The 71901-nt window shown below is 48.0% G+C and overlaps 1 protein-coding gene and 1 long non-coding RNA gene across 2 annotated transcripts; both read right to left on the bottom strand.

Annotated features, from left to right (window-relative positions):
- Window positions 1-27409: 27409 nt before the first annotated feature.
- On the bottom strand, window positions 27410-28381 carry LOC128825425 (P2Y purinoceptor 2-like). Its single transcript, XM_054007943.1, has one exon. The coding sequence runs from the start codon at window positions 28379-28381 to the stop codon at window positions 27410-27412; it is 972 nt and encodes a 323-aa protein (XP_053863918.1).
- A 9369-nt stretch (window positions 28382-37750) lies between these two features.
- Window positions 37751-46686, bottom strand: LOC128825427 (uncharacterized). Its single transcript, XR_008442668.1, has 2 exons — window positions 46124-46686; window positions 37751-40572 (listed from the first exon to the last, which is right to left on the bottom strand). It is a non-coding gene; the product is annotated as an uncharacterized LOC128825427 (long non-coding RNA).
- Between the last annotated feature and the right edge of the window lie 25215 nt (window positions 46687-71901).

Genomic DNA, 71901 nt, shown 5'->3' on the forward strand with positions numbered 1-71901 from the left:
GGTGAACGAGCCCCTGATGGTATGGCTGATGTGATTAGGTCCTATGATGATGTCACTTGAATAGATATGTGGTAATTCTGTGCTACTTTTATCACTTCCAAAGTTTTTTTTCACTTACTTAATTGGCCTCTCAGAGTTGGTAAGACAACTCCCACCTGTTCATGCTCTCTGTGGGTAGGTCTATACTTACCTCCAGGTCCAGCAGTAAGCAATCGATCTTCTTGTCTAGATGCGATAAATCGATCCCGGATCGATCCCGGATCTGCTCGCCGTCGACGCCGGTACTCCAGCTCGGCGAGAGGAGTACGTGGCCTCGACGGGGGAGCCTGCCTGCCGCGTCTGGACCCGCGGTAAGTTCGAACTAAGGTACTTCGAATTCAGCTACTTTATTAACGTAACTGAATTTGCGTACCTTAGTTCGAAATGGGGGGTTAGTGTGGACCAGGCCTAAATGTGTGTATATATCTCCTCAATATATGCTCCATTCTATATGCATCCGAAGAAGTGGGCTGTAGCCCACGAAAGCTTATTCTCTAATAAATTTGTTAGTCTCTAAGGTGCCACAAGTACTCCTGTTCTTTTTGCGGATTTTTTCTTGGATGCTCTTTGTGTCAATAGAAATATCAGTAAGTGGGACTGAGGGCTTGTCTACATGTCCCTGCCCTAGATTTGCTAGTAAGAAGACAGGGAAAGGGGAGAGAGACCTTTGGTGAAAAATGTCACAGGAGCAGCAGTGATCTGTATGCTCTGTATAACCTGTATGCTCAAAAGACCTGTTACACTCCCCTCCCCTTGTCCCCTCTCCCTCTTTGAATACCTGTGAAGTGGCTTTCCCCCACCCCTCCCTCCTGGAATGCTTGTGGGATGAATGGGCTGCTTAAACAGCTGGAAGATCAGAAGAGCTCCTAGATAGACAAGGTGTCTGGGACTCTAATTAGGCAGCGCTCACACACCCAATGCATGGACACTGCCCGAGGTGGAGTGTGACCAACCAGACGTAGCCAAGTCATCTCCAGTCACAGGCCATGAGGAGCAGGTCCTTAAAAGGGGAAGGGGCCACGTGCTCAGGAGTGTACTCACAAGCTTGTACTTCCCATGAAGGCCCTTCGCCCGGACCGCCTGGCCAGTGGTTCGCTGCGTTGCATTCCATCGTGCCTCGGGAAGACATACCTTCATCACACCATCCACCGCTGTGCTGTGGGACACTTACCTTAAAGGATCATGACATCTCCAGTGCCGTGCCTGTCCTGGGAGCGTGAGTATGCGAGTGTGAGTGTGAGACCCTCCCCCCCTTCTTTTGAGCTTAGCTATCAGTATAATAAACGTGCTGCTTTCTGCCAAACTCTGGTGGGTCATTAGTCTTCCCTAAGCTTACTAGCTGACCCAATTTCCGGAAACAAAAAGCAGAGACAGATACTTCATAGGAACATGCAATCTGGAGAGTCCCCTGGCACCAGTTTGGTTTGGACCCTTTCTCACAGGGCTGATGGGCCTTTTTAACATCATTGAATCTTTGTTCATAACCCTTTGGCCTGCAGCGGCTGGTCTGACACCGTGGGCAGCAGAGCACTTGCTGCTGGCCAGCAGTTAGTTGGTCACATGAGCCCAGCTCCTTAAAGGGATGTTAGGCACCTTTGAGGGTCTGGGCCATGGTGCTCTCACAGGCATCCAGGCTCTTCCTTGCAAAGAAAGACTTGGAAGCCTGTAAAAGCTGGAACTGGAGGTGGCGGTGGCAGGCTGGCAGCCACTCGTGGGAGCTGCTGAGAGCGAGGAAGGACACAGGGACAGGCCTTGGGACCACAGCCATCACTGGGGATGTCAGCACTGGCGGTCAGCAGGAGAGCAGGGGCCAAAAGAGCAGAGGAGGAGGAGGAACACGTATGTCCAGAAGAGTACAGGAACCAGGTGGCTGGGCAGTACGTCCAGGAGGGAGACAAGGCGAGAACGAGAAGGGGAAAGGAGGGCCAGCCAGTAGGGAAGCATGTCCTGGGGCGGGGAGTAGGGGAAGAGAAGCACACGCAGAAAGGGGGAGAAAGAAAACAGATGGGGGGAGGCAGAGGATGAAATGAGGAGCACAACCAGACAATGTGGTTATTTCCCTCCCAAAGGGCAAATCACACTGCATGCATTAAAGCCGCTATTGAGAAACGCATTTCTCTCCTAACGGCGCTTTCCCATGGAAGCAATTGCTACAGCTGCCACAGGGATGTTAGGGGATCAGGAATGGAGCAGAGCCAGGGGACCCATACGACAAAGGAATTTGAGACCCTCAGTCTCTACTGTCCCCTTTTATAGGCTGCTAGCCTGGCTGCCCAGCCCATGAAGGGCACAGTGCCACACCCAGAGGCTTTTCCAGCACAGTTCTGGTCTCCAAATGTAAGCTATAAGCAAAACATCAATTAAGAAAAACAGATCCTCCGCCCACCCTGGGCTACAGCTTCCAGAAGCGTTTCTCCTTTGCCTCTCACTCCCTCCTTCTTCACAGCCATCTCCTTTGGGCAGCTCGCCCTCTACTGAGCTCATTCAGCCCCTTTTAGGGATCTTCTGAACCCTTTCCAGCTGGGTCTGGCTGTCCCTGGAGCCCCCGGCCCTTAAGGGGGCAGACCGCCTTGTTACACATCTCCTGTCTTCTCCAGAACCTTGCCCAGCCCAGGGCAAGTTCTACAGTTTATTTATACCCTCAACAGGGCACAGTCTTTTCCCGACAGTCACCGCAGCCTCCAGGGTCTCTAGTTTTTGTTCCTTCTCTGCATGCACTGGTTCTGTAGGATGATTGCTATGCAAAGCTTCATCAACTCCTCCCCTACCCTCAAGCACTGTTGCTCACCCTTTTCTTGGTACCCCACCTCAGCAGGTGTATTTAGTCTTGGTCCAATTCCTCCCCCATGTTCTTGGGCTGGACAGAACTTCTCCCACGATTGCTCAACTTCCTGGGACTCACCCAGAGCTGTACCCTTCTGCCCAGTATGACTCTGTCCTGGGAACCATTTCTCTTCACTTGTAGAGCCCTGTGTATTTCAGGGGCCTCCCCCACTTCCCCAGGGTTCCAGTCAGCAAGAGGCCATGTCTTTAATACCTGTCCCGCCTTTCCATACCCAAAGCACACCTCAGAGGAGTCCTTCCTCCATGGTTGTGCGACAGGCCACTTAGGGGAGGTACGGTTTGGAGGAGATCCCAGCCTCCCCCTTGGTTGAAATAGCACCCCACGTGCATCCATTAGTGGGTAATTTCTCTTAATGTGCCCAGATTAGCCCCATTGGTAACATACTACCAGGACTTCCCAATCCCAGCCACCCCCAGGGGGACTTCCAGTAGGTTGTAGAACTGATCACGGGGCCAAAAACCCTCTTAAAAACCTCTGTCTCAAGCCACCCAGGACTCTCTCCCTTTGTGAGTTTCCCCCAGCCTGCCTTGGTCAGGGCACCTCCTGTTCCTGCCTCCGAAGTGGGTGACTCCTGGGTCTGGCAAAGCACTCAGCTCCCTAAGTCCCTGCTCACTCCACCGTCTCACCCACGGAGGCGGGCCAAAGACATATACCCAGTAGGACCTGCAAGGATTGTTCCAGACCCCTCAGGTCCATGATTCTCCCCACAGAACTCGTTTTTTGGCACGACCACCAGGTAGCGAAATCTCTCAGCCGCTGAGCCGCTCACGCAGGCGTGCTCCCCAGGGAAGCGTCTTGACCTGGAACCAGTGACAATCTGCCTCTGGAGTCAGTCCCAGTCTCTCTAGAATGGCTGCTTTTGCCGCAGGATTTGAGCCAGACCGTTTGTCGCTTGGTGTGCCGCCTGGGCCTCTCCGGTCAGAAATGGTGCCACCCTGGCCACCCAGAGTGACTCCTCTCGGCCAGTAGCACTGGCCGCTCGCTCAGAGGGGCAAAGGAAGGCCTCAAGGCCACCTTCTGGCCCCAGCTTCACCAACCCGTGGCCAGTCCTGCCTTAGCTACCCTCTCCAGGACCAGTAAGGCTTCCTCGAAGCCCGCTCCCAGGGTGCTTCAGGAGCCATTCTTGTTGCTGGCATTGGCTCTCCGGGTCTGTTTCTGCTGTTCCTGTTGTTGATGCTTTGGCTCCCACCATCGGTCGGAGGATGGCCTCCAGCTTTTCCATTTAGTTTTTGTTCTTTTAAATACTAACTCCCCACTCCCCACCCGACCAAGTCCCTCTCCCCAGCTATCACTTCTGCCAATGTTTCATCTCCCCTCCCCCTTTCCCAGCAGCAGCTTTCAATTTCCCTCTTTGTTGGGTGAGGGGAGGTCTCAGAAAGTCCTGCCAACTATATCAGTTATCGCAGGGCCACCGTATCCAGTCTGTCTTCAGGCAAGCTGCTGCCTCAGTTTCCCCTTAGTTCCAGGGGGTGGGGGCAGGGGAATCACTTGCCTCCATTCTCCACCAGCTGTAGGGTGCGAGCCTGTCTCCCAGCCCTGGAAGGATTCATCGACACACCCACAGTCTTTTTCCAGGCACCGTTTTATTTTCCAAATGTAAAACGTAGACAAAACATCAAACTCGAAAACAGCTCCTTAGCTCACCCCGAGCTCCAGCTGCCACCGGCTTTTCCCCGTTGTCTCTCAGTCCCTCATTCAGGAACCCACCTCCCTTCCTGCTGCCCCTCCCCTGCAAGTGAGTTCTCTCAGGCCTTTATAGCACTCACCCGACCCCTTCCCAGAGGGGTCTGAAACCAAACAGGGATGGCTGACCCCAGGGGGTCCCCTGCCTCTTACATGGGCAGGCCAACCCCTTACACCTTTACCCTGAAGCAGAACCCCAGAGAGCAAACTCCTCCCTAATGCATTTAACCCTCTCCTCTTAGTCACTTACCTGGCCAACCAAATACATTCCCTGAGGTTTTACAGCTCTGCAATTGCATTCAGAGAGCACCTTCCACAGGGTTAATGTTTGAAAGAAGCCCGGCAAGGCCCCCCTGTATGTGTATGCATCCTTATTATATACAGAGCCCCAGTATAATCACCTCACTGGCACATGGGCGGGGAGGGACAATGCAGGGAAGACCAAGGAAATGGGAGTCACTTCAGTACAGTCTCTCTCAAAGGGAGAAGTTAGATGATAAGGTTTCCATTGGCTGGCCAGCTTTTCCCAGACTCATCGCTGCCCTGATTCTATCTGTTGTCTGATCAACTCTCTTCTCATTTCCCCATAGTGAGTGGGAAGAGCTGGGAAGGGCAAGTCAAATGCAAGACTATTGACAGCCCCAGGAGGAGGCAGGGAGCGGAGGCACGAGACATGATTTGATGTAGGAGCCAACTATGAAGGGCAGCAATAAGAGTGACTAGGGCACATGGCCGGTTTTTCGATCTTGACGGCTCCCTGGTTCAGTGCTCCGCAGATTCAATCTGCTTCTACCCAAGATGCTTCATTCTCACACTGATGCTGTCTCACTGCCCGGTGTGGCATCATCACGTTATGTGACATCAGTTCTTCGCCTCCTGACAAATGTCCCAGTGCCAGAGAGAAACTCAGGGCTTTCCTGCAAGCTCCTGGTGCAGGACTCTGCTGGACAGAACCGTGGGGCACAGAACAGCCCTTGAGCTGCAGGCTGGGTGTCAACCCCACGTGCCACCCCAGTGATTGTGAGGACTCAAAAGCAGATGATCTGCTAAGGCAAAGGGGTTGATTTTGTTCCCTGCTCCAGGGAGCCACAGGAGGTTGTGGGAGAACTGTATGTTTCTTTAAGTGGTCCTACACTGCCTTTCCTTGTAGGCCTTTGTGTAATGGTACCACTGGCAGGGCTGGAAGCATAATTACAGCGTTTCAGGGAATTCTGGGTAGCTATACCCCCAAGGAGGGACAGATCAAACTTATACCAGGGGACATTTCTGCCCCCACATCAGCCCTGGATCCTGGTAGTGAAAGGCAACCTTCCAAGCTTTACTTCCCAGGAGACACAGCACAGAATCTAGCCCAAAGAGTCTAACAAAGTTAGGGAAGGGGCCTGGCACAATAAAACATGGGTACAGTACCTCCCTCAGCATAGACACTTTTGGCCTCATTGGACTGTAAAATATTTCCTGTTCCTTCAGTACGCTACTCTCAGCCACCTCGCTAGGGAGATCACGTGTCCTTACAAAGAAGGATCGCCCCGGTTCAAGGTCTGTCCCCGTGTCTCCATAAGTTGGTATTTTCTTCCTGCATTGGGGCCTCTGCAGATTCTGGGCCTGGCCCCCTGACTGGCTGAGCGGATGAAACTGACAGCAGGCTGCCACCTGGCCCCTCACAGGCTGATGCTGCCCCACGGAGGTGGGGGATCAGCTGGATTTGGAGGGGTTGATTGGTTTTTAAAAATAAACATCCCCCCCCCCCCGGTGTATATAAAACTGCTTCAGAGATCCTTGGAACCCTGCCATCAATTTCATCGGCTCAGCCAGTCAAGGGACCAGGATCTGCCGAGGCCACAAATGCTGGAAGAAAACACCAACATTTCTAGAATCAGTGGAGAGCACGGACTAGCAACCTCCTTCCTTCCTTCCCCACGTGCATTATCCTGACTCCTCCCATCCCAAACCCTTCTCCCCACATGCCCTCCTGTTTCCCCTCTCCCCTGCCCTCTTCCAACCTTTGCCCTGGGTGCCTTGTTTTAGGTTTTGAAAATCTGGTCTCCTCGGCCTTGCCCTTCCCAATGAGAAAATGAACTTGACCTACGCGCATGATGTTGTCAGTCTCTGAGCAGAGAGAGAGAGAGAAATACCCATGAGAAGGGAGACGTCACAGTTTAGTGAGTCTGAAAAGCCATTAAACAAGACATCAGCTCATAAAGGAGCTGCACCTGCAGCCCAGCTCACCTGCTGCCAGGGGCATTTTCAATATTTCAGACTCCTCTGCTGCCAAGTCTTCTGAGAAAAACGTGTCCCAACAGCCTCGCTACCTTTCAATCAAGAGAGATGTCTGCAGGGCAGGAGTGGCCTAGAAAAATAAGTGGTGAAAAAATAATGGCCAAGTTTTCCTTTATGGATTATTTGCATCCAGAGCCCTGCAACTCCTCAGACTCCTTTCAGCTTCTCTGTCCCATTCATGACCAGAGACTCCAGGTTACTAAAAGCTCAGCAGGGTACACAGATTCCTTTAAGCGTGTTTCTTAAAATTCTCAAGGCAGAGATTCACATTTCTTTGCTCCCCTTCCCTTGGGGGGGGGGGGGGGGGATAGCTCAGTGGTTTGAGCATTGGCCTACTCAACCCAGGGTTGTGAGCTCAATCTTTGAGGGGGCCACTTAGGGATCTGGGGCAAAATCAGTACTTGGTCCTGCTGGTGAAGGCAAGGGGCTGGACTCAATGACCTTTCAAGGTCCCTTCCAGTTCTAGGAGATAGGATATCTCTATTTTGGGGGTTGGACTAGATGACCTCCTGAGGTCCCTTCCAACCCTGATATTCTATGATTCCCTTAATGGGGAAAACTGCAAATGCTTTGATAAATGAGTCATGCTTTGGTACAACTGCTTATTTGTGTTGTTGCAGCATCTAGGAGTCCCAGGTATGGAGGAGGACACATTATGTCAGGTGCTGCACATTCACAGAGCAAAAAGACGGTCCCTGCTATGGTGATGGGACCATACAAAACCGAAGATAAAAAGAATGTCTATTCAAGTGGGTCCCACCCATTGATAGCAGCGAGTACTTGAAGCCTGTGTGGCTGCTTTACTGATGGGCTTCTATGGTCTTGCCTATGGTACAGAATTTTGCAGGACTTAGTAACAGTTCTTGACCCTGTGATTGGCTGAAATTCCCCCCTACCCAGAAGTGCTAGAAAGGCACCAGTAACACAGATTCGGCTGGGCTAAGTGACGTCTAAGCTTCAGTTATTCTGGGATTTTGTTGTCCCTGGTGCAGCGGGGCAGTTGATTTAACAGCTGCACAGCAATACTACAAAGAGTTTAGGTTAGAAAGTGAAGGACACAGTAAAAGTTCAGGGGGGGATTTGAGGGGGTTGACCACAATTATTCAAGTTATGTGCCCTGGGAACTTTAATGACCCACATAGGGAGAATTAGAGCTGGGCCTGAAACATTTATCATCTGAACGTGACCCCACTTCCCAGGCATCAAGCAAATAGGCACCAGACCTGAACCATCCCTAGTTTTGGCTTTGCAAAACAAGCCACCCTCCTCCTCCACGCCACTTTTACAAGACAGCTTCCCCAGCAGTACAGTGCCCCCAGCACCGCTGACTCAGTGGGAAGAGTTGCACATGCTGCGTCACTAAAACCACTTCTTGCAGCAACTAGTCTCCCAGCCAAACACTGAGCAGACCCAGCCCTACTTAGTCTGTTGGAGCTGGCTGAGATCGCGGCACTGTGGCAGCTGGCTGATTGCCAGATAGGAGATGTTAGGCAGCAGAGACACAATGCTCCGAGGTTTGCCGGGGAAAGAGCATTACACTGAATTCTCATAAGCTCTTTCCAGAAATAATGAGAGATTTACAGGAAAGGAGGATTAACTCTGCCTGATATTAATTTTACTGTCAGAAACTCCCCAACCACCCCCATTTGACGTTTCATGTGGATTTGATGCTTCAGTCTGATAGGACTAGGAAGTAAACCAGAGTGAACACTGGCAGACACAGATGTTCAGCCTAGAAACAGAAGGGCATTCAGAGGGCAAAAGAAACCGGAAAAAACAAAACCAAACCCAACATGAATGCTCGTGACTCCTTATGTATTTAAGGATCAGAAAGCGAATTGGAGAAACAGAGTCAGCTGTGGAGCAGAGCCTCCCTCCCCACCCCCCTTGCATTGTCCACTGGCTTCTCTCCCCCGAGTCAAGTCACATCAGAGCCAGCCTAGTCCCTGGGGCGGGAGCTATAGGTGAGGGGCCCTCAGCACAGCTCACTGTTTTCAGTGGGAGAGGAGGTGGCTTGAAGCCATCTTTGCACCTTGCAGTCCTGGGCATGTCTGTGCGCCTGGCTGGCCCCCAGGGCCGGCTGCAGGCACCAGATGAGAAAGCACGTGCCTAGGGCGGCACATTGTAAGGGGCGGCATTCCGGCCAATCTTGGGGCGGCACATTCCGGCCGCCCTGCCGGGGTTCTTTTTTTTTTTTTTGCTTTGGCAGCCCGGTCTGCAGCTCTGGAGTCCCTGGCCGGCTCCCCGTGCTCCGCCAATCCCAGACCAGCCCTGCAGGGGCATGGACCCCGGCCCAGGGGGGCAGGAACTAACGATCCCCGCTGCTCACCGTGCCTCCCGGGACGTGCCACTCCCCGCCGCCTGCACCGGCCTCCGCCTCCCGCGCCGCTCTGAGCCCGGCCCGGCTGAGCCGCCTTTAAAGGAGCGGCTGAGCCAGCACCTCCTGCAGCCCCAGGGGCTCCGCCTGCCCAGCCGGGAGAGACACCCCAAGGTCGGAGGGGAGCCCCTCTTGCCCGGCTGTGAGTGGGCTGCAGCGCCTGGTTGCCCACGGGTGGAGGGAGCGGGTGGGCGCCACCCTTCACCCCCCTGCGAGCTGCCTTGACCGCCCTCCACGCGCTCCCGGTTTTTTTTTATTTTTGCTTTGGCAGTCCGGCTGCCCCCCCTCCCTTTTTTTTTTGCTTGGGGCGGCAAAAAAGCTAGAGCTGGCCCTGCTGGCCCCCATCATAACACGTGGCAGCCTTCTGGTTGCTCTACGTTGCGCTGGCTGCCAATGGCCACAGAGCGCCGTCTTGGCAGCTAGAGCATAGGGGGGCTCTGTTCGCACCCAATAACTGGGGTCGGGTGTGGGAGGGGAAGAGAGTTGCAGGAGCAGCAATGGTGCCTCCACACCACTCGAATACCCTCTGCACTGTGGATTGCCAGGCACCTGTGCCCTGAAGGCAGCTTTGCACCACATGAAGCACAGGGCAAGACTTGACACAGATCTTTATTCTCTGTGAAACACCATGCACACAGCCCTCCAGTAACCCCCAAAGTCTGCTCCAGGGACTCCCACAATGCCCTAAACCCCCTTCCATTTACCCCCACCCACTAGCAGCTATTATACACCTCCTCCAGTACTACCCAGACTACGGTGCCAATCCCCATAGTACCTAGGCGCCCGCTTCCCATCTTAACCTCTGCTCCTTGTACCTGAGAGAAACCCCATCCACAGACCTCTTCCAGAAACCCCACCCTCGCAGTACCTCCTGGAAACCACTTCCATTTCCTCCTCTCCAGTAACCCCCAGAGCCTGCATCCTTTGACTGTCCATCACCTCTCTCATGGAGGACAGGTCCATCAATGGCTATTAGCCAAGATGGTCAGGGACACAGCACTATGCTCTGGGTGTCCCTAAGCCTCTGACTACCAGAAGCTGGGAATAGGCAACAGGGGATGGATCACTCGATAATTGCTCTGTTCTGGTCATTCCCTCTGAAGCATCTGGCACTGGCTACTGTCAGAAGACAGGATACTGGGCTAGATGGACCATTGAGCAGAGACCCAGCACGGCCGTTCTTATGGGGCGGGGGGAAGGATTAATCTTGGAGTTAAACCACAGAAGCTGGATCCTTTCAGAGACCTCTGCACTGACTCTAGAGCACAGTAAAGGCTCAGGGGGACATATTTAATGCATCAGGTCAGCAGCTAGGAGCAGAGGGCTAAGCCAGAGAGGGATAAGGGAGCATTACAGAAAAGCTTTCTGGTCTGCAGCTTGACCCCTTTATGTATCTGCAGTGTATGAGCTGCCCAATTCACAAGAGCTGGCCAGGGGGAAATAATCTCTTTATAGCATATGGAGGGAAGGAGGAGCACTGGGAGTCAATAATGCTGGGTTTTATTCCCAGTTCTGCCATTTGCATGTTGTGTGATCTTGGGCAAGTCACTTAACTTACGTACCTCGGTTTGCCAGTCTCTAAAATGGGGGCGGGATACTTTCCTCTTGGGGGAGGTGCTGTGTTTGTAAATCACCTTTAGATCCACCAATGGAAGGCGATGCAGAAAGCCAAACTGTTATTATATTCTCCAAAGCATGCCTTCCACTCCTTTCCTCCAGAACTGCCCTCTGGTAACACCAGGAGTATGTGTGAGACTCAGAGAAAAATTGCCCTGCTTATGTGACCGAACCAGGACCCAGCCATGGAGCATTTACCCTCTAGTCACTGGCTTCCTGAGAATCCAAGAGTGATAGCTCTGCCAGTGTAAATACCTGAGAAAAGGAAGGTCATTCTTCTACAGTGGCCAAAGTCCAGGGAAGAATGAGTCAGTATCTTTATTGCAATTCAGGAAGCATTATACTTAGGGCCCTACCAAATTCACAGTCCATTTTGCTCAGTTTCATGGTTATAGGCTTTTAAAAATCATAAATTTCATGATTTCACATATTTAAATCTGAAATTTCATGGTGTTGTAATTGTAGGGGTGCTAACCCAAAAAGGAGTTGTGGGAGGGGTCGCAAGATTATTGTAGGGTGGGTTGCGGTACTGCTACCCTTACTTCTGCGCTGCTGCTGGCGGCACCGCTGCCTTCAGAGCTGAGCAGCAGTTGCTGGCCGGGAGCCCAGCTCTGAAGGCAGCGCCGCCACCAGCAGCAGCGCAGAAGTAAGGGTAGCATGGTATGATATGCTGTCCAGCTCTGACGTCAGCGCAGAAGTAAGGGTGGCAATACTGTGACCCCCCCCTGCAACTCTCTTTTGGGTCAGGACCCCCAGTGTGAGAAATGCTGGTCTCCCCCGTGAAATGTGTATAGTATAGGGTAAAAGCGCACAAAAGGCCAGATTTCAGGGGGAGACCAGATTTCACGGTCTGTGATGCGTTTTTCCTGGCTATAAATTTGGTAGGGCCCTAATTATACTCGACCTCGTCACTGATCTCTGCCACCCACCGTAGGGGCTTATAGTGCTGGCTCTTAGCACCTGATCAAAAGCATCTCCAAGCCAATGATAATAGACTCATGGAAAGTAGAGGGTTAGACGGGACTGCAAGGGTCATCTAGTCTAACCCCCTGCCAAGACGCCAGTTGACTTTAACGGGCTCTGGATCAGGCCTGTATTTTCATATTCTGATGTCACAAGGACACACACCCATTGTTCTCACACACGTTTTCTAGGGACAGGGATGTCTTTGCACAGTTAAGGTTGGAACCAGTTTTTTTAACATAATGGCCATACTTGGTCAGACCAGTGTCCCATCTTCTGAGAGTGTTCAGTGCCAGAGACTTCAGGGGAATGAACAGAACAGGGCAATTATCGAGTGATCCATCCCCCATTGTCCCGTCCCAGCATCTGGCAGTCAGAGGCTAAAACCATTTTGATCTCTCTACTCTTGATAGGTGTAACCCAATCTGTTTGAACAGCCTGCTGTGTAGGCATGTGGCAGAGGATTTGGGGGAAAGTTTGAGGTAATCTGACAAGGCCCCACTAAGATCTAATCATTCAAAACCGTGAGAGATGTCACTTCCTGGACAATTTCCTAATTTATTTCTTTATTTGTATGTGCGCATCAGGTGGTGTCCCCAAAAATAACGTAGCCAGGAGAGTCCACATTTGGTTTATTCCATTGTCCTGAGTGAGAACTGGTGCCTTCCATTATTTTTGTGAAAGCTGGCAGGTTAATTCTGAAGTCATTTCTTTGTTAAATCTGGAGTTTGTAAACTCTGCAACCCATGTGATGGCATTAAGGATGCCCACAGCCAAAAACTGTAGACTTAATAAAGTGCATTGTTGAGGCCTTTTAAACTTGCTTTTGCTCTCTGTTCCAATTGGTAGCAACCGCATCACATTTTCACTCATCATCGGTATAAATAGTTGTCTCAAAAAGACACACACACACATACATACACACACACACACGGAAATTCCCAAACAAAAAACTTTGCTAGTTAGTCAGTGTTAAGGTTGTAACTAGACCAGTAATATATAACAATAACATTTATATTTAAATGTTATTTAAAAAAAGAAACATTTGAAAGTTGGGAAATTAATGGAGGTTATAAATCAAGCATTTGAAAGTCCATAATTTAAAGTATTGTGGTACAAAAAGCCTAAATTCCACTGGGACACTGGGAAATATTAAGAGGTACAAAGACCAATGCCATTGTTTATTAGGGAATTGTTGTTTTGCATGACTTGCCAGTTGGCTAGTCTGTGTAATTGTTTTAATGATCCAAGTGGAATTTCTCCCTCTTGTTGTGAAAAGCTTTTCCTTATGAAGTCATGAGAAGATTAGGTTGACCTGGATTCATGCCTTAATTCCTGCCATTAAGAAGGCTTCCTCTTCCCTTTAGCTCCCCCTTTCCCCAATACATTTAATTGGGGATAATACATCATAATAATTATACTTTGCCCTTCTATAATCCCATCCAGCTGAAGACCTCAAAGTACTTTACAAACATTTATTAAGCCTCACTGCTCCACTGTGAAGTAGGTGGCATTATCACCAGTTTGTAGCTGGCACAGCGCAGTTAAATAACTTGTCCCAGGAAGCCTTTGGCAGAGCTGAGAATACGAACCATGAGTCCTGAATCCCAATCCTGGTCTTTAATCACCAGAGCCCCCCTCCAGCCCTTGAGGGGGTTTCCTGATTAACTGATAGCTCAAATGACAGCCTTTGCAGAACTCCATGGATTGGAGCTAGTTTTCTTTCCTGGCAAGCATCTAATCTAAGGTACTGGCATAGTTCCCACTATTGTAGCATCTGAGAACCCCCTAATCTTTACAGCAGCCCTGTGAGGTAGGACAGTGTGGTTATTCCCATTTTATGATGGGGGCACTGAGGAACCAAGGCCCAGATCCCAAAGGTATTTAGGCTCCTACATGCCACTGATGTCAGTGACTTGCCCAATATCACACAGGAAGTCTGTGGCAGAGGGAATTGAACCCAGATCTCCCAAATCCTATGCGAGGGCCCTAACCACTGGACCATCCTTCCTCTCTATAAGTGGAATCACCCTTCTTTTCCACACCCCCCCCCTCAAATCAGTGCCTCTCTGCTGGCTTCTGACTAGAACCCAGAGCTTAAAGTTCAGCCAGGTTCACGATCTTGAGGTTTTCTTTGAGTTTCTGGCTTGCACAAACCCAAGCAAATACTAACAGATGCCCCATTTTAACCCCCACCCTCTGCCATGACACCCTCTTCCCCCACAGACCAACTTGGGATCCTCCCTCATTCCCACTCAACCTTCTCCACCTTTAGACCCTGGCTTCCATTTACCACTCGGTTCCTTCTGGGGGCAAGAAGACAGGGGAGCTATTGATCTGATTCTTCCCTTCCCCCACAAGCCCTTGAGGCGGCCGCTGGCTGGTCCCTGCCTACAAATGGGCCCTTTATTGTTGGCCAGATGGCCTGCTGCCCCCATAGGGGATGGATGTCGAGTAGGTTCATTGCTCTGTGTAGCCCACTATTAATACCGACAGTGGAGCTGCCTGCCTCTAAGCCCCACGTTCAGCACCAGGGCTCAGTCTGTAAAGAGAATTCACCCCATTCTAGGGCCTTGGTGCACCTAGAACGTATGACAGGCCAGGCAGTTTCCCTATTACCTGGCAGGTGTTGGGATTAACGGTTGAGGGTTTAGGTAACAGTTGGCTATGGGGTGTAGAAAAAAGGTATCTTTATAGCCTGCAGGAATTCAGGTGGTAGAGCAAACTTTGCTATTCCACTCTCTGGCATTCTTCCCCTCCTCCCCATCTGATAAACCACTGTGCATGTTACCGTGAGCAAGCCCATTAGATACATGGAAACGAATAAGCAAATAAATAAAAGAAAGAAGTAAATAAAAGTCACTTGCGATTTTGGAGCACTTGGGTCTCAGTCAAGTTGGCATGGGCCAAAGATTCCAAATGTGGCCATTGATTTTGGGTGTTAAGGATCCATAACTCCCAGTGAAGTCAATGGAAACGAGGTATGGTCCACAGCTAAGAGAAAAAAAAATCATGCTTTAATAATAATGTTATGCTGCAGGTGGTGATGACTGCCAGCAGCTGTCTTTCATCTATGTGCAGTCACAGGGCTCTTTGAGGAGCTGATGGGTGTGCTTTCATTTGGGTTAAATGAGGGAGCAATAAAATGCCGCTTTGCTTAGAGAGAACTGAAACAGAAGCCACTGTCCGAGGTTCTGGGCTGTATGGGAAGGCCGGAGCTTGAACGCACCTCAGGGAGAATACAAGGGGTTTCCCTGGAACTGATTGGAACCGTAGAGGCTGGGCTATTGATTGGGGAGTTGTGTGTCAAAGGCAGATGGAGCCAGAGAGCTAGAGAGTCACTAGTGAGCGTGGCCCTGGGCTGAAGCCAAGAGAGAACTTTTTGGGTACAGGACTGGCTGGAAAGTAGCCTTGGATGTATGAGTAGGAAAATTACCTCCTACTGCATTCAGGGAAACAACTTTGTGGACATTCTTTGTCAATAGAGAGGCACTAAAGAAATATTTGACTCATATTATCAGTTTCCCCTCCTAACAGAAACAACCCAGCAAATACTGGCCCAAATTCTTGCCACTTGGGCTAAGGGGCAACAGTAATAAGGAGCTCTTATGCAGTACTTTGCATCAGTACACCCCCAAACACTTGACAAAGGAGGTCGGTATCATTACCCCCATTTCACAGATAGGGAAACTTTTGCCCAGAGCAGGTAAAGTCCAGCAGCAAATTTTGAAAAAGAACCTGGTTTTTCTGAGTCCCAGGCCAGTGCGCCATCCACTAGGCCATGCGGGTGTCTCAGCACAGCCAACCAAAAATTGAGGCACTTTGGCCTGAGTTCCCATGCTGACTTTCTTGCCCCTTTACAGTACCAGAGTGGTGCAAAGGGGCCTTAGAATGAATATGAATCTCGCTCTTGGAGCCAATATCCTTCTTAAAAATGCGGTGTTTCTCTTCCTCCAGGCATGAGTCTTTTCTCTCTGACACTACTGGAAAACAGGGCCCTGTTGCCTGTTTTCTCCTTTCATTCCCAGGACATACATTAAAAGGCTTTGTAAGGAATCCCAGCCTGTATGTTTTGTTCTCACTCGGAGACCCGCCCCCCATCTGATCTGCACATTATCACTAGGAAATAGGGTTTAATCGCTGCAGAAGGTAAACGGAGCCGTTATCGCTTCTTGAGGGTTGCATTAAGCGGCTGTTTGGACTTGGCTTTGTTGACACGGCTTGGTGTATTTTAGAAATATGTTTCAATGTTAGATTCTTTTGAGCCAAATAGCTCCCCTGGGACAAACCCAGCTGCCATTGTTCTTTTGTTTTCCTCTTCTGCTCATGGGACCTGTTTTTCATGTCGGCGGTATCAGTGATATAACAGGGCTTGGATCATAGTCATGTGTTTTAGGAACTAACGTCCTCTAGGTGTCCCCAGAGCAGGTAAACCACAGACAGAAATAGCACAAGAGTCCTCCTGCCAGGGGCCTTCAACCTTGCCTTGAAGGCCCCATCTTTTTAGTTGGGGCAAGTAGCTCCGACTGTCCTGCCCATTTAGTCCCTGGCTTTTCTGCAGAAGCTCTCAGCCCAGGGACCGACTCGTCCTGAAGGCTCTGGTTTTTGTGACACGGCCGTGGGTCAGTTAGGAATTGGAATGAGAACACCACCATGTTTCCTGTAGATCACAGATCAGGTCTCAGATAGTATAGCCCTTGCTCCCTGCTGATCTAGGCTGGACAAACACCTGTCAGGGGTGGTCCAAGTATACTTGGTCCTGCCTCAGCTCAGGGAGCTGGATTTGATGAACTGCAAAGGTCCCTAACATTTCTGTTACTGACTCTCCACTGTCTGCTCTCCCCATGTCCCCCTGTAGGGCAGCTGGCCTGTTTCCCCAGCCCAGGAAGGATGAAATGCCATGCCCAGATTCTGTTCAGGCCCTTCCTTCAGGGCGCAGTTTATTCCTCCAACAAAATACCCACAAAGTAGCTGCAAAATGAAGCTATTCCCCTGACCAAAGCAGGCTGCAGGGGCCCAGAAGCTTCTCATTGTATCTCTTCTCCACTGGTCATCGCAGCCATCTGCTTCCCCCACTCCCTTTCCAAGGGAACCCTCTCAGCCCTTTATAGGAACCACTTGACTCTTTCCCAGCTGCATCTGATAATCTGCCCGGCCCAGACATGTCTTCTTAAAGGGGCTCTGTCTCCAAACAGGGCTGACTGGGCCCAGAACCCTTGGCCCTTAAAAAGGCAAACCACCCACCTATACACACATTCTCATGTAGTCAGAGAGGTATCTATCACCATCCACGCTGCAGCCTTTTGCCCAATCCAGTTTTGCTTCTAGCTCCAGATTTTCCTCACTGAAACATGTCCCACCCCATGGCTAAATGGGAATAGGAGAAGGTGGATCTGGGCTCAATGAGAGGCGCTTTCAAGAATGCCACTGATCAGGCAGTGTGCTTTTAAAACTCCATCTTCTTTCCTCCCAGAGACAGGGAAAGATGATGCAGTGTTGCCAGTTCACGTGATTTTCTGTGAAGTCTCATGATATCTGGCATTTTCTTAAAGCCCCAGCTCCTGGAGTCATGTGACTACACCAAGACCAGAACTTGCATTTAAAAAAAAAAATCAGTTTCTATCCCTTGTGGTTGCAAAGATATACTTGAAAGTGTGACCCTTAGATGCTCCAACACCTGGAAACAAATGGAAAGAACCTCAAATGTATTATTATGAGCTCATGATTTTAAAGCCAATCCCCATGTTTGGTTTTTTTGGGGCCTGACTCTTGATTTTTGAATAGTCGGGGTTGTCAACATTGTGATGGGAGCTGGGACACAAGGTTGCTTCTTGTTAATGTAGTAATAATAAACTCCTTGGCATTTAGCCTTGATATTTTAGTCCAGGATATGGTTATAACCTATCTTATAAACAGGAGGCATCATCTAAGTATCTAGGTAACTAGCCGTGGTTATACACAAAGAAAATACAAGCGAGTAGGGTCTTGTACATTTCAATATGTCACCTGTGTACAGGAACGGAACTGACAGAACCACAGCAAAACAAATCAAAAGAATCCTTGTGATCATATGTAGCCATAAATCAGGCAAAGTTGAAGATATTCCTGTGTAATGCATGTTATTCCTCAGGTGTTCACTAGATGGCCTTCTTCTCACATGCAATCACTGGAAATGTAAGGAGTCAAGAAGCAAAGACCTTTCCCCTATTTGTCTGCAGTCTGTGTGCTTGATTTGTAATTAAACTCTGCTTCCCATTCATGTAGCTAATGGGGGCTGGTTGAAGTTTTTCCATTGAAGCTGGGGTATTATTTTTTGTTGTTGAAGAAAAATAGTTTTTTGGGCTAAATGAAATTTTTTTGCGAAATATCATCTGCTTTTTGCAGAAAATATTGAGGTTTGGTCAAAACTTTTTGGCTGAAAGTTTTCTATAAAAAGTCAGATTTTTTCAAGGAAAGAACTCGTATTCCGGACTAGTTTTGTTTCTAACTTAGCAGCGGTTTGTGGGGGCAAGAGAGAACTGCAGGAGGTTCTGCTAGGAGTTTATCCCAAATCTGCAGAACCGTAGCTTTCTAGCCTACGCTTTACACAATGTGTGTGTGATACCTTCAGCTGCAGATGTGCTTGAAATAAGCCTATGTGGGTTGCATTGTGGGTGAGCCCATACTATAGCACAAGAAAAGCTTGTGCACCTAAACATTTAGGTCCGTCCACACTCTTCAGAAACAGCGTAGCCGTGTTAGTTCAGAGTAAGACTCAAGGGCTGGGTGGGGATATAGCTTTTGAGGCAGCTGGTTTGCGGTTGTAGACTTCCCTTCCTGAGAAGATCAGGTTCACCAGATCCAAATGCAGGAGCCATCTTTACACCCTAGCTTTCCTTCACCAATACCAATAAATCTTCACATTACACCTCTGTCCTGCTGGGAGAGGAGAGAGGGGCCATATTTCCATGCTAACAGACCTGTTAGCACTGTGACAATCTTGGGATCTATGAGAGAGAGCTGCAAGGTGGCATGTTGAGGACCCAGATCCAGCAGGGTCATCCCCGGACATGGTTAAAACCTGATTTGGGCTTGGTGTTTAGATGGGGCTGAATCCTGTTCTTAGCTGCATTCCTGAAGGGTTTTACCGATCTGCTGCAGACCTTTGAACCCCATTTATGCCTGAAGACTTAACTGTATTTTAACCATTTCAGGAGCCTTCCCTGGTTTAATCTAGTCCTCCTGCACAAGGACCAAAGGAAGAGGCAACAAGCTGAAATCTGGACAGGGACTTCCATTTCCCTGGTTTATGAAGAGGCAGCTGTTGAGTGTGTGGGTGAGAGATGGAAGCTCTGCCCTTGCTGGGTGATTTGCACATCAGGTTGTAGCAGCTGTTAGACAACTAATTTATGGCTCCGTCCTCCAGGAGGCAGCACCAGCATCAGAAGCTGTGGGAGGATGTAAAGGGATAGGGATAGGCTACCCCTACACACCTCATCATGGCCAGGGGCAGCCCCACAGGTATACCTGACCTTACTTTACCCCAACTGGCGGTTAACCAGTGTGCTTGTTTGATCAGGGCAATGACAAGCCAAGCACCCTAATTGATATAGGATGGTGTCATTTGCGGGAGAATTACCTAAAAAGGAGCACTTGGACAAAAGTTTAAGGCTCTTACCTCAAAGAGGTAAGTGGGTCACTCAAAACTTAAGACTCTGAGTCTGGTTAGACCAGTCTTCAGGGGGCTGGAGCAGAGATCACCACCCCTGGCTAATTGCACGGTTTCAAGTCTACACCCCCTCTCACTCAGCTTCCTTCTCCTATTTTAAATAGGGTTGTCCTCCGGTGGAGCACGGAGCCACCTTGATTGGGTGCAGGTGGTTCTGATTGCAGCTCCTGGCTGGCCCTTTAAGTGTAGCATACTCCTTCGTAGAAGGATTTTACCTGGGCAGCATGACAGCTGGTTCTGTTCACCCTGCAGAAATGGAGTGGGCAGTGGAGCAAAGGGAGGACATGTGCTCCCAAAGGAAAAAAAGCACAGAAGGGGAGGACTTGCCCAGAAAGGCCCCAAAAGAACTCGGTTTTGCTTTAGCATCTCCCGTGCTGTGCACTGGCTTCAGGGAAGATCATAGAATTGTAGGACTGGAAGGGACATCGAGCTGTCATCTAGTCCAGTCCCCTGCACTTGTGGCAGGACTCATGATCTAGACCATCCCTGATGGGAGTTTGTCCAACCTGCTCTTAAAAATCTCCAGGGATGGAGATTCCACAACTTCCCTGGGCAATTTATTCCAGTGCTTAACCACCCTGACAGTTAGGAAGTTTTCCCTAATGTCCAACCTAAACCTCCCTTGCTGCAATTTAAGCCCATTGCTTCTTGTCCTAGCCTCAGAGGTTAAGAAGAACATTTTTTCTTCCGCCTCCTTGTAACAACCTTTTACCTACCTGAAAACTGTTATCATGTCCCCCCCTCAGTCTTCTCTTCTCCAGACTAAACAAACCCAGTTTTTTCAATCTTCCCTCATAGGCCATGTTTTTTAAACATTTAATCATTTTTGTTATTCTTCTTTGGACTCTTTCCAATTTGTCCCCATCCTCCCTGAAACGTGGTGCCCAGAACTGAACACAATACTCCACTTGACGCCTAATCAGCGCAGAGTACAGCGGAAGAATCATTTCTCGTGTCTTGCTTACAACACTCCTGCTAATACATCCCAGAATGATGTTTGCTTTTTTGGCAACGGTATTACACTGTTGATGCATATTTAGCACTATGACCCCCAGTACTCCTTCCTAGGCAGTCATTTCCCATTATGTATGTGTGCAACTGATTGTTCCTTCCTAAATGGAGCACTTTGCATTTGTCCTTATGGAATTTCATCCTATTGACGTCAGACCATTTCTCCAATTTGTCCAGATCATTTTGAATTTTAATTCTATCCTCCAAAGCACTTGCAACCCCTCCCAGCTTGGTATCACCCGCAAACTTTATACGTGTACTCTGTATGCCATTATCTACATCACTGATGAAGATATTGAACAGAACCAGACCCAGAACTGATCCCTGTGGAATCCCACTCGTTATGCTCTTCCAGTGTGACTGTTAACCACTAATAACTACTCTCTGGGAACGGTTTTCCAACCAGTTTTGCACCCACCTTATAGTAGCTCCATCTACATTGCATTTTCCTAGGTTATTTATGAGAAGGTCATGCGGGACAGCTTTACTAAAATCAAGATATAGCACGTCTACCGCTTCCCGCCTATCCACAAGGCTTGTGACCCTATCAAAGATGCTGTAGGCACAGCTTGCAAATAATGCACAGTAAAGGGCCAGACTGATGGCTGTTCTAGCGGTGTAAATTAAGGGTCACTCGACTGCAGAGGAGTTACTCCTGATTTACACCCGTGCAACTCAGTGTGGCTCAAAGACGGTAGAAACGGTGCAGATCCCCAGTGTTCTGCATGCAGCCACCAAACTTACAGGACCTTAATTGAGAGTTGTGAGGCTGTGATTTTCCAGTGCCCCTGCTAATGTGATCAGTCTGCTGGTGACTGGATACCCTCTAAAGAGAGTACTTAGCACAGGCAGAGGGTGTGACTTTTCAGTGTCACCTTGTCCTGCTTCTAACTTGAGTGGCGCACACCCCATTTGGGTGCTGAGCCAGGGCCTGGCAAGCCCCTTAGCTGGAGTAAGTAGACATAGCTCCACTGACTTCAATGGGACTATTCCAATTGACAGGGGCTGATGAGCTCTCTCTTTGGGTTTAGTTTCCTTAGAGTTTGGGAGTGAGAAAAAAATACATTGTGCTTGCCAAGGTGGCCTCACTTTTGGAAACAGACACATGGAGCAGAGGCAGAACCTTCATTTCATTGAGTTTTCAAACCATACAAATCAGAACAAAGACCACTGCAATTTGCACCAATTCACTGAAAGTGAAATGCTGGGTGTGACTCTCCCAACCTGCATGTTTCATTGTGAGTTATACTGGTGCAAAGGGAGTGCAAAACTGCACCACAGCGGAACGGCAGCATTTTGAACAGTGGTAAATGCCTCTGCAACGTTGCCAGGCAGTGGTGAGTCAGGTCCATTCATTTTAATGAATATAAATACTGGTAAATGCAAAGTATAATAGGTCACCATGAATTCACGCCCCCACCTGTGGTGCTGATTTACCACTTGGTCTGTTTTATACTAGCTAACTAGAGCAGTTAGCATAGAAATCCAGTGTTTCTGCTGATACAATTGTCTGTCCCATTTGTGCAATGCCTTAATACCACACAAATATTTGTACTCACAAGGAGGGGACCCCCAAGCAAACCCCTGGTTTAGATCACATGCACGTCCATGGTGAGGACAGCATGAATTTGGCAGCTTGGAACCATCATTCCTCAGAGTTGTTAGCAGCTTTATAATAATTATCCAAGCATTATTTATCCAATTATAACATCATTAAAAGTGTTATGGCGCCTTTCCTCTTGCAAGGCACATTAAAGACATGACAATTCCCCTGTGTGGTAGATGTGTCAATACTACAGAGAGAGAGAGATTAAAACCATGGTTGAAGTTTGTAGAATAAATGTGTTTCCGTTACAGAACTGAAGTAGTTAGCAAATACAATAATTAGTAGGTTGAGTCAGCAGGTAACAGATGACAAGGTACAGCAGTCAAAGAGCAGCAATGTGAGTTTCTTAAGCTGCATTGTCAGACAAAGCACTGAGCTGGGTTACAGCCAGGGCAAGAGAACCTGATGGAGGTGGGGGAGATCCTAGCCAAGGAGAGAAATAACCCCTTCCATGGATGGAGAGGAGAGAGAGAGTGGTCTGGTCTAGGGGAGAGACATCCCCAAAGGGAGAGTCATAGCTCCATACCTCAATGCCAGATAGAAGGAGAAGGGAAGCCTGTGCTGGTAATTACAACTTCTGTCATTAACGTGAAATAGAAAAGGAGCTGATGGCAGTGTCACGAGGAGGCATTTGGATCTGGGTAATCTGGGTGCCTGCTGTCACGGCAATGAATGTTTACCAAATATGCAAAATTAGGGCATTGACCCAGAATTTCATCGCCAGATTTTTGTAGTGCTCGCCTTGTAGATTTCTGTACCATCTCACCACGCAGAGAGGCCTCAAAGGCTCTCAGCTGAGGCCATGCAGGAGTGTGCAGTGTATTTCATCGAACATTCCTGAGCTCACTCGTGCTTTCAGCTTTCTCCCACGTGCCTCGAGAGCCTAGAAACTCGCCAAGCACATTCTCCATGATATGGTGGAACTGATTCTGGAACTTTAAAAAGCCCCAGCAGCTTGGACACTAAGGTTGACAAGTTTTGTAGTGCGGAAGGGACCTTGGGAACCCTCATCTCATCGAATCTACTGCCTGCCACACTGGTATAATTGCATTAAGGGTGGTGCAAACCTCCCTGTCACACACTCGTCTTAAAGAGACGGTAATGCCTAAATCTAATGCTGATCACATGGTACTAACCAGACTCGCTGCACAGCCATGCTAATTACCATCGTTTGAACACAGCTGTTGTGAACAGAGTCCAACACCTTGTCTACACTGGGAATTTGTCCTGATTCAAGCAATCGGTGGCCTGACACCAATGAATGTTGCTAACGGCATTTTGGGCTGTATAAGTAGGGGCATTGCCAGCAGATCAAGGGACATGATCATTCCCCTCTATTCGGCATTGGTGAGGCCTCATCTGGAGTACTGTATCCAGTTTTGGGCCCCACACTACAAGAAGGATGTGGAAAAATTGGAAAGAGTCCAGCGGAGGGCAATAAAAATGATTAGGGGTCTGGAGCACATGACTTATGAGGAGAGGCTGAGGGAACTGGGATTGTTTAGTCTCCAGAAGAGAAGAGTGAGGGGGGATTTGATAGCTGCTTTCAACTACCTGAGGGGGGGTTCCAAAGAGGATGGAGCTCGGCTGTTCTCAGTGGTAGCAGATGACAGAACAAGGAGCGATGGTCTCAAGTTGCAGTGGGGGAGGTCTAGGTTGGATATTAGGAAACATTATTTCACTAGGAGGGAGGTGAAGCTCTGGAATGGGTTCCCTAGGGAGGTGGTGGAATCTCCTTCCTTGGAGGTTTTTAAGGTCCGGCTTGACAAAGCCCTGGCTGGGATGATTTAGTTGGGAATTGGTCCTGCTTTGAGCAGGGGGTTGGACTAGATGACCTCCTGAGGTCCCTTCCAACCCTGATATTCTATGATTCAATGGAGACACTATCTATACCCAAGTGTAGACAAGGTAAGCCGTGGTTTGCACTGGGGTGGCATTCCCTGGTTTGAAACAGATGCAAATGGCAGCTTACCTTGTCCACTCTGGTGCAGCTGTGTCAGCAAGTGGCCACCAACAACTGGAATTGGACAAATAGGCCATGTAGACAGGACCCGGTCTTACTCTCCCTGACCATGGATGGAGATTTTTGTCTGAGACTAGTGCTGCTCCACTGTGGAATCTATCATAGGGTGTTATCAAGATATACTTCTTTTCCCAGGCCTTCCCACCAGGTTTCCTTGCTGGCTGATAAAGCAGCAGACAGCAGAGGGGACAGGTCTCTCTACAGCACAGTTGGAGTAGCAGCCGTCCCAGAAAAAATCTCTATGTTCACCTTAGATATGGAAACCGATCAAGACCCTAGAATGCTGTTAGTAACAGCTGTATTATAACATGTTAAAAGTAGGAGGTGGAAAATGGGGGAGAGGGGGAGATAAAAGGGAGGATCCACTCTTGGGAACCTCATGCCACCTCCCCCATCCATAACTCCTGCTTTGTCCTTCTGGAGGTCTCGTTTTCCCTGATGGCTAGTGCGGTCTTCCTGTTGATAACGGTCTAGGTCCTCATACTTCTCCAGCACCTTTCATCCAAGGATGTCACTGTTCTTCTGTGCTGAAGCCCAGAGAGTTTAAGCGGTTTGCCCAAGGCATCAGAAAGTCAGTGGCAAAAACAGGAATTGAGCCCAGGAATCCCTTGTTTATTATACTAGCCAATCGGCATACGTTACACACCATCTTAACATGCATTACATATTCTATGATTACAAATATTAGCACAAAGCTTTATATTTGAACGCTATTTTGCTTACACTGGTATCCCATAACACTTTGCAAAGCTGAAGTCAGCTTTGGCCCTAGCAAACACTAAATTTGTTCTATGACCCCGTCGTGGTGCCTTCATGGGTAGCGGAATACAGGATCCGAAACAGAGATAAGACAAGTAAAGAACAAAAGAAGAAGTTAAGTCCCAGGCAGAGACTGCGAAGAGTTACAAAAGGATCTCTCAAAACTGGGTGACTGGGCAACAAAATGGCAGATGAAAGTCAATGTTGATAAATGCAAAGTAATGCACATTGGAAAACATAATCCCAACTGTACATATAAAATCATAGGGTCTAAATTAGCTGTTACCACTCAAGAAAGATCTTGGAGTCCTTGTGGATAGTTCTCTGAAAACCTCCACTCAGTGTGCAGCAGCGGTCAAAAAAGTGAACAGAATGTTGGGAATCATTAAGAAAGGGATAGATAATAAGACCGGAAATATCATATTGCCTCTATATAAATCCATGGTACGCCCACATCTTGAATACTGCATGCAGACATGGTCGCCCCATCTCGAAAAAAGAGATATTGGAATTGGAAAAGGTTCAGAAAAGGGCAACAAAAATGATTAGGGGTATGGAACGGCGCCCATCTGAGGAGAGATTAATAAGACTGGGACTTTTCAGCTTGGAAAAGTGATGACTAAGGGAGATAATATAAAGGTCTATAAAATCATGATTGGTGTGGAGAAAGAGTAAATAACACTTCCTTATTTACTTTCTCATAACACACAAACTAGGGGTCACCAAATGAAATGAATAGGCAGCAGGTTTAAAACAAACAAAAGGAAATATTTCTTCACACAATGCACTGTCAACCTGTAGAACTCCTTGCCACAGGATGTTGTGAAGGCCAAGACTATAACAGGGTTCAAAAAAGAACTAGATAAATTCATGGAGGATAGGTCCATCAATGGCTATTAGCCAGGATGGGCAGGGATGGTGGCCCTAGCCTCTGTTTGCCAGAAACTGGGAATGGGCAACAGGGGATGGATCACTTGATAATTACCTGTTCTGTTCATTCCCTCTGGGGCACCTGGTATTGGCCACTGTTGGAAGACAGGATACTGGGCTAGATGGACCTTTGGTCTGACCCAGTATGGCCATTCTTATGATATATTTTATTATTATTATTATTAAATTAAGGAACAGTTGCGAATGGGTGGATTGGGTTTTAGTGACGTACAGAGAGTTTTGTAACTTGTAAAACCACACTATAAATATAGCTAGCTTAAATGCATATTTTGGAAGCACACTTTCCGTGTAAGGTGAACATCCTGCAAGATAAAAATTGGTCGCGTGCCAGTAATACATTTTAATGTTTTTAGAAGGTCTCTTTCTAGAAGTCTATAATATCTAACTAAACTATTGTTGTATGTAACGTAAATAAGGTTTTAAAAATGTTTAAGAAGCGTCATTTAAAAATAAATTAAAATGCAGAGCCCCACGGACCGGTGGCCAGGACCCGGGCAGTGTGAGTGCCACTGAAAATCAGCTTGCGTGCCGCCTTTGGCACACGTGCCATAGGTTGCCTGCCCCTGTTCTAGATTCTGCAGCCAATGCCATGAAGTGGGGATAGGATGTTCACCTGGAGGAAGGTTCTCTTTCCTATATGCTTTTGTACTGGGTTCACAAGTCCTGCACCTTGCATTGCTCGTCACCTTCAGAGACATTTTTTTCTCCTGGTGAGAAACTGCATTATGATTTACATGGAAGACAAGGGTTCGATGTGTTTTGCAGAAATGGGGTTTTTCACTGGGTTTGCTAACCGTGAGAAACTCTCTTTTAGTTTACAGTCTTAGGTCCAAATCGTCAACCCCACTTTAGCTGTGCTGGGCCATTCCAGCAGCACCAAGGAAAACAAAAATTAGTAGATCCAGCTATCTGAGGATTTCCCCTTACAGCTGTCAGTTTGCGGGGGGTGGGGGGTGACTGGGAGAAGTATATGGCAAGAACACCCTTACACTCCAGTGATCCCCTGGCTACAGGAATGATCCCTTGGAGACCATTATAGCTGGTAGACCATAGAGCAGTCCTGAGGTTGCTCTAAGTTATGCCAGGGGGTGAACTGACATCCAGCAGCCCTGGGGATCAAGGTATGTTTACAGTGCAATCATAGGGTAGGATTCCAGCTCATGTAGCCATACATGAGTTAGCTTTAATCTAGCTAGCTTGAGCACGGAAGCAATGAAGGAGCAGCAGCAGGCACTTCAGCACGGACTACCCCCGTGAGTAATTAGTGTTGCAGGCGGCCGTGCACAGCATACACTGAAGTGGGGACTCCCACAGCTTCACTTCTCTGGTACCCAAGCGAATTAGATTAAATCAAGCTTGGATGTCTCTCCGTGAGCTGCAATCCTACCCCATCATTGCAGGGGAGACGCACCTTTAGAGCCACGTTTGCTGCCTCCAAACTGTGTCGAGCAGAGTTCTGGCACTGCTGAAGATCTGGCTCCTAGAATTGACAGCACCTCTGACCGGTCCCCCTGGAAGTGCTAGCATGGGCCCTGAATCCTGCAAATTCACTTTAAGAACCGGAATTTTCTCAGGGATTTTGAGAAGGACTCATTAAACTTCTCACTAGCGAAGTTGTAGATCAAGGGATTGAGACAGCAGTTCACCATGGTGAAAAGCCAAGAGGCATAATACACAATTTCCACCTGGTGCAGGCGCTCACAGGACAGGTCGTAATACTTTACAATCACTCCTATGGTCCGGCTCACATGCAGTGGCACAAAGCAGATGACAAAGATAGCCAGGGACACCATTATCATCTGTAAGGACTTCGTTTTCATCACCCTGCCCCGGAGGCTCGTACTGTTCATTTTAGCAATGGTAGCTCCCAGCAAGGCATAGCAGGTCAAGGAGATGCCAAAGGGGAGGAGGAAGTTGACCGTCACCAGGAAGATACTGTAGTACAAGTAAAGAGAGGTGAACTCCGATTGATGGATACTCATGCATTTCACAGAGCCATCGATGGATGAAGTCTTGAGGACGACGAACAAGGGCAGCCCTTGGATGCTTAGGAGAAACCATACAAACAAGCTGAGCTTCTTCAGGAAGGACTTCTTCTTCCAAAGGGTCCTGGAGCTGTAGTGAACGACAGCAATGTACCTGTGAATGCTGATGAGCGTCAGGAAGTAGATGCTGCCATATAAGTGAGTGCTGAGGATGAAGATTTTGAGCTGGCAGAGGAACTGACCAAATGGCCAGCTGTTGCCCATGCTGAAATAGGCAACAATCAGCGGCACAATGGGAATAAGAAGGGCATCCGCTAAGACTAGGTTGAACTGGAGGATCATGCCAGAATTCCACTGCTTGATATGGAACCAGAATATCCACAGACTGATGCTGTTCAGAACGAGGCAGGCCAAGAAGAGAATGCTCAGCAGGACGGGGATGACATGGGGCAGCACCTGTGGCTTGCACTCTGTGCTGGCGTTCGTGACAGGATGAAAGCTGGTGGCGCTAAACAATTGGGAAGAAGTCTCCATACTTTGGGTGACCTGCAGCAGAAGGGGCAAGAAAGAGAAAGTATTGACACTTTTAGGGTCCCTCTTCTCCTTTGATGAGATAACGATGAGCCGAATTTTAGAACAATGCCAGGAAGTATGTCAGAAGCAGGTCTGCAGCACAGTTACTGGGTCCTGCAAGTCCACTGCAATATGATGTCCCTTTGGCTAACGGCATCTGCCAAGCATATTAAACTAAGTATTTAGCCAACCAAAGAATGAGATACAGTAGATAGGGCTGAATTTGGCTTGCTCTTTCATAAGCAAATGCAAACCCATGGAAAACAGTAGCTTTGAGCCTGCTTATACCAGGGTTCAATTTTCCCAGTGTATTACGGGGAAAGCGAAAAGGTTACATTTAAAGCACCGAGCAAATTATTATAGGTGGGTCCTAAGAACTGAAGTCCTGTCTGCTCCCCATGGACCTGTAAATAGCTGGGATGTTTTTCTTAGTAATAGGGGCTTTGGCCAAAAGTTTCCCCTCTTCCCACTGTTGTGCGAGGTGTTTTACATGGCTGATTGCTGCCCTTTGCCCCAGAGATGGCTGCATTTCAGTTGTGTAGCATACTTTCTGAAGCACTTTTGGATTCTTCAGTAATGTCAGGCATTACTGACTACCCCAGGGGAAACGTTGGAACAAATGAGCCCTGACCCAGTGTATTTTTAAACACTTGGTTCCAAAAGCCACTTGTAAAATGCTGGAATCATCCACTTTAGAAAGACTTCACACCCGTTCAATGAAATATTCAACTGCATTTCCCTCTCAGTGCATTGTCTTATGGGTCTTGTAATTCAGGTGGATCTGACCCAGAAGAAAATATTTCAGTTCAATTTTCCTGATGGCAAATTGGAATTTCTCCCCGCCCCCCCCCCCCCCCGAAAGTTTTGATTTTGCAGAAATTGCATTTGCTGTCAGAAAATCATCCCGGCAGGAAATTCCCAACGCGCTGGGAGGCAGCAAACGCCTCCCAGGTCAGGTACTGAGACTCAGGAGAGCAATATCTGATATTGTTGAGCATAAGCCCTACTTCAGAGCGCACCAGTCCTGGGGTCTTTTGTTGAGGGAGGGCAGAGGGGATGAGAGTGATGATGGACTGCTCTGCCACTCCCCCCAAGTCTTTCCTGGTGTTAACCCCTCCACCTCCCAAGCCCTGTAACACAGCTACCTTTCTTCCCGCCAACAAGGACCAGACGGGATTCCCCTTTGGGACCCCCAAATGCTGCTCTTTTAATTAGAATCTTCAGGGCAGGACACAGAGCTGTGACCTGGCAGGCACACATGGGACTTGGTTCATTTTAATTGACCATCACCTGGGCCCACACAAGTGAAGCCCTCAGCCCCACTGACAGGTTGTTTACTGCTCAATTTTCAAACATGGGAGCCTAACGTTGGGGATGGAGGTCATGGGTAGAGCCACGCAGCTTCACCCCTTCCACCCAAGGCCCTGCCCGTACCCCACCTCTGCCAGAGCCTCGAGCGCCCCCCCTTCCTCACAACCGGAGGAGCCCCAGCCGAACCCCCCCGGGCTCCTGCCAGCTTGGGGGAGAGGGTGGAGCATGGGCGGGGCCAAAGTTTATCCTCCCCTGGCCTGTTATACCTGTGTCATAAACATACAGTTAAGGATTAATTCCTCTTTTACCTGTAAGGGGTTAAGAAGTTCACATAACCTGGCTGACACCTGACCAGAGGGACCAACGGGGGACAAGATGCTTTCAAAGAGGGAGGAGGGAAAAGCCTTTGTCTGTTCTGTGTGGGCTTTTGCCAGACAGGGAGAAGGAACCATCCCACTCTTAACACGGTAGTGAGTAATTAGAGAAGGAATGTATTAAATTTCTGTTGCAAAATAGAGGGAGAATCAAATTGGGTTTCTGTGTAACTTTAAAGTTTTGCCCAGAGGGAAATCCTCTGTGTTTTGAATCTGTTGTCTGTGAGATTATCTTGCTTTCTTATCTCACAGAGGTATTCCTTTCACCTTTTTTTTTGGCTTTAATTAAAATTCTTCTTTTAAGGGGAAAAAAAAGTAATTTAATAAATTCTTTCTCTAATTACTACTCTGTTAGGAGTGGGATGGTTCCTTCTCCCTGTCCGGCAACAGCCCACACAGAACAGACAAAGACTTTTTCCCTCCTCCCTCTTTGAAAGCAGTTGTCCTCCCATTGGTCCCTCTGGTCAGGTGTCAACCAGGTTATGTGATCTTCTTAAGCCCTTACAGGTAAAAGAGGAATTAACCCTTAACTGTATGTTTATGACAATCCGCCGCCCACGATGTATATCCATATTAAAGCACCTAAGTAGACATTTCAGGCTCTTAAATCTGCACTGAGGTGCAGGTATTTTGGTGCATAAACGTAGGCACCCTGCAACATCAGTCACTGCTCAGCTTTCGAAGCTTGTGTTGTCCCCCCCAAAATGCCACAGTGTTTTGGACAAAATGCTACGGCGTACCGTACACTACTTCTCATTTTTCGTCAGTCATCTTAAAGCCTGCACAGGCCCGGAAAGGAAGCTCATGTCAGACTGCCTATCAGGCACCCTCAGCGAGCTAGTGCAACTGCTTCTTCCTGCCCTGGGTCCATAACGTGGGGTATAAGACATTCACAGGACTCGTCTCTGGAGACCACATTCACAGCAATGAGCTATGTATTGTTAGCTAGCTAGCTGGGTGTGGCTGGAGCCGTGTGTGGGAGGAAGTGAGCGTGAGAATGTTCATTGTCCCCCCACAGTCACAGAGGTATTCTTAGAACGTACATAGTTTCATTCTCTCATGAGAGAATGAGTTAGACAATTAAATTGCATCTTTCTGTTCACTTCAGGGCCACTCGGTGTCTTTATATTGTGGCTCTCCAAAGAACTGGCTAAAGGATTTGTGAGGGGGTTTAGAGGGGAGTGTTATCTGCTTGTTAGCACAGTGGACCAAGAATCAGGATATCTGGATTCAAGTCCTCGGTTTTCCACCAGCCCTGAGACACCTTGGGTGACTTTAACCACTCTGTGCCTCTTTGTCAAATGGGGGAATCTTAATTATTACCCAGTCCAGGGGTTTGTTGAAGCTTAATTATTGTTTGCAAAGCCCCGATGAGGCTCAGGTGAGAAGAGTTACTGCTATATAATTGCAAATTGCTACCAGGGAAGGTGATGCAAATTCTGCTTCTTGCTACTTTATGCTACAAAGCAATTCCTTCCAGATTAGCATCATAAACCCGTAGCTGCCTCCCAACAGGATCCTCCAAACCAAGCAGCCTACATGGCTTTCCAAAGCAAGTCCGAGACAACAAATGTTAGGGGCCACCTACTTCAGCGGGCAGTGACACTGTACTCAAAGCTATAGACACATTTGGAGTGGACTCTTTCTGCTCTCTCCAGAGCAGTAGCTTTGTTGGCTCAAAGAACGACCACAGATTTCAGACAGGCAGCTGCCCGCTCTACAAGGATAAAAGGCCATGGGCTTCATTTTCCTCTCATGGGGATACATCAGGACAAGAGTGGTATAAAACCAGTGTGAGATCAGGACTGGACTCAGTTCAAAGCCCCCTTCTTGGACCTGATCCTACTCTCCAGGGAAGTTTTGCCCGAGTAAAGAGTGCAGGATCAAGCACCGCATGACGGCGGCACCAGAGTCCGAGCAAGGACTTACAATGATATGCAAGAGGAGAAGATTTGAGGTACAGTACAAAGAAAAGGGCCAGGAATTGCCTAGTAAATTGAGAGCAGCTTTAAACTAACAAAACAAACCAGAAAAAGCCAATTGAGCGTTATTTAACGTGACATGGAATTATACAAGCCATAAACCATAAGCTTTGTAATTACGTAAGGGCCAGATTCTATTCTCAGTCACACCAGTGTAAATAGAATTACTCTGGATTTAAGAGGAGCCGAGAATAGAATCTGACCCTGGATCTCCGCACAAAGCAATCCTTTTGGTTTACTATTCGGCGTTAAAATTCCCCCCTCTTGGCATTCATGCAACCTTATTGACTTCGGGGGTGGGTGGGTTGCCCGGGTCTAATTGAATGGTGAATTTGGCTTTTGGCTATCATCTCATATGCATGTTGATTGTTAAAAACAGAATATTAATAAGCCATTTTGAACAAGCTGTCTGGGGGAAACTTACCACCCTTCTCAGGGAGAGGAGCTGTACTTCACCAGCTGAGTTGCAGCCTTCCCAGCTGGAAGCCACATGGATACAAATTCATTCAAGCTTGCAGATAGAGGCAGAGCTGATGGGACGGAAGAGGCTTAGGTGACTCTCAGGAGGAAGAGACGGTTCGGCAATGACACTGCAGCAGCCTAGGGCGTTTCAGTCAGCAACAGAAGTGGGTGATATAGTGTTCCAGGAAACAGTTTGAGTACTTGTTTTGCAAAAGCACCTTTGAGCTTGTGAGCTCCTGGTCATCTCCCTCTGTGGTGTCTACAGGGCTTGCAGAGACAACAGAGCCTTGAGGCAGCCAACTCCTTCCTCCAAGCAATTCAAGCACCGCCTATGCCCAGGTGGAATTGTACCACTCAGAAAAGGATCAGTCTGCCAGGGGACGAGCGGGATCTGAGCTCCAAAACAGACTTGGAAATGGTTCCCCCCAATAATATACACAAATCCAGGAGGAAACAAGGAGCCAATCTGAAAGATTATAGGGAGTACAGAGCCATCTTGAGCTTGGCAGGCAGAGGGTTACCATTGTCTTGCAGAGTGGTGGATAAACCCACACCTGGTGTGCTGATTGCAGGGTTTGACAGGTGGGGGTGGCCTGGGCAGCTGTGATGAGTTAGACAATCTCAGTTTTGGCCATGAAGCACATCTGCATTACACCCATTTATTACTAGTAATGAAAGTAGCTGGGCAGTGGAGTGCTGATCCAAAGACCATCTCTGAAAAGCCCTCACACCAGTCCCATGAGGGAAATAAGGATGAATAGAGAGATCAGCCCAGGTTGGATCAGCCAGGAATTTACCTACTCAATGAATCACAGAATCATAGAATATCAGGGTTGGAAGGGACCTCAGGAGGTATCTAGTCCAACCCCCTGCACAAAGCAGGACCAATCCCCAGCTAAATCATCCCAGCCAGGGCTTTGTCAAGCCTGACCTTAAAAACCTCTATGGATGGAGATTCCACCATCTCCCTAGGTAACCCATTCCAGTGATTCACCACTCTCCTAGTGAAATAGTGTTTCCTAATATCCAATGAGGAAACTGATGACACTGCTTCTGCTGATATCCCTGTGGCTGACCCAGGAGTAAGGCTCCAGACCAGTATAATCCTAGGGACAAGCCATGGGCCCTAAAGGTAAAGATGTCACACTTACTAATGCCACGGAGAGCAATTTCAAACCCTTTTTATTCCTTGACATCCAGATCAACTCACAAAGGACCATCCAATGACATTTTCTGGGGACTCAGGATTTCATTTTTGTTCACCTTGCCTACTGTACACCCCAAACATCACCCGATTTGAGGGAAAGTCCACAAAGTCTGAGGAAATTGGTTTTATTTTATGTTTAGCAAAATGACTTCCTCCCTGAGATCCAGGCCCATGCCAAATTTGTCATGTTTAAGTTGAGCCATTTTTCAGCTGGCTGTGTGCAAAAAAACGGCCTGCAAAATGGGACTACAGCAGAAAAAGTGTACTGTTGAAACCCGTCCCTCCTTCCCTTTTTATACCACTTGAAAATGGGTGAATGGATTTTGCTCAAGCTTTCAAGCTGAGTACTGAGGCCAATACTTTTTTATATAATTCACGATTAATCTGTGGAACTCACTGCTACAAGATATCATTGAGGGCAAGAGTTTAGCATGAATCTCAAAACATCCACAGGGGGGAGATAGCTCAGTGGTTTGAGCATTGGCCTCCTAAACCCAGGGTTGTGAGTTCAATCCTTGAGGGGGGCCACTTAGGGATCTGGGGCAAAATCAGTACTTGGTCCTGCTAGTGAAGGCATGGGGCTGGACTCAATGACCTTTCAGGGTCCCTTCCAGTTCTATGAGATAGGTATATCTCCATATAAAAATGCATAAGGGGCAACCTTCATGCTTCAGGGCATAAGCTAATCACTGACTGTCGGGGGTTAGGTACACACTTCCCTTATGGGCAGGATATTCCAAAATTGTCCACTCCTTGGTTTCTTGTGCATTCCCCTGAAGCATCTAGTACTGGCCAGTATTGGAGACAATACACTGGACTAGATGGATACTGCTCTGATCTGGCGTGGCAGCCCCAGTGTTCCTCTAAGAAGTTTCAGCCCAAAAGGGAAGTTTCTGTGAAAAGTTAGAGTGGGTTAGAGCGTAGCAATCATATCAACCTTAACCCTAGAGCGTGTGACCACACTGCTTTTCTTAGCTTTGGGGAGACTTCAAACAGTTGCTTCTTTTATAAAGAGCTTTGAGTTCTACTGATGAAAAGTGCTCTAGTAAGACCTAGGCATTATTATTATTATTTATTATGTCCCTACAGGAGCATTTGGGGCAGTGTTTAAGATCACAAATCCACGGCTGCAACCAGCCACATTACTCCAGGCACTGTCCTGCCGTTGTCTGGCACTTCAGGAGTTGTCCAGCAGTTCTCAAAGGCCATGGAGTTCTTTGTAGGTGGGGTTGAACTTACAATTACATATTTCAGCCCTTTGATTGGTTTTCAAAACTGAAAAATAACGGGAGCCATAATGCAGTTGCTGAGGCTGGTCTTGTGCCAGAGACGTGTCTGTTTGCATTGGTTCCAGTTCTCAGATTCTTGTCTGAGGCCCCGTGCAAAGTGTAGCACAAAGTGAAGCAGAAGTGGCCCCTGTAATAGGGATATGGCTTTTGTCATGCTAGTGGGGGTGGTTTTCTTTTAAGGGCCATAATTTCTTTTTATTTTTTTTAACTTTCTTTTTATTGTTTTTATATAACATATAAATACGTAATGAAACAAAACATAAATACGTGCACAAGATGGAAACACCATATAAATAATGACATTCAGTGTTCACTATTTGTAAAACCCGGGGGGGGAAATAAAACAAGTAAATCAACAAACAACCCCTCCCCCCCCGCCCAAACCCGTAGAGGTCACGCAGGCCATCAATTGTTCGAGTGACTAAATAGATAAATAAGTGAGAACATAACCTCTGAGAAAGACTACGATTATGTCATGGAATCTGTGACTTTCAGAGACCTCCGTGACATTTTCTACCCCGGGGCTGGAGCTGTCAGCTAGCAGCCCCGTCTCTCACCCGCAGCTGGCGTCGGGCTCCCAGCAGCTCCTAGCTGTCAGGTAGCAGGGGGACCCAGAGCTCCCAGCCCCCATAGGCAGTGGGGGGACCCCATAGCTCCCAGCTGCTGAGAGTGACGGGGGACCCCAAGGCTCCCACTCGCTGCAGGCCACGGGGCTCCCTGCAGCCACTCAGCCATGGCGGATGGCAAGGGGCCCCCCCAGCAGCAGCCCAGCTTCAGTGGCCCATAGGGGGCCCCAGAGCTCCCAGCCACTGCAGTGGGGAGCGAGGGGATCCCAGAGCCCCCAGCCGCTGTAGGTGCTGGACTCTTCTCCCTCCCCATTTTGTCAGGGATTCACAGACAGGTCACGAGCTTCTGTGAATTTTTTTTATTGCCCGCGACCTGCCCGTGACTTTTACTAAAAATATCTATGACAAAATCTGAACCTCACCTCTGAGTATTGGGGTCTAATATATACTAAACTGCAAAAGGACACAATCGTTTCAGGGGTCACCGCACAGTCTCATGTTTTCCCCAAGCGTCGCTATTAGACAGACTCAGTTTCCCACTGATGCAGCAGCAGAGAGCTCACTAAGCCAGGCTGTATAGAAGGGAGGAATTGCAGATTTCCATTTTCTCAAAATAACTTATTTGGCCACTAAAATTAGTTACTGCAATTACCTGGTCATACCAACATCCAGCACCCCTAAAATACACACGCTTGGAGAAGGAGAGCAATGCTTAAAGGGTTTGAGAAAGCACTGAATATAGTGTTCCAGAAGACATGCATTTTTGGACAGGTATAGAGGATGTGTGGTAGGTTGGCATGGGGCTGTTTGCATCTCCAGCATTCATTCTGGAGTCCAGTAATACCTGTTTAATATCTTGTTCTGGAAGAATCGCAGGGATAAAGAACTTGAGGTAGTTTTCAGATTAAGCCAGTTATCCTCCCAGCTGCAAGGCGAAGGTCATTTCCCCATTTTATTTTGAGACAGAGTTTGAGTGTGTAATGCAATAAGCCACCTATAAACAATTCCTACAAAGTGACTTTTGCATAACACGTTCTTCTAGTGGTGAGAGAGTTGAAACGGACCACTTTGTCACATATCTTTGCATGAATCCTTGAAGAAGAAACTGTGAGCCGGCAGTAGCTGACATTTGTTGCACATGTCCTCGAAGGAGGCCAGTCTGTCATCTTGTATTATATCTTTAATTTTTGTTAATCCTTTTTCTATTCAAGTTGGCTTAAGTATGGAGTTGGCCTTGATCCTGAGGCATGGCTTTGCCCATAGTGGTGTGAGGAGAGAATTAGTAAGATTGGATGCTGTAAACAGCTTAACATATTGCAGGATGCCCCCTGTGGATGCAAAGATACTTGTGGTTTCTTTGACTATAAAGAGTACAAGTGAAACTAACCATGACTGTAGCATCTTTGAATTCTGGTGCTGTGTCTCACAGCAACAGATTAAAACAAGCTCTCCAGGTTTGAATAGAAGGACATCAGATGGCCACACTGCAGGGTGGCTTTTGCACTAGGCACTCATTATGTATTGAGCTTGGGGCTTTTAGCAAAGGACATTTGCTTCTTTTAAAACATGCTTTAGACCAGTGCTTCTCAAAGCTGGTCCGCCGCTTGTTCAGGGAAAGCCCCTGGTGGTCCAGGCCGGTTTGTTTACCTGCCACGTCCGCAGGTTTGGCCGATCACAGCTCCCACTGGCTGCGGTTCGCTGTCCCAGGCCAATGGGGGCTGCGGGAAGCGGCGCGGGCCAAGGGATGTGCTGCCTGCCCTTCCTGCAGCCCCCATTGGCCTGGAGCGGCGAACTGCGGCCAGTGGGAGCCGCGATTGGCCGAACCTGCGGACGTGGCAGGTAAACAAACCAGCCCAGACCGCCGGGGGCTTTCCCTACACGAGCGGCGGCCCGAGTTTGAGAAGCACTGCTCTAGACAATAAAAAGTTCATTCTTGGTGCATTTCAGTCCTATTGTTTTAATAGGACCATGCATTTATTTAAGGCCTATTCTGATACCATCAGCCACATTGAATAGCGCCTCACTGAACAAGTAGTCTCACTGGGTCTCCTAAGTGGCTCAGCGCAGGGGTGGATTCTGCCCACTGAACTCAAAGACTGCTGGGAGGTGTGCAAGGAATGAGCAAAGAGGACGACAGTCTGAATGTTTTACATGTAAATCAGTTTATTTGAAGATCTACAGAAAAAGTAAACACAGAATATAAACCGATCGTATGGTCAACATAACCAGGTATTCACACCCATTAATGTTTCCTTAACAAAGGAACAGCCCAACTGCATCACCCTTAGTAGCTTCCAGGACTAGTGGCTTCAGCTGAGGGCAGGTTCTTGGCTTTTATAACCAGGGTCAATCCCATCATGCATTGCACAAACAATTAAGTAAAACCACCTTTTATATACAATTGCTCTTAATCAAATTCATGTTAAGACTAGAAAGACAAGGGAGGGGCCAGCAGACCATGCACAGCAAGGAAAAACAATCCAATTGTATGTTTCTCCCACAGAACTAGAGCTATTTGAAAAAAAGGGGTTCCCTAATATTTCCGCTACTAAAGCACATTGTGTTTGGTTTGCTGTTATTCAGGGGTTCTGTTATTTATTATTCACGACACACTGGGAATTTCTGAAAATGCCCACAAATTCGAAGCGTGCCTGTAGCGGGGTGGCCACCCCGTTCCTGCCCGGAGCGGTTAAAATAGCCCTGGAGAGGGCTGCAGCTGGGAAAGGAAAGGCTGATTGGGGGGAAGCAGCCACAGGGGGGGCCATGCCCCAATCAGGCCACGGCTGGCCCTATAAGAGGGCTGAGGGCCAGAGGCAGGGGAGACACTCTCTCTAGCTTCATTGAGAGAGAAGGACCTGGCTGCCCGGGAGCTGAGGAGGGTACCTAGGGTGGAGCAGTGCTGGGGAGGGGCAGAGGGAGCTGGGGAGCTCCAGCCTAGCAAAGCCCCAGGCTGCAGGCCGAGTTAAGGGCCCACAAGAGGGTACTAGGGCTGCAGAGGGGCAGCCCAGAGATAGGCAGAGGCAGCTGGTCCTAATCCTCTTGCTGATGATGAGGGGTTTACAGACTGCGGTCTGCCCCAGTGAGCGGGGGCTAGATGGTGACTGGCAGTCATCACTGAGGTGAGGTGGGGATAGAGGGTTGGGAGTTCCCCTGGGTGGGGAGACCCAGATTGTGGGTTACTGCTGGGGGCAGAACCCTGATGTAGAGGGGCACCGGGGTCTGGGAGGGACACGGGGGCCAGCGGCAGGAGAGACACCGGCCTGCAGAGGGCGCTCCGGGCTGGAAGAGCTAATTCCCAGGACAACCAGCAGGAGGCGCCACGCCGGTGAGTCGTCGCCTCGCTACAGTGCCACAGATTTTGGCATGACTGGTATTCACTGAAATTCAGTACCAGAAAGTGAGTTATTTGCTACTTATTGTTTGGATTCTCTAAGTTAAAAAATTGAAATCACCCAATCAGGGAGCAGACACAACCCCATGTGACTTAAGGGGTCAGTCACACACCATGATAGTCAAAGCGAACAATTTGAAAACAACCAACACCACAAACGTTGAAAAACATTCGGTGAAGCCTTCCATATAATGAATCCAAGAGAAGGAATCAGAGAGCGGAAGAGGCACACACAGAAAAAAAGCTACATTCATGCTGACTGTTCTGTTCAACAAATAAGGCAGCCAGTTCTACCTACAAAGGACACCATTCATTTTTAGAGGACATGTGAAGCTTATTACAAGAGTCCGTCCAATAGTAACAGATCCTCTTCCATTCTTAATTTGACTCGGCTACATGTGACTGCAGGAGGTGAAAACTGAGACTTTTCCCTACACCATAATGTCAATGCTTCAAATAAAGACTCTACTAAGAGAAACACTATCTTTCAGCACCATCTATCTGTTCATTCAAAAGCTGCTGTTACATTAGGCACTGCTACTCAGATCCATCCGAACTACGCTGGTTGGGAGATGTTATGAATAGATTTTAGCAGGTGGACTAATTCCTAATGTGGTGCTATGCCATGCAGTGAGATGGATCTGTATGTCTCAGATGCATTTCAGAGTGGTGGGTGTAAGAAAGAGACAGTTCTTTTCTCCCTGTGAGTGAGAGTCATTCCTGTGCAGAGGGCCAACAGTTCACAAGTGATTAATTCTGAGTGCTGCGATTTTTAGATGCCCAAATTGAGACACCGTAAAGGAGACTAACTTTTAGAGGGTGGGTGCTCAGGAGTTCCTGGGAATCGGGCCCCTATAAAGTGTCCCAGGTTAGGTACCCAAAAATCAGCAATGGCTGTTGAAAATTTTGCCTGTCCATCATTTAAGTCCTCAAATTAGAATTTCAGTGGGACTGAAATAGCGTGTGGCCCTCCACAGAGGGGTGAATTTCACTCTGTAGGAGTTAAGTGCAACCCACTTGCCCTAGGAAAGAAAAAGAAGAGTCACCCCGAAAAGCTACAATAATGGATGTTTCTGAAATACGTGGACAAGCTCATTCTTCTCTTTGCAGCGTGACAAAAATAAACATCACCCCACCCTGGCTGATCTCACACAGTGGCTGTGATGGGTCTCGTCCGGGTGTGTCCTCACTGAGGAACAGCACCTTGATCCCTGGATGAAACTTATTCTTGCCTCTTCAGCTGTGCCAGACTCAGCAATCTCGGAGCAATAAAAGCTTGGTCAGTCTCAGGAAGAGACGTGTCAGGCAGAGATGCAGACTGTGGTACCTGGATGCTTTCACACTGGCTCCTGCAAGATGACAGGTAGGTGGCCCTCACAGTGCAGACTTCACAAGGGATTGTGTGTCTCAGGATCAGTGAGCATCCCATGCCAAGCTTCAGAAAGGACCCACGAGGCATCCTCATGCCTTCCTGATGATTCGCCCCGGTTTCCGCCAATCCCGGTACCGCTCTCTCCGCGCCGAGTGCAGCAAACGCCTGGAGGAGCCAGAGTGGTTTGATCGTGTGAAGCTACAAAAAACATAAAATGAGCCATTGTTACTGATATGCTTCAGTGCTAGGAGTCAGTCCCTAGGAGTCAGTGAGCTGATAACCTTAGGCACAGGAATGGGCCTTAAGAGGAGGAGCATCCCAGACTCCTAGGTAAGGGCCAATGCTTGATCGGTTTGGATGAGGACCTGCACTTTCCCTGAAGTTCAAGGTGTTGCTAGTCTGCGTATGAGTGCGATCTCACCGCGTGCTGCTGTAATGCTGATAGACCCCGGTTATAAGCAGGCGGGATCGAACCTGGGACCTCTGGAGCTTAGTGCATGAGCCTCTACTGATTGAGCTAAAAGCCAACTGGCTGTAGAGCAGACTCATTTAACGCTCTCTCTAAGTGGTCTCGGTACCACTAGATGGGACAGAACACCACACTGAGGAGGTGTGTGGGTTACACTGCCCCAGCTTTGCACAGCCAGCCAGCACCGCAGACCTCGAGTGAACCACTCCATGACCACAGGAGCCGTTAAGGTACGAAGGCACCAGGCCTGGTTTATTGTGGACAAAGCACGGTAATAGCACCTGAAAGACTTTACCAGGATTCTAAGACGTATGCCCGTGGCAATGGACACAGCTCAGTGAATGGCGGGACTTTCCATTCCCCCCTTGGCTGGACCAAGACACTCTCTCAGAGATACCTCTTTGTACCCTGAAACACACAAGTTAGTACTGCCCCTCTGACATAGTTAGTTACTGCCTCCTGACGTGGCGAATTATCACCCATCACCTTGTACATTTTGGTTCGATTAAAACCTCTTTTATTTATTACACTGTTATTCTGACCTTATCTTTTAGGAGGGGTCAGTGTGTTCCTGTTATCTGTGGGGAATGTTTTTGTACCATCCTTGTTACTGGGATGTTCTGGTACCACTCTTCTGGAATGTGTTTGCGTGAGTAATCTGTGCCTAGCAATTTGTGTTTCTGCAATATCAGCCCTGCTCTTGCCAGATTCTGTGAACTTGAAAGCAGGCAGGGCCTGACGTTTGCTCACAGCCTGACTTTTGCTAACTTCGCTTTATATCAGCAAAGCTTGCCCAAAACTTTAGCTCAGGTCTCCAATACAAGGGCTTATATTTCAGGCTCTCTTCCTACTACGCAAGGGTTTGAGATCACAGGCGTGGAAGTCTGGCCCGTTTCCTCTTAGCGCTTCTGAAACTGGGATGATTCTGGGAACTCCATCAATGCTGCAAAGCTGCTAGTTATTGTAATAAGCCAGCTACTAAATCAGGAGTGTCTAAATGTTGCAATACCAACGGCCGCAGGGGCAACTTGTCTTTGAATCTGAGGGTGGGATTTTCAAAAGTGCCCATGGACGCTAGGAGCACAAATCCCACTGCGAGCCAACGGGATTTGTGCTGCTTATTGTCTTCGGTGCTTTTGAAAGCCCCACTCTACAGGTAGATATTCTTCTAAAACACCCAAAATAAATGCACACAAACCTAACGTTTGCTTGTACTTTTGCTTTCCATGATACGTTGCTAGAAACTGCTTGTTGGTTGCCTTTGCCAGCCTTAAAAACTTGGACGTGATGGGCTTTGCTCCACCCTGAACTGGGCAATTAGAGAGCGTATTTGTGACCGTGATGTCAGCTTCTAAATAGAACATCACGACGTTTGCCTAAACGCTCATGAGTGAAGCTGGGCTCATGGGAACGTGTGGGGGAAGTGAGTCGCATAGTAGAGATTAGCTGAATCACAACATGAAATTCAGACTGGTGACATTCCCCCCCATGAAAAAAAAGGAGGTATGAACTTAACTTGAATTAAAACAGCAGTGAAGACACGGCAACTCAGCTTTTAACTTGGGTTAGGAGCTCCAGTACAACCCTATAGGGCAGCGGCTCACCCAGCTTAAAAGTGGATTGTCTTCACTTAGGGTGACCATATTTCCCAAAGGGAAAACGGGACACCACATGGGGCTAGCCCAAGCCCTTCCCTTCTCCCCGTGTGGGGCTGGCCTGAATGGGAGTAGTGTCGCTGCTCGCCTGCGCCCTACTTCCCCCTACATGGGGCTGGCATTGCCACTCACCCTCCCCCGCCACATTCCTCCACACTCCACGTTTTTAACAAAAGTGGGCATTTGTCCTGTTTCCTCTTGCCAACCGATCACGTTTTCAAGAGCAAACTGGACAAATGCCCATTTTTGCCCCAAAAGGTTGGGACAGCCAGGATAGGGCTTAAGAACGGGACTGTCCTGGCCAAAAGAGGATGTATGGCTACCCCACTTCACTGCTGTTTTAACCCAAGTTAGCCAACCCAAGTTAAAGACACACCTCTTAGGGTAGACATGCCCTGACACCTAGCTCTTAGTGTTGGCCCCTCTGGAAGAGGGTGAATTTTGCCTTCAGGATTTGTCTGGACTATGCTCAAAGGTGCTGTAGAGAGTGTTAGCTAGCATGTGCTAATGTCTTCTAAAACTCTAGACAAGGCAAATTAGAATAATGGAATATTAGGGTTGGAAGGGACCTTAGGAAGTCATCTAGTCCAACCTGCTGCTCAAAGCAGAACCAATTCCCAGACAGTTTTTTTGCCCTAGATCCCTAAATGGCCCCCTCAAGGATTGAGCTCACAACCTTGGGTTTAGCAGGTCAATGCTCAAACCACTGAGCTATCCCTCCTGCCCCACTGTGAGAATTTTGACTTTGATGTCAGTGATAACACAATTAGGCTTATCACCTGAAGAAAAGCTCTGTGTAGTTCAAAAGCTTGTCCCTCTCACCAACGGAAGTTGGTCCAATGAAAGACCAACTTGGCTACAAGAAGTCACTGCAAATAGTCCTACTGCAAGTCATTCTTCTAATACTGGTGGCTCTGCTTGTTAGGATAAGTTGTTTCACTAGCATCCGTGGCTGTGAGTCCTAGTGCAAGTCATTTAACCAGTATTTGTACCAATCTTAATGCAAGTCATTTTGCTAGGCAGGAAGTGCAGTTTAGAGCTGAGGTTCTCAAACTGGTGGGGGCATGCTTCCCTGGGGGGGAGCACAGAATGTATTTGGGGGTTGGGGGGGCCTGAGAAACTTTAAGAAAAAACTTACTGCACACATTCAGAGCTGGGCGGTCAGAGAGCAATGGTTGCCGGCCGGGCGCCCAGCTCTGAAGGCAGTGCCGCTGCCAGCAGCAGCAGATAAGTAAGGATGCCAATACTATACCATGTCACCATTACTTCGCCACGGCTGCTGGCAGCGGCACGGCCTTCAGAGCTGGGTGATCGGCCAGCAGCTGCCACTCTCTGCTCTGCCTTCAGAGCTGGGCGATCGCAGAGCAGTGGCAACTGGCTGGGCGGGGGAGAGAGACAAATTACTCCAGATACAAAGAAGGGGGCAGGGCAGTAATGAGCTCCCAAAATCCTAATAACCGGTTCCCTACCGGGTCCTCGGCGGCACTTTGGTGGCGAAGCGGGGCTTCACTCGCTCCGGCTCAGAACCGCAACCCATCAACCCCCCAGCTCCTTGTCCCCTGACTACCCCATCCCGAGACCCCCCACCCTAACTGCCCCCTAGGATCCTCCCCCCTACCCAACTCGCCCCGCTCCCTGTCCCCTGACTGCCCCGACCCCATCTACCATCACCCCCACAACAGACCCCCAGAACTCCCACACCTACCCAACCCCCCCGTTCCCCGTCCCCTGACTGCCCCCTCAGAACCTCCGCCCCCTCCAACCGCTCCCTGCCCCTTATCCAACCCCTCCTCCCAGCCCCGGCCCCCTTACCATGCTGCTCAAAGTGGCAGGTCCCATGGGCCAGATGTGGCCCGCGGACTGGAGTTTGCCCACCTGCCAGCCCCTTTAATAACTGGTTCTACACCGGCTTCTAAATTTAACAACCGGTTCTTGCGAACTGGTGCGAACCGGCTCCAGCTCACCACTGGGGCAGGGGAGCAATTACATACGTTTGAGAACCACTGGTCTAGTGCAGGGGTGGCCAGCCTGAGCCTGAGAAGGAGCCAGAATTTACCAATGTACATTGCCAAAGAGCCACAGCCCCCCATCAGCTCCCCACCCCCGCTCTCAGCGCCTCCCATCCCACCAGCAGCCCCGACGATCAGCGCCTCCCCCTCCCTCCCCGCACCTCCCGATCAGCTGTTTCAGGGTGTGCAGGAGGCTCGGGGGGAGGGGGAAGGAGCGAGGGCACGGCAGGCTCAGGGGAGGGGGCGGGAAGGGGTGGAGTGGGGACAGGGCCTGTGGCAGAGCCAGGGGTTGAGCAGTGAGCCCCCCCCCACCCCCGGCACACTGGAAAGTTGGCGCCTGTAGCTCCAACCCTGGAGTCAGTGCCTATACAAGGAGCCGCATATTAACTTCTGAAGAGCCGCATGTGGCTCCGGAGCCACAGGTTGGCCACCCCTGGGCTAGAGGCTTGGGCACTGACGTGGGAGTCAAGAGACCTGGGTTCTAGTTGCAGTTTAGCCATTGGCCTGTGCAATATTGGGCAAGCCACTTTGCTTTATGTTCCCACCCTTTGTCTGTCTTATCTAGAGACCACAAGCTCTCTGGGGACATGCCTGTCTCTTATGTGTATGCGCAGCACCCACACCATGGTGCCCTGATCTGGGCTGGAGCCTCTAGGGTACTAATAGAATATAAACAATAACCCCTCCGTGGCCCTTGGGCGCCATTGCAAGCTGTTTCACTTCTGCTTTGGCTCTGTGACCCAGTGAGAATTGTGCCACTGGTACCTTTTGCTCCAAGGCCAGGAGCTTGTCATTTCACTATTGCCAGCGGCTCGGAGACCTGGGATCGTTTGAATGATGGGAAACGGAACAGCTTTTTTCGAGCAGCATTTTAATGGCTCCTCTTTCTCTTTGAATAGGAGTTCTCTTTCTTTAATCTTTTAGCAGTTTGTGTTGCATACATGCCTGATGAATTGATGCCAAATAATATGTCATCATAAAACTCCAGAATTATTACGGACACGGTTATCACAAGCGTGAGGATGTTATGTTACTGGAATGCAAGGCTAAGGATCGCACAGACACACACTTAATAGTAAGTATTAAGGACATTTGGGGCTTTTCTTTTGAAGCCTCATCTCCCCACACAATATTTCATGTTGTGCAGGGGGAAAAAACGATTAGTATAATGGGCAGAGCCCAAACAAAGAGTGGGGGAGAGAGCACTTGATAGTAACATAATCTCTAGTGATTTAATCTAAAATGCTCAGACTGCAAGTCCTCTATTGAGGTTTGTGTTACACTGATGAATATTGTGCATGAAATATAGTTATCCACATTCTTTTCCTCCAATATACGCTGTTTGGGAGACTAAGTCGCTCAGTTATAGTATCTAGCCACATTAAAACAAATCATAAGCATAAATCCGTGACTATCAATCAAATCCACAATGTGTTTATATTGTGCATGGTCAAAAGATTAACAGCCCTAACCCACGATAGTGTATTCACACAGTGCAGAGGGAGATATACGTACACAATGTAACCATCTATAAGAGAGCAACCTTCCCCGTCTTTACATACATGAATCAAGCATCCAGCTAGTCCCCTCTTCTTTAATATTAAGCATCAACTCACCTAGAGGACCAAACTGGACCCACTTGCTTCTTAGGTTTGGTTACCTGCTTCTGATACTCCATCCAGCCACTGACCAACTCATGGAGGATCACCACATAGAGAAGGAAAATCAGAATCCTTGGGTCCATTCGGGGCACTTCGGGATCTGCTTCATTGGGCACAGGAGACATTGGGCCAAGAGAGCAAAGGAAGATCAGCTGGAGAGGTACGATTCCTACTGGGCCTCTCACTCTCGCTGTAGCAGAGGGAGGTGGAGGGTCGGGAAAGGCTGCTGCTGAAGGGAAGCCTTGCTGGCTGCAATTGTGCAGAGCAAATTAATGCTGTAAAATCTCCCCAGGGATAGAAGGCTGATGCCTATTACGGAAAGCAGCATCAACACAGCTGCTGAGGTTATAGACGTCTCCGTTAATGCTGTTGATGATCTCCTCTGCTACTTGATTCTTGTCTTCTCTCTCTCTCTCATGCTATTTCTGCATTACTCTGCAGCCATCAGCTTCCTACACTTTTATCACACAAGCAATCCAGCTTCAGAACAATCCATTTTGATTGGCGGGAGTAGGAGAGAGTTGGCTTTTGTACCCCGTAGGCTTAGGAACTGTAGCATTGTATATGCCAAAAATCAACTGATCTGGATTCTCTTGCTGGTCTCCTCCCAGTATTTCTGTTAGGATTGCGACCCACAGCTGACAAGTATCAAATCAAATTCTTTCTATATGGATTTCTCAGGCAGAACATCTCTTCCCCTCTTGCTTTTTTCTCTCTCTTTTTTTTTTTTTGCTCCCGCTGCTATTATTCATTATTTAAACCTTCAATTGGTATTTAACTCTGTAAAGCATTTGAGACTTGTCCAGTGTAGGAGAAAGGGGTACATAATATCATTAGGTCTCAATCTTTACTACACCAGCACTTCCCTCTCCACTTTCTGGACCCTCTCCTATTTAGCAAGATGGGAAAGGTAGGGTGGTCTTGACCTCAGCACCTGTGCACGACCCCCTGGCTATACAAAACAAACCGGCATTATATTTCACAGAACAGTAAAGGTTTCTCTGAAGAGTCTGCCTTGTCTGGATACTTGAAGGACTAATGGAGAGAGCCACATCTATTCAGCACTTAAAATCAAGAGGCAGCATTTACAAAAGATTCTGCCTTGGGTTTTAGAAGAAGCCCTTCCTCAGTCAAAACTCCCATTTGCATCAGTGAGCGATTGCCAGAATCAGACCTGCAGGATCAGGCCTTTAACAGTAGAAATGTCTAGAATCATAGAAGATTCGGGTTGGAAGAGACCTCAGGAGGTCATCTAGTCCAACCCCCTGCTCAAAGCAGGACCAACACCAACTAAATCATCCAGCTAGAGCTTTGTCAAGCCGGGCCTTAAAAACCACCACCTCTCTAGGTAACCCATTCCAGTGCTTCACCACCCTCCTAGTGAAATAGTGTTTCCTAATATCCGACCTAGACCTCCCCTAATGCAACTTGAGACCATTGCTCCTTGTTCTGTCATCTGCCACCACTGAGAACAGCCGAGCTCCATCCTCTTTGGAACCCCCCTTCAGGTAGCTGAAGGCTGCTATCGAATCCCCCCTCATTCTTCTCTTCTGCAGACTAAATAACCCCAGTTCCCTCAGCCTCTCCTCATAAGTCATGTGCCCCAGCCCCTCATCATTTTTGTTGCCCTCCGCTGGATTCTCTCTCATTTGTCCACATCCCTTCTGTAGTGGAGGTCCCAAAACTGGGCCTGAACCTCTTCCCCCAATGATAATAAGAAAGGCACTTCTTTGCCCCTGCCAGGGATAAAGAGAGGATCCCCTTCAACCTCCTCCCCCATCAGTGATCTGGATCCCTCCAGGGATAAATTCAAGGCCCGATCCAATTGGTCTAGCACCACTGAATGGAACTGTGAGAATTTACACTAGCTAGGGATTGGGCCCAGAAAGACACAAAGTGAACCTTATGACCTTTACATTGCTGACTACTATGGAAACAGTAATTGCTGAACTGGATCAGATCAACTGTCCATCTAACACAGAATCCTCTTTCCCACAGGGACCAGGACAAAATGCTTCAGGGAAAGGTGGGAAAGCCCCATAATGTAAATGTTGCAGTAATCAGGGAGACATGGCTTCCCAACTCCAGGCAATTAGTGGTAGCCTTATGTTTTGAAGCATGAGGTTAGCTATTTCCCAGAGTCTTTTGCCCTATTGAACGTAGCCTGCAGATATTTTTATTATTTACACAGATAATAAGAAAAATACTTTGCTGTCATGTAGCACTCTTGAGCTGTCCAGCCAATGGTCTGATCCTTTTTTGAATCCTGCTAAGCTCTTTGCATATTATTATCTACTTATATAGACTTCATTGCTCTAGTGTTGGAAGATCATGTCCCAGTGAGTTCCAAAGGCTGTTTGTTATGTTAAGAAAAAGTGTTTGAGCTAATGGATACTTTTGTGCAATAGGCATATTTTCAACATTTTTCTTTTAAACGCATCACCTCTGTTATGTACATGATGATTCACAAAGATGATTCATAAACATTAAATAGGTTATAAATCTGTATCTTAAACATATCCAATGATAGTTACAGTGCAAACTGACTGTGTAGATTAAATTGTGTAAGAACTTTTATTCAGCTATCAAATACTCTTCAGTTAATGAAACAAGAAGTGCTGAATAACGTTTTTTTTTAATTGCATAATTTGGGAAGAGATCCTAATTATTCATATAATCAAGAGAATAAAATAAACAAGAACTGAGGGTGTTTGGCAACTTATAAAATGTTAACAAGAGGGAGGAATGGAAATACTTGAAGTTCAGCATGAAAGGATGGTGAAACCATGTTTCTATAGCAACAGAGACAGTTGCCAGGCTGCAGGAGATAGGTTCAGATGTACTGCATAACTCATATTGCATGGGAGTTCCTACTAAAGACAACACTGACATTTTATAAATCACTCTCTACAATTTTTAATTAATAAAGGGCATAGGGCGACCCCTTGGCTTACAGTGGTGAGCTCACATGAAGTCAGTGGACCCACTCGTGTGAGAAAGTGTTCACTGGTCTGAACAAAAGGAGGCACAATTTGACCCTAAAGAGTTTTATTTGTTGATGTGCTGCATCTTGTGAATACAAAATGATTCCCATGCCCTCGGATTATTGGAGAAAATTACAGCTGTTTGAATAATAACATTGTAACCCTTCCCCCCACAGATTGGAAGGTATATTCATGAATAAACAGCCTTACTTCACTGGGTGGCCACACTGAACATTCCAGCAACTACTGGACACACCTGAAAATGTTCACGTCTTGACATTTATATGAATTTTAGCGCACAGATTCTTCATCCAAAAGCCACCGGAAGCACAAACATTGCACAATATTTGCTACTTGATATATATTAATTTCCTGTATAAAAGTTTCATCCAATCCGGGAACAGGAAGAATACGATATGGCCTAGTTTACATTTCAGAGCGATGTCAGTTAAGAGTGAAAAAAAAAAAAAAAAGTCCCACCTGAGATAGCTGTGTTGGCAAAAGCCCTAGTGTAGATGTAGTTTTAGAAAAGTAGAAGTCTTTTTGCCAGCATTGCTTATTTTGTTCAGGAAACCGGAATAAGCTGTGTCTACATTAGGATGGTTTGCCAGTATAGGTTTACTGGCAAACCTGTTCTAGTGTAGACAAGGCTTGTGTGACATAAATGACCACTCACACATGGCAAATAGTAAAAACAAACCATAGGCTGGAAACTGTTCTTCCAAACTGTTTGGTGAATACCTATGAACAACAAGTACATTCACAACTATAAGGGTTACTTTGTGAATGATTCAAAAACAGAACCAAGGCTAACTTCACGGTGAATATTATTTGCAATGAATAATTTTACCAGCTCTATTGAAAACATGAATCACTCCTCTCCCAAAGAGATACTTATTTTGAACTTCCCAGCACCAGATATTAGGGATAACAGATACTGTTGCATAGTTAAGGAATTCTTTACATGAGTCTAATTTGAATCTACTGAACTAAATTCACTGTTGGTATACACAGGCAAAATTTGTCTGAAGGCAATGGAGTTGTGCCTAATTGTTCCTTTTGCAAATTTGGCCCAGTCTTTAAAAGTAAAAGGGACTTTACAATTATTTATCTTGTTTATGAAAATATTTTATCCTCTGTGGGAGTGAGGAGAAGAAGCAGATACTCATTGCATTATGTGTCCAAGGCAAAACTGAGGCTTATGGGATGGCTTTGGAGCGTGCAGGAAAAGTGCTCTGGGTGTTTCATTATTCTGTTATTATGAATATAGTTCTTTAGACTATCCTAATGGCCAGACAGGTCATTGCCCCTTTGACTGGGCTCTCGAATGAGAGGGGCATTAAAACAAGGTTCCTTCCCATGGAGCAGGATAAGGTCTCCTAACCCTTCCTCCCAGGAGCCAGGAAAATGTTTTCAGGGTCCTGCCCACACCCATGTTCCACCATCCAGGGAATCAAATAACTCCAAGCCTGTTTCCTCTTCCCACCAGGCATCCCCACACTAGCTAAGGGTAGCGCCACCTCTTCTCCCAATGATGATAAGGCACTTCTTTGCCCCTGCCAGGGATAAAGAGAAGATCCCCTTCAACCTCCTCCCTTATCAGTGCTCTGGAGTGGACCCCTCCAGTGACAAGCCTCTTCCCCCAGAGAGCCGGCACGTTGCCCAGTGTGACAGCGTCTGTGCACTACCCCAATGGGCAGGGGGCAGGATGCAGCGCCGCCCCACCCCTGCGTCAGGACAGAGGCAGGACATAGGGAGCTGTCCCTGGTGCTGAAGAGCAACCCTGCAGCAGCCACAGCCCCTCCTGCCTCCTTGCGGCAGGCGCCCTGTTCCCTTGACTGCGGAGGGCGGAACGCCCTGCACCTGACCGTTGTCAGCCCCTCTGAGCCCCGGGGAAGCGGGTGGAACGCTCATTGTCTGAACGTTCCGGGGCGGGGCGACTGGAACGTTCAGTGTCTGAACGTTCCAATGCTGGGACAGAGCCGCAAGCCGGAGGGGTTGGTTCCCCCCACCTCATTGTTCTCCCGTGTGGGGCTGAGGGGCAACGGCTCTCCCCCCCCGTAGCGGCTACTTTCTCGGGTGAGTCCCCCGCCTGCCCTGCTCTCACACCAAGGGGGCGCTCTGCATTGGACTTTTTGCAGGACGACCCCCGCCTAGGGTGCCCTCGATGTTGGTCGGGGAGACTGCTGTGTTAGAGGGAAGCCCGTCAGCGCCCGTGATGCCCCTGGAGGCTCATCAAAGGCAGTTGAACTTTGTAGCACTCATGTATGGAGGGGTCGGGGAGGCGGGAGGGTTAAAATGTATTTACCTTGCTGTCTGCTCTGACACCTTCAGATGGGACCAGAGTATAGCAATCAGTGCATCTCCTTTGTCCCCTCCACACAGGCATATTATCATCTCCCTCTAACTGGATCTCAAATTTGGTAAAGCTACTTATATGATCTCCCCCTCTCCCCTGACTGGAGTATCCAAGTACCTCACAATTTTTCATATATTGATCCTTACGCCACCGCTGTGAGGCAGGGCAGTGCTGTTATCCCTCACTTTACAGATGGGGAACTGAGGTACAAAGAGGTTGCCCCAGGTCACCCTGGAGGTCTATGACAAAGCAAAGAATGTAACCTGGGTCTCCCAAGTCCTGGGCTAACACCCTAACCACTGGACCATCCTGCCTTTCATAAAAACAAAAAAAGCTTTTTTTTTTTTAATTCACCACCCATACACTGGTACTATTTTCTCTTCTTTGGTTTATGATCAGATGCTAATTCCGTTCCTAATTGCACAGTCATTTCTTTTCCTTACTCTGTCCCCCCTCCTCCCTCTCCGCCACTCTCATTTCAAATCAAGAGCTTGGTAGAAAGAAACTCTCAACATCTAGTCCTAATATTGAGGACAACCGGAACTCAGATAAAACTAAGCCCTTGCTTAAGTGCTCTGCTGAACTGAGGTCTGTGTGAATAAAGGCTACAGATCTGGATCCCAGAGAGATCAATCCAGTGAAGTGCTCCATGTTCAATCCTGTGAAGTCCTCAACTCACATTTAAGTCAAGAAGAGCTCAGCAAATCATAAAACCAATTTGGCAAGTCTTTGCTCTTGCACTTTTGACCAGCTCACCTGCCCTGTGTCCACTGACTCTTTTCTGCTGTGACAACTTCTAACATTCCTAACCTCTGCACAGCTTCAAAAAGCTGCCTTTTAAAACCAGAGCAAAACCACCAAGCTGCTACAAAATATGTGTGCTGCTTTCTCCCATCTGTGGAGTTCCCTCTTCCCCTCCCCTTGCCCCAAGTGACAAGGGCCCGAGGTGCAGAAAAAGCAATATTCAGTCCTGGACTAGTGAAAAGTTTAAAAAGCAAATACCTTGTGAACCTGTAGGGCTAGAAATGCATTCATTATCCCACCTGATTGCTGAAAACCCTACTTTCCAATGTAGTCCATCAGTTCTGTCCATTAGAAACACATGGAAATATCAGGCTGTCAACTGAAATTATTATATATACACAAAAGCCATTTCAGAGGTTTTTAAAAACGTATTAGTTATAATTTCCCTCTCTGTTCTAGGCCTGTAGAGTTAGACTCACAATACTAATGCAGATTTGCTGTAATGAGAGAACGATATGAAAATCACCAATATATATTTTATAATCTCCTTAAACTACCTCAGTTTCCTATAAACTAAAGTATGTGGCATAAACAAAACATATGATGGGGTAGGTTAGACTCGGGCAAGAAGCATTACTAGCATTGGTGGAGAAAGAACTATGCTGATTTGAAAGTTGTTTAATACGAGATGTTGTCATAGGATATATGTTAAGCAAAATTGTATGATGGGGTATGTTATGGGGTGAAGCCCAAAAAAGAACTGGGTGCATGGAGACAAAGAGGGTATGTCTACACTGCACACTAAGCTTGGGGTCTGACTCAGGTTTGAACCCAAACCCTCCTTCTGTCCACACACAGGTCCAAGCCCTGTCACTTTGCAGTGTGGACACACCTCAAGACACAGAGCCGAGCCAGAAGGTCTGCGTAGTGCAGTTTGGATGAATTTGTATGGCTGAGAGACCTGGGTCCAGCATTTATAAGCCCAGATTTACAATGCAGTGTGGACACAAGCATGGGCTTGGAAACACCAAGTCCACAAGCCCAGGTCTCACAGAGCTGGGTTTATAAAGCAGTGCAGATGTATCCAGGGGCTTGGACTCTTGACCAAGAGCTCCACCCAGACGGCTCACTTGGAACTTTGGGGGTTTGAATTCGAAGGCTGGTCCATTGGCTCCTCTGAGGAGAGGGAGCAGCAGCCCAGACAGCGTGGGAGAGCTAGTCTGAGTCACAAGGGGCTGGGCTCAGATAAGATTAGGCAGTCCCTATTGGAATAAGAGATAGGAAGGTTACTGGACACCATTGTTACATTTACTCGGGTTAGCGGTTTGTCAAACCCAGAGGTCAGTGAGGCAGTCAATTGGTGGGTTTTGAAGAGTTCTGCACGGCCCTCGAAACACAGTTAAGAAGAAAAGTGGGTGCCCTGAGAAGATCAGAGGGGTAAAAAGGCTGTGCTAGTGACCTGGAGACACCACTGTTGAATAGTGTGTGCACCCAGGAAGGGGCAGGTCATTACAGCATTTTTTTGGGATGGGTCAAAATTCCCTCATGGGCAATCAGCATGAATATTTGTCAGCTGGCACTGGCTATAAAGAGCTACTGTTTCACCCAGTGCTGGCTCCTTGCTGCAGCCAGGTGCACCGAGGAGGAGAGCACTATATTATTGGCAAAAATCAAACGCTAATGGAGTCGGTTTGACATCACCTTCCTGATGACTCTGTCCCGGATAGAGAGATGCGAGACAAGCAGTAGTGAGCGACAACATTGTGGACCATTAAGGATTTTGGTTGAGTATTAATTTGACTCGTGCATTGCTTTGCTACTCGGGAATAATGCAGCCATGCTAATAAAGTCTTTATACTAAACCTTCATGTAACATGTATACACACACAAATGCACACATGGACATTACATAAATGTCTGTGTAATTTATTAATAAATGTAATTTATTCCATAAACACTGGAATAAATTGCCTAGGGAGGTTGTGGAATCTCCATCTCTGGAGATATTTAAGAGTAGGTTAGATAAATGTCTATCAGGGATGGTCTAGACAGTATTTGGTCCTGCCATGCGGGCAGGGGACTGGACTCGATGACCTCTCGAGGTCCCTTCCAGTCCTAGAATCTATGAATCTATGAATTACTATTAATATTATAGCTTTGATTTGTGTCTGTCATTTACAGAACAGCAAGTTATTTGTTTAATGTGGGTCTGGGATTCTCTCTATATAATAATCCTTCCCCTCTCCTTTTGTCTTCAGATAAATAATTCTCTAGTTTTACAATAAAGGACAAAGATCAAAAAGGCATAAAGACAGCATGGCTGAAGCAGCCCAATTGAAGGAAATCCTCTTGCAGTCTGGTATGGGAGGCAGGCAGGATTCAGGACCAAATGTTAGACAGCCGAGAATTAAGAAAAACTCTGAGAAACAGAAGGAAATGAAAACCAGACTCTCCCACTGGGTCACAAAACGACCAATATCAGGTCTTGTGGGACAGAAACCAGCCCAGAGGAGAACTCTTTCGGACCAGGATTTAACTACCCACAAGAGGTAATGCAACATGCCCTGTCTGCTGCTCCTTGCATGCATTTATATTATCTCATTCTCTAAGGGTACACCTACACTGGAGTGGGAAGGTGTAATTTCCAGCTTGAGTAGACATACCTGCACTAGCTTGAAAATTAGGTTGTGTCTGCAGTGGAACAGGTTAACCCGCCTGAGTACATACCGAGGGTCTCGGATGGAATCAGACGCAGGTTGGCTAAACCCTATGACTTCTTGCATCCCCGCAGCTGCACTTCTATTTTTGGTGTGCTTGTTCAATCAGAGCTAGCTCTGGTATGTCTACCTGATCTGGAATTGACACCTCCAGGGCCACCATCGACGTAGTGGTTAACATGCAGAAATCCCTAGGGAACGAACACGTTAGTGTGCACAGCTACTTTGAGAAAATGATCTGGGACTAATGTCAGCCCTGTATTTCTCCAATACACTAGTTCCTGCTGTTTTCAGGTATTTGAGCACGCAGAAAAGTTCAGAATCCCGGCTGAAATGCCACCAAGTCCCCAATTTTCAGATGGTGGCAACACCCAGTCGCTTCTCCTCTGGTCTGACTGCTGCAGCCTCATTTGCACCCCCCTGTGCTCAGGGACTTCCCTGCTAGTTAGATGCATCATCCTTCTTAAATCCCATCGCTTCTGAGGCTTTAGCCGTGCCATGCACACTGGGGTGTCAGCAATGGGGAAGCGCTGGGATGCAGGGAAGTCTGAATGGGGTCAGAGCAATGGGATTCAGTGAAGGACCTATTATGTCCTGTCACTGTTTTTTTTGCAGTGGCTATTTTTCTGTCTTGTGGAGGGTGATTTGGGTCTAGTTACCACTAGAGGCGGAGATGAGACAGAGATGCAGTGAGTATCCCTGCTCTCCCTTAGTTGGTACTTACATTCAGTCCAATACTAAATTTAGTGTGCCGCTTCCCTTGGGTGTGCAGGAAGGCCAGAACTCATTTACCTTCAAGCTCCCTAGAAGCCACCCCTGGCCCATTGAGTCCTTCCACTTAGAAAACAGTATAATTGAAGTCTTGATTTGGAAAAAATACCTGGTGGGTGCACTGCTTTTAAGCCACATCATTCATTGTTCCATAAATCACATGGGGTGCTAATCAGATTGCTTACTAAGACTTCAGAAGAAGAGCATGAAAGCCTCACAAACTGCAAGCTGCAACACACAGACTTCACCGACAAAGGCAAAACTCATTGTTAAGACATCGAATCAAACAGCGAGCTGGGTGAGGTGCTCAAGTTCCCCTCACTTATTTGTAATATTCATTTTTTAGAGGAAAACAACTTTGCTACACTGAAAACATTGGGCTATGTTTGTCCCCAGTGTAAGCCGATTGAAACCATTGGGTTACAACAGGGATTAATTTGGCTCATATATTAAAGAACTGGAAACCATGTTTAGTTTCTCACACACAGGATGTTTATACAAAACCGACAGAGTGGGCGGAGCAACTGCTATGGTAGCCCACTGGGGTCTCACTCCAAGATACCTGCAGAATCCAGATGCTACAGTGCTCCCCCAAAGCCAGCAATCAAACAAAACTCTGGAAGTGTAAGTACCGCCATAGACTATATACATATCAATCCTTTATTGCTGGAGAAAGTGTGTATTTGAATCTGAATTCCTCGAAGAACACCAGAACGATACAGCACTAGCAGCAGTGGTGCTAACCACATTCCCACCATCACTTCTTCACCAATGTGTTTCCACCCTGTTGTGGTGGGACCACATCTAGTGGGCGTGAAGATAGATCAGTCTCCATGGCCCATTCTGTCTTTGGCCTCTGCAGAGATTGTTTAACAAGGAGGCCAATTGTGCTAGGCAGGGATGGCTCTATGTTTTTGCCACCCCAAGCACGGTTAGTCACAAGGATTCGGAGGCATTTCTGCGGGTGATCTGCCAGTCCCGCGCCTTCGGCGTCCCCGCCGCCGAATTGCTGCCAAAGCTGTGGGACCGGCAGACCTCCAGCAGGCATGCCGCCGAAGATTACCTGTCTGCCGCCCTCACAGTGACCGGCAGGCCGCCCCCCGCGGCTTACCGCCCCAGGCACACGCTTGCTGCGCTGGTGCCTGGAGCCGCCCCTAGTGCTAGGAGCTTTGTAATTAGGTGGTCATCTGTCAACTAGGGATTAGACTGAGACCATCAAACCCATTTCATATAGCCCATCAGATGGGAACAACTTTTGGCTCCTGGCTACATGAGGAGGATTTGAACTGGTGACCTAGAAGTGAAGGTTTCTGTATCCCATTAATAATCTCTTGCGACAAATGCCTTTATTTTAACTTCAGAGCATGGTATTATTTGCAAGAGAAGTACAATTAAGAGTCTGCCACCAACAAATACTCTGTCCAACTTCCCTGAATTTGATTCTTCCCCTGTGTTTCATGGGGATTCACTTCATCTGGAAATACATTTGACCTTTCTTTTCTTACTCGTCTCTTTTCCTTTCTAACTGCAGGGAAAGCGGTACAGTCCTGTGAGAAGAGGTGAAGACAGAAGTGTGGCCTGCAGAGGGCACCACTTACAGCCATCACAAGCTCAAAGACACAGTGCTTTCAGCAGATTGGGGGAGAATAAAAGGTAATACACTCTCCTGAACACACTCTTAACTGATTGACTTATAGGCTATAATGGAAGAATGGACCAATGGGCAAGTATTTACCTGAAGAATGGCATTTCTTTTCAGGTTTGTATCAATGTGCGACCTGTTAAATGCAGTTATGATCAGAACAGTGACTAAAAAATAGCACACATCAGATCTTCTTGCATGTCTCTGAGGCATTGCCACTGAGTTCACTGAACAACAACAAAGAAGTTTTTACTCCTGTTAACCCTGCAGAGCAATTTTGGGAGAGTGAGCTGAATTCATGTGGCCAAAGCATCCTCAGCTATGTGTACTGAGTTGCAGCTGGAGAATTATTCCTGGGGGATAGTGTGTGAACCAGGAACAGCCCCCTTGACCCAGGGAAGGTTGGTAGCTAGAGAAACAATCTTTTTACTTGTAAACTGAGCAAATTTGATACTGAGTCACTGAGAGAACAGACATGGCCCTGGAGCAGGGGTGGGCAAACTTTTTGGCCCGAGGGCCACATCTGGGTATGGACATTGTATGGTGGGTGATGAATGCTCATGAAATTGGGGTTGGGGTTCAGGAGGAGGTGAGGGCTCTGGGGTGGGGCCAGAAAAAAAAAAGAGTTCAGGGTGCGGGAGAGGGCTCCGGGCTGGGGCAGAGGGTTGAGGTGTGGGGGCGAGGGCTTCGGCTGGGGGTGCAGGTTCTGGAGTGGGGCTCGGGATGAAGGGTTTGGGGTGCAGGAGGGTGCTCCAGGCTGGGACTGAGGGGTTTAGAGGGCAGGAGGGGAATCAGGGCTAGGACAGGGGGTTGGGGCACAGAAGGGGGTCAGGGGTGCAGGCTCTGGCCAGCACTTACCTCAAGCAGCTCGCAGAAGCAGCGGCATGTCTCTTCTCTGGCTCCAGCATGGCCAGGCAGCTCTGCACTGCCCCGTCCCCAGGTGCCACCCCTGCAGCTCTTATTGGCTGCAGTTCCCAGCCAATGGGAGCTACAGAGGTAGCACCTGTGGATGGGACAATGTGCAGAGCCCCCTGGCTGCCCCTAAACATAGGAACCAGATGGGGGACATGCCACTGCTTCCAGGAGCCACGGTGCGCGGAGCGGCCCCCGACCCCGTTCCCCAGCAGGAACTTGAGGGCTGGATTAAATCGGCTGGCGGGCCAGACGTGGCCTGCGGGCCGTAGTTTGCCCACCCCTGCCCTGGAGCCTGTCCTGCTGTTTTTAGAGTTGCTTTTCAGGGTATAAGCACTCTTTAAGCTTTTGAAATAGTATTTTATATGTTCTTGATACAAACGCCACCCTTCCCCTTCAACCTTCACACCCTCACATCGGGCACATGTAATCGCTATGATCTGAGTAGCAAGTAGAGAATAGCATAGGTGAAAAGATTTGATACTCAGATCTGGTCACCTGCTTTTCTCACACCTGGACTTGAGAAGAGGCGAACACTTGGTCTAACTCTGATGCTTTCCCTGTCTTGTTTTCTGGGTAAAGGCTGACCCCTGAAGATCTGGAGAAGAAGCGATATCAAACCATTGCAGAATACCAGTTTATGGCGCCAGGTAAGAAGTCCATATCCAATAGGCAAGTGTCTTACAAGAAGTACGGTAGTTGATTCTCAATCAACATGTAACTTTCTCTTCCCATATCAGACAAACTCTTCTAACCAGCACAGCAGGCTGTAATCATCCTTAAAAGCTTTGCAACTAAGTGACATTACTACAATATTCTTAGTGTTTCTTTATAGGGAATGTCATTGTATTATTAGCAAAGGTAAAGCTGGAAAGTTTAAAGGCGACGCTGTAGGAGCACCGTGTTAAGATACTTGATTGCATTCCATGCTGCTGATTGAACTGCCCTGGAAACGAAGCTTTATATTCTATGCACCTTGTCAATAAGACACCTCTACCTGGCATTTAAAATTGTATTGTGCATTAAATTAAGAAGCAAACAATTACACACTTCTCTTTAGAAATTAGTGTCTCTCCTCCAGGAGTCCCACCAAGGGGCTCAGTTGTGAAGGTGGGGGTTTTGTGATGTGGTCATCATCAATCCACCTCCCTGCTGATTTCTCATAGGCCCCAAAGCAGATGGTAAGAACTCATGACAATAGAAATCCAAGAGCTTTAGCCATTTTCAGTAGAATTTACTGGATTATCCAGCCTCTTAGCTTTCATTAGAACAAGTCTGTACAACATCCCTGGCTAGATTCCCTCAGCTTCAGTAGAGTTACACCAGGAACAAACTGGACCCCATCTGGTTTTGAAGATGGCCTCTAGAACATGAATGGCTGCACCATGCATGTGAATCTGCTGACAGACTGAAACACTAGCACAAAGGTCCTCTCCACACCATAGGGAAATGGCACTAGCCTGGTTTCTAAATGTGGTTTCTTCTAAGAAAGGAGAAAACATGTCAGCATTGGTTTCTCCAGCCTCCATGTGTCAGACCTAACTGTGTTCAGAACTGCTTTACAAACCTAACCGGGGCACTAAGACAGGGTGCAAATGAGTTTCTAGCACAGAGGAACTATGCTAGGAAAGTGCAAAGCTGTTCACAACTGTTGTCAACCACAATTCTCTAAGTCCTGCCCAATCTTGGCTTGACATGGTTTGCCCACTACTGTAGATGGACCCATACTATGCTCTTTGGCCATGGCAGGAGCAGTCAGACTGACCCCAATAGAGCTAGGGGTTGGCTACACTTGGGGTAACAAGTGCTGATCATGCTCTGGCCCATCCTACATCACACTAGCAGGCAGACCATCTCCAGCTGCAGGTCAGAAAGGGACAGAGTGAAGCTGTATCGATCACTCTGTCAACCATGTCTCCTTATCATGGTACAGATAACAGCATAGGCCAGGACTGTCTGGGGAAACAGAGCTGAAGGTGTACTAGCACCTTTGTGGGAAGGCTCAGGTGTAACATCTCTGGCTAACACAGTGTCTCTGTGTTATAGATAGGGCTGGAGAGAAGTACAAAGCTCCCATGTTTGTAGTGTTGACTCTGGAGATTAATGATCAATCACCACTTTTCTGCTGTTCCTGTTATCAGATACGACCGGACTCCACAACTGATGCATCCACCTTTCTCTGCTGTTCCATTCATTGCAAAGGGCTCTTCATTGCCTTTACTTAGCCAATAGGAATAAGGCTGCAAGATTGGAATATGTGCATATTTGATCAGATGTTCTTAAATGACTCAAATCAAGGTTAGAAGGGTGGAGAGCTGTGGGCCTTCACAAGGCCCCCCCCCCACATGTTGTATGCCGGGATGCAGTTTGCAGGACTCGGGAGGTGGTTTCGATGCACCTTGGTTCAGTGGCAGTGAAGATGGGTGACTTCCATATTCCTGTAAGTATATTGAATGACACACTTGGGTTCTCAGTGATATCTGGCATCAACATCCCAGCACACGGGGGAAGTGAAATGGAAAATAAGGCGGAGAACTCTGCAGCTTTGGGTGTGATCTTGAGACCGCAAAGGCAACGAATGGAAAATATTTGCTTCCTTGTTTGAAATTGCTTTGTCTAAGGCTCTCTGGCAGAAATGCCATATTGATCATTGTACTTTTATTCCAGGAAAGACCTTTTACTATTGTACCAGGGAGAATGTGAAGCAGCATCTGCGCTCCATTTACCTAGCTCATCAGCCAGGTCAGAAGCCACCTAAATCAGCCCTTCAAACAAAGTGGCCTCCTGTTTGCTGCCAGGAGAGACATAGGACCCTCAGGTACGAGCGGTCACACAGCCTTTTCTCTGGGTTTGAGAGCAGTGCTGTAAACACGGACCCAACTACAAGGGTTTGGCCACCTCAAGACGTGCTAGGCTAGCTCTTCTCTAGCGAAACGGGGACCCATCATGACCCCACCAGCGCAGGCTGTAGTGCAAACAGGACTCAGGGGGTTTTACCACCAGGATGTTTCTATCCCAGGCATTTTTTTAAACCGCCCTCCTAGAAGAAGGTGATCAAATTGCCTGAACCCTGTCAACTCTACTGTTCCAGGGTTGGTACCACTGGTGGGGATTTTCAGGTCCTAATTTTCCATGTGTAGACGAGACCCCAGTGTAGACAGGTCTAAATTGTGTTAGGAAACAACTTTAGCTGGAATCCTGTTTAAAGCAGAGCTTAGCCAGCACCAAAGCAGGTGTCCCTCTTATATTGAAACTACTGAGCTAAGTAACAGGCTGCAACCGAAGCAGGTTTGCCAACTCCTTAGACCACTACATTATCAGAGCTAGCTCCAACTCCACCAAAGCCAAGGGCAGTCTACTGCTAGGGAGGGGTTTTATTTACAAGGAAGAGCACATATTAACTCTCCGGATACACACAGCACACTGGAAATGATCTTTAGGTGATTGAAAAGCCCCAAAGCAGTTGTCCCAGCAAACTGCCCTAGAGAAGTGACAATCCAGTGCTTCCCTCCCCATAGCTCTTATGCACAGCAACTCCCCACTTTGCTGGCCTCTGGCCTGACACATAAGTGTATAATTTCCCTCCAGCCATCTGCATCACAATGCATCATATCTGCCCATGAGAGCTGTACTTTTCTCTATTATCCACAGGAGCAAGGGAGAACCCAGTGTTTGGCCAGCAAGCACATGTTTTCTAATGATCAGACTTGCAGAGCTGCATCCTAATACCCTCAAATTGCTGGTTCTCTTCCCCTTTTCATCCTTTGCATCACAGCCTGCTGGAGTCATTAATTCATGATAGTCCCAGGTGTCATTCTGAGGGATAACGTCAATGGGCTAGAGATTGCCTCTGGGCCTCCTCGGTGTCCTTTTGCTCCAGAACATTCAAGGAGATGGATGTGGCGACGCGGTCTATTTCGAATGAGTTTTGGCCTCACCCTGAGTGGTTGCAGGTGCTCACTGTCTCTCAGAACTAAGCCCCTTATTGTAAATATTCCATCGGGTAGATGCATTGTGGTGAACCAGGGAGCATTTCTCACCGTACCATCAATGACCCTCAAGCGTTCGGAGTGGTGGAATCACCCGTTAGGGCCAGGAGCGTCAGAAGGGTTCAGCACCCAGCCGGGGACGCAGATTTTCAGTGGGCGTTGAACTCCTTCAAACACTTGACCCTTATTTAGGTGCCTAAATGGGAGTGGAGTGTGTTGAAAATCTGGCCTCAGTTGGGGGTGCAGAGCTCTCGAGCCCAATTCTGCTCAGGCTGGATCTTTTTATACAGGTGTCATTGCATGTTTTTTAAAGCCTTTTGTTCATGCTTAAAGATGCCAGCAGCACTGAGTCCAAGGGCGAAAGGAGGCTCCACTCAGCATGCCCGCTGGCTCCTCACTGCCCAAGGTGCTATGCTTCCTCGGGGCAGTTTTCTCCAACTCCTCTCTGGTATCCCTCTGTGGGAGATAGAATATCAGGGGTGGAAGGGACCTCAGGAGGTCATCTAGTCCAACCCCCTACTCAAAGCAGGACCACTCCCCAGACAGATTTTTACCCCAGTTCCCTAAATGGCCCCCACAAGGATTGAACTCACAACCCTGGGTTTAGCAGGCCAATGCTCAAAGCACTAAGCTATCCCTCCCTCCGGGTCTGCATGCAAGAGATGTGATCAGCTCTACTCAGTAGCTCCTGGTGCTACCAATGGAACCCCTAAGACTTCTGTGGGGGCGACTGCTGCTTCTCATCTCGCAGCCCCTATACAAACTAACTTGTATGCAAAGTTAGGGTGGTGTCCCACAGGATAAAAACAGCTTCCTGGCACGAATAAAGCAGGAGTGGAGGCACTGTTAGGGTATGCATCTCATAGAGTCAAAAGCACCCACTGATTTCAGAGTTTTATCCATTTATCAGCGTTTTATGACTGGGTCCTTTAACGTGTAAACTTTAGGGCAGAGGAAAATGCCCCAGGAAGTGAGACACAGAATTGTTTCTAAATTGTTTACAATGTTTTCCTAAAGGTTTCTGGTGCATTAAGCTGGTTTCTCATTCAGGGCCCAGACCTGAGGTCCTTTCTGGAGCTGATGGGAAAATTTTCATTGAAGCAGTTTGGTTACTGACTAACACAAGTATACTGAAAAAAGCTACTCTAATTATTACACAGAAGCCCAGTTCCTCAAAGATATTTAGGCTCCTAACGTCCATTGATATCAATGGAAGTTGAACCCAAATACCTTTGAGGATCTAGACCTGAGTGCTTATCTTCTTTTCTTGTTCAATTGCCAAACTATTTCACTACAACACAAACAGGAAACGCTTTGAGAAAATAAGATGTTTCACTTAGTACTAAGTAGCTGCTGCCCTCAGTGAATTTAGAAATAAAATAAATTCAAATATTTCAACGACGAGATTTGTCATAATGTGGCAAATCATGTTGTATTAGAACAAATCAATAGCAGTAGGGCATAGTATGACACATTATGTCCTATGATGATATAACTTGATATCACGTGTCATTATGCCACACTGCTGCTAGCATAGCACGAAATAGTGCAAACGTAAAAGGAATATACAACTAAAACAACAAAACCAAGTTCAAACCAAAACGTTCATTTTGAAATGAAATTTCTACATTTTTCTGGACTGGAACTTTCAGAACGTCCCTTTCACAGGAAATTTGGAGAAAACTGGTTTTTGTTCCGATTCAGACGAAGAACAAATTTTGAAATATTGACGTTTCTTACGAAATGGGAATGCCAAGTTTCAATCAGACAAAACTCCCCTTGACTTGCAGATTATGTCCCAGCTGAGAAGAGAGGGATTTTTTACTAGTGAATCAGTCCGATTGGCTGCTACAAATTCAGTGGGTTGGCAGCAAAGAATCCACTCAGGGTTTTCCTTTCTGAACCTCAGGTGGCCGTGTGTTTTCTCGGGAGGTCATGCTAACTGTTGTCCCACTGTGTGTGTTTTCCTTTACAACTAGGAGAAATCCACTCACTGGTGCCAATGGTGAATTTCTGGGAGACGTCTCCAGCCTGCACACATCCCCCATGTCACATGGTATGATGGAGCTAGCACACAAGGTCAGCAAGTTAGCGCTTGTCAGCAAAAGAATGCGTGTGCATCAAGAGAACTCCCCCAAGAGGAGAGCAGAGAATCGAAGCCATGTGCCGCCACAGCCAAACACTGAAAAACCCATCCTCTCAGCCAAGGAGCTCCAACTAAGCAGTGCAACGGAAGGAAAGGAAAGCAAGGAAGGGCAGGCCGTGGAACAGGGATTCGATGCGAATACATTGCCACGAGGTTCTGGTATAAAGACGCTACAGGCTTTAAAAGCTGTTCAAGAAATAATCAACAAGGGAAGAGGAAGGGATCACGCTGTTACCGCTCTGAAAAAGACACCTGGCACTGGAAATAGCCAGGCCCTAAAGAACATCGTAGGGCTCAGTTTTAACAAGGACTCAGCAGATAGAAAGGATACGGCTGAAGCCTTATTGAACCTCCCACAAAGCAGCAACTGTAAAGATACTGGGGTAGCTCACGACAGTAAGGACAGCGCCATTATCATCCCCACGCTCGATCGTCCACTCACACCAGACGAGAGCACAGACGTGGAATTGCTATCCAATATGCATTCAAGCAACTCTAAGCTTGCTGAATCTCCAGCAGGGGAGAAGGGTCAGGCGTCTCATCCCAGAACAGTAAGACCCAGTGACCTGTCTTTTACCTCACTATGGGAAAAACCTTTGGGTGTTCTCAAACACTGCATCTCCATGGAGAAGAGCAGATGCAGCACTTATAGGTTCTCAGGAACCCTGCAAGGACCCTTGGACCCAGAGAATGAAAAGGATGCATTCTGTAGTATGGACAGTCTTTCCGTTCCCTTCCAAAGGAAGTGCCTGGGAACAGAAGTCCTCTTTTCATTGTCCGATGATGATGATGTTGATGATGATGAGTAGAAGAGGAAGAGAGATGGGAACCAGTGACAAATACTTCAGCTGGGACCCAGGAGCTGTTCGTATGACTGAGGGGGATGTGGAAAGCTTGCTTTAAAGAAAATGGAAGTATTGGAAGCTAAGTATCTTTGAGAATAGAAACATTGTCACTTGTTATTAACTCTTCTTACCAAGCCTTGTGCTAGTGTATTTTCAAACTTGTTCGCCACGGATTGACTCTTAAAGAATTTAAGATGAACCATGTGCAGGAAGGGGGGGGGAGAAGGGGGAAGCATTTTGTTGGAATCTGAAACTATCTGAGGTCACTGCCACTTTTAGACTTGTAGGTATGACAAAAGAAAGGGTCTGATTCTCAGTTACTGCACTTAGGCAGAGAAGGTGGGGAAAGGTGGCTTTAACCATCATTAAGTTTCCTGTATCCAGCCTTTGGTGTAAATTAATGCGGCCTCAGAGTTGCCCTAACTTAAGCTGTGCTTCCCAATGCCCCCCCTGCCCCATGGGAACTGGAGAAAGACAGCTGAAGTGCAGCGCACTTTGGCTGTGCCTCTGACACACCCTTATTCGGTAGGCTGTGTCCTGGGGCCATTGTGGAGTGGTTATAGAGTTCTTGCTCCTCCAGGTACCAGAGTGGACCCATAGATTTGCAGAGCTGAAAAAACACATGGAGCTCCCAGTCACACAACAGACATGAGCGGGGATGGTGGAGAGCTCACATACAGGCTCTACACTGGCTTGGAGGGCCCCCTGGTAAGGGGTATTCTCAGGGGGCCATTTCTACCCACTTTAAATCCCCTTTATGCTGACAGAGGAGCATAACAGGGCTGTAGTGTAACGGAGAATCGGGCCCAGAATTCTTTAACAACCAACATTTGTCCCAAAGTTATTCCAAGGCTCCACTTGTGCAGAGCCATTGTGCACGCATCAACTGTGCTGATAACAGCCTCCAAAGACCTTCTTTACATATAATAGGCATCCGTGAATGAATTGACAAATGCTTTGTTAAGACCACATGATTTTGTGGCAGCAAAGCAAGTGGGGAATTGTTTTCTCTCCTTTGAGCATGCTAATGCTAGTGTTTAAACCCACACTTGGGGCGTTACCTTGCTTTAGAAGCAGTTTCCATTATTGTTTTTGACACGTAACATTTAGCTCGTGCTCGCAATCATGGAGAGAACTGGGTTTTGTCTGGGAATGTTACACAACCAGCCTCAACACATACATCTCTCACTGGCTGACATCAAAACCAAGCAGCCATCATCCCTTCTGTGAGTATCGGGTCTCTAAACGGAGGCAAACGATAACCCAAAGGGGTAAAATCTGCTCTGAATGAGTTTAAGCCAGAATCCCGACAGCTGCGTCATGATGTACCAGTGCAGCAGTGCATTGTATAGAGGTTCATAGATTCCAACGCCAGAAAGGACCATTGTGATCATCAAGTCAAATCTACATAACACAGATCAGAGAATTCCCCCAAGTAATTTCTGGATGAACTAGATCAGGGGTTCTCAAACTGGGGGTTGGGACCCCTCAGGGGGTCATGAGGTTATTACAGGGGGGTCACGAGTTGTCAGCCTCCACCCCAAACCCGGCTTTGCCTCCAGCATTTATAATGGTGTTAAATATGTAAAGAAGTGTTTTTAATGTATAAGGGGGGGCCGCACACAGAGGCTTGCTGTGTGAAAGGGGTCACCAGTACAAAAGTTTGAGAATCACTGAACTAGACAGATCTTTTAGAAAACCACAATCTTGATTTAAAGATTGACTGTGATGGAGCATCCACCACCACCCTTGGTAAATCGTTCCACTGGTTAATTACCCGCCCTGTTAAAAATGTACGTCTTATTTCCAGTCTGAATTTTCTAACTTTAACTTCCAGACCTCGGAAGTTGTTACACCTTTGCCTGCTAGACTGCAGAGCCCGTTGCCAAGTATTTGTTCCCCATGTAGGTACTTATAGACTGATCATTACCTCTTAACCTTCTCCTTCCATATGCATTTGTCTTCATTCAAATGTGATCAAACCTAACACTTTGGAAAGTTTCCTGTTCACTGTCTAGAACAGGGGTCTCAAACACGTGGCTCTTCCCTGCCGCCCGTGGAGCTCCCCACGCTCCCCCCGTTACTTCCTATCGCTGCCAAACTCCCCTTACCCCGCCCCCCCCAGTTATTTTCTGTGCCTGTTAAGCTCCCCGTGCGCTGCTCCCCAATGTTTGGGGCACCTGCCACCCCCCCCGGAATGTCTCCCGGCACCCACTTGCTGCCTTCTCACTGCCCCGGAGCCTAGAGCCTGCAGCACACCTGGAATGCGCTCTGCTCTGCAGGCTGCCGGCTTCCGGCAGGTCCTAGTGTCCCTCTTCACTAGCGCCAGGGCAGGCTGCCCTTCCCCTGCCCTTCTGCCCTAGTCCTGAGTCTCTCTTCAGTGAGGTGCTGCCACCCTGGAGTTGCTCTAGGTAAGCGGCGCCAGGCCAGAGCCCGCACCCCGCACCCCAACCCCCTGTCCGGAGCCCCCCTGCCACACCCTGCACCCCAACCCCCTGCTGCACCTCTCACCTCTCCTGCACCCCAACTCCCTGCACTGAGCCCCCCACCACACCCCACACTCCAATTCCCTGCCCTGAGCCCCCTGCTGCACACCTCCTGCACCTCAACTCCCTGCCCTGAGCCCCCATCACACCCCCCACCCCTCCTGCACCCTAACCCCCTGTCTGGAGCCCCTGCCACATCCCACATCCTCCCACACCCCAACTCCCTGCTGCACCCCTCTCCCCTCCTGCACCCCACACCCCAATTCCCTGCCCTGAGCCCCCACCCTACCCTACACACCTCCTGCACCTCAACTCCCTGCACTGAGCCCCCCGCCACACCCCACACTCCAATTCCCTGCCCTGAGCCCCCTGCTGCACCTCAACTCCCTGCCCTGAGCCCCCATCACACCCCCCACCCCTCCTGCACCCTAACCCCCTGTCTGGAGCCCCTGCCACATCCCACATCCTCCCACACCCCAACTCCCTGCTGCACCCCTCACCCCTCCTGCACCCCACACCCCAATTCCCTGCCCTGAGCCCCCACCCTACCCTACACACCTCCTGCACCTCAACTCCCTGCCCTGAGCCCCCATCACACCCCGCACCCCTCCTGCACCACCTGGGGGCAGAGTTGGGGTGAGGACTTCAGGGAAGGGGTTGGATGGGGGCAGGGAAGAGGTGGGGCAGGGGCGGGGCCTCATGGAAGGGGTGGGGGCAGCGAGGGGGGGGTGTCATAGAATCATAGAATATCAGGGTTGGAAGGGACCTCAGGAGGTCATCTAGTCCAACCCCCTGCTCAAAGCAGGACCAATCCCCAGCTAAATGATGCGGCCCTCAGGCCAATACACTAGTCCTCATGCAGCCCTCGTGGTCATTTGAGTTTGAGACCCCTGAGATAGAGGGACAAAGTTAGGCAGCAGCCTATCTCCAAACAGCTCTCAGCAGCTCAGCTAGGATGATGTGGTTAATAGATCAGAGCAGCTTCATTTGCTTTCTTTGTATCACAGCAGTTCACGAGATGACTACAGGGAGCGGAGTCCAGGGGTCAGTTTGTATTCTGGCTTTGTTGTGGAACGGTACTGAACATGTGCTCTGAGGGTTAGACAGACACGGAGTGTAAATCCAATGCCCCTTTCACAGTCTAATGCAGTAATAATAGTTTACTTAGATCTAACTTCATTTGACATGTTTTGGGTTCAATACTCAGCTAGTGTAAATCACATGAAACTATACTAATTGACACTACGTGAGGGACCTTGCCCTATTAGATAACGGAGGTGCTCATGCTGCCTATAGTTAAGGTGGCTTAAAACTTTCCATTACAAGACCTTGTTTTCATTTTGTTATAACTTGGCCAAACTTTAACCATTCAGGCTGGAATGTCGGGTGGTGTCTGCCTCAATATTTTTTAGAAAGGTTCAGCTAAAATGGCTCAAGAACAAGACTAGGGTAAAATGTTTCGCTAATATTAAAAAAAAAAAATCTTACAATTGTTTCATGGGGAAGCTTTAGCACGTCCATGTTTTGGAGGAAGGACTTGAAATTTGGCAGGAGGAGTTGCCCTGCTGTTAGGGATATGACTTTTGCCATCCCCTATGAAAATCTGACCAAATTTGGCCAAATTTTAAGCCTTTAAAAAAAAATTGCAGTTCACAGCTGCTTAGTAGAAATTTGTCAGTTACATTTTCTGAAGATTCCACCTGCGCTAGGCATGATCCAGCCCAGGGCTGCAGGGGCCGATCAGGACTTTCTCTGCAGTTATGCCTCCTGGTTGCTGGGGTCCACTGTGTCACTGGGCACCAGAACGGAGAGCCAGGCCTCCTGTGTCCCAGGGCCACCCTACTTGAGCCCAGGCAGTGTGTAGAAGGCTGCATGGGCATGGACATGCAGAGGGGCGAGGGATGGGGTAGAGAGGAGATGGGTTACGAGAGTCAGAGGTTGAATAGGAACAAGGGAGGAGGTGAAGAAGCTAGGGGTATAGAGGTGCAGAGGGGAGGTGGTCGGGTTGTGGGGTGGTTAGATAAGAGGAGAGGGACTGAAGCTGGAGTGCAGCAGATAGCAGAGGAGGACACTGGGAGAGGCTGAAGAACACCAGACTGATAGCTTTTATTCTCGTCGCCTCCTTCAGCTGCTCCATATCAAGCAGCAAGACAAGATCAGAAATGAGGCTATTTGAAGCCAAACAGAGCAACTGCATCCATCAGCACTAATCGGCTGTGGCAGCTTTCTTGGTATGGACATACTAGAAGAACAGAGCCCCAATGAATTCTGGAGTGTGTACACCCCGGGATGCTGCTACACAGCCAACAATCACGCGTGCCAAAAGCTTTGGTGGCATAACAAGACTGCTAGTGATGGATGTAAACAGAATGTACAATCAGACTACCGTAAGTGCCTTGCCAGAGATCAGGCTGGGTGGGGCTTGATTTGCAAGGAGACTATGTTCCCTTGGGATTGGCCGTGATGACAACGATTTAAAAAAAGTAAAAGAAAAAGTGAAAAGAACATTAACGTTGCGAAGTCAAGCATTCCAAAAATTAGGCAATTCAGGTTGCCTACGCAACCTGTACAAGAACGGACTCACCACTTGTGCGCCTCCTCAGAGTTGAGTGTCGTATAGCAGTTATTTCCTCTCTAGTGGCCCCTGCTGGTTGTTTCAGACCTGCAATGGTCTCTCCTAATGCAACTCAGCCCCCCGGCTAGGTTATGTTCTAGCTCCTCACCTAGAAAAAACAACCAATAGTCCAAGGTCTTCAGCACCAACTCTGGGCCCCCAGGGTCTTTGCATCCTTCTCTCTGAGTTTTCAGTCCTCCTTACCCCCCTTTGTAAGGGCTGGTAGGGGAACCTAAGCCTTCCCACTGCAGTCTGCTCTATCAGACTCCTTGCAGCTGCCTTCCTGGACTTCTATACCTTTCCCCCTATAATCTCTCTAGCTTCATCTTTCTTTCAGGGCCAGGACTTGCAGGGCTGTGTAATCCCCAAGGAATCCCAGACCAAGAGAACAAACCTAAACCAACTTCTGACCTCCTCAGGCTTGACTGTTCCTCCACTGAACACCTCCCAGGGCCTGTTCCCTGGAAGTCCAAATCCTGCTCTTTTTTCAGGACTCACCCCCATAGCTTGCTCCACCCACAGTCGCTGTTCTAATTTTGTCCTGGCCTCTTGCTAACCTTCTATTCAGGAGAGGACCCCAAAATCATCTCTCCCCCAGGTTTCCTTCTCGATCCTGCCAGTCTGTCCACTCTCTCACACTGCACACAGTTCTCTCTGCATCCTCCTCCTGCTCCAAACTTTTTTCTTTATAACTACCCAGGTTCTCTCCAGCTGGGTCTCATCTTTAATTGGGCCTGCTTCCCTGCAACCAGGTGTCTTAATGGAGCTCTCCAGCTCCAGTTAACTCTCATCATAAATCTTAATTCAACTCCCTTGTAATTAAAGATTGCATCATATTGCATATGTACATGATGATATACTAGTTTTTCCATAGGATCCCATCCTCCTTCAGTGCATGGGACAGACTTGCTCTTGGAATGAATCAGGGTTGCGCACTGAAGGAGGTGGTTGTCTGCAGGATCTCTCAGTTGAGTGCAGCCCTGGAGAACTGGATTTGGGTCCTGCCTCTGCCACCACGTTCCTGAGCGATTCTGAGCAAATCACTTAAACCAAACTTTTTACAAGTGGCCACTAAATTGTGTTTTCCTCATGTTCTGGGTGTCTAACGTGACACCTGGGGCCAGACTTGCAGGCATGCTGAGCATGTACAGTTGCAACTGAGGTGGCTTGGAGCTGTGCTCTGAACAGATAAAGTACTATAAAATCCTAAGCACACTGAAAAATCATAGAGACTAACAAATTTATTTGGGCATAAGCTTTCGTGGGCTAAAACCTACTTCATCGGATGCATGCAGTGGAAAATACAGTAGGAAGATATAGATACACAGAGAACATGAAAAAATGGGTGTTGCCATACTAACTCTAACGAGACTAATCAATTAAGGTGGGCTATTATCAGCAGGAGAAAAACAACTTTTGTAGTGATAATCAGGATGGCCCATTTCAAACAGTTAACAAGAAGGTGTGAGTAACAGTAGGGGAAAATTAGCATGGGGAAATAGTTTTTACTTCGTGTAATGACCC

Source organism: Malaclemys terrapin, chromosome 17 (genome assembly GCF_027887155.1).
Source record: "Malaclemys terrapin pileata isolate rMalTer1 chromosome 17, rMalTer1.hap1, whole genome shotgun sequence".
Classification (NCBI taxonomy): domain Eukaryota; kingdom Metazoa; phylum Chordata; order Testudines; family Emydidae; genus Malaclemys; species Malaclemys terrapin.

Coding starts and splice junctions, on each gene's coding strand:
- LOC128825425 (XM_054007943.1), bottom strand. CDS start 28,381: ATGGAGACTTCTTCCCAATTGTTTAGCGCCACCAGCTTTCATCCTGTC.